Consider the following 72,089-nt stretch of genomic DNA (forward strand, 5'->3'; position numbering starts at 1 on the left):
AAGACAACAGGCCCAAAATAGAGTCGCTTATGTTAAGCCCCACATCACTAAATGAAAACTTAGCTCCAGTTTTGGCTTTCCCAAAAATGTAATCTAAAACCACTCAATCAAGGTAATCAAGATTGGTAATCTGCCTGATCTATCCCTCCATGCCTTATAAGGAAAGTAATTTTGCCGTAACCAATTCAATTTTTGCCTAGCATAACTTCCTTGTTCCTGCTTCTTCCTGCCTGTAAAGTCCCCTTGCCTTGTATAGCTCTTTGGAGCTCCTTCCTACTTGTTGAATTGGATACTACCCAATTCATGAATTACTGACAAAAGCCAATAATAACTTTAAGATGTACTCAGTTGAATTGCTGTTCTTTAATGTAATGAAAAAGTAGCTAAAGGAATTGCTCAAGATATGGGTAAAGCAAAGATTAAAATTTAGTTGTCTGAACTCTTGGGATAACACTATTTCCATCATATTGTGATTCGAGCTTTACTAAATGTCAGAAACAGAAAACACCACCACTCGTATCTTTATCATCACTATCATCACCATAATTATCACCATCATGGGCTTTATCATAACCATATAAAAATTAGTATATAAAACATTAATGGGAAGGGATATAAACACATATACTTCATGGATAAAATACCTAAATAAATAAAGGTAGTACATTATGTTAGATTGTAGAAGATGTAAAAGGTTAATGACATAAAATATAGCCATCTAAAAAAGAGGCAAGGGGCACCTGGGTGGCTGTGTCGGTTGAATGTCCTACTTGGCTCAGGTCATGATCTCATGGTTCATAAGTTTGAGCCCTGCAACGGACTCACTGCTATCAGTACAGAGCCTGCTTCGGATCCTCTGCCCCCCCTCTACCCCTCCCCTGCTCATGCTCTCTCTCTCAAAAATAAATAAACACATTAAAAAATAAAGAACGGGAGCTAATATTGTTTTATAAGTATATGTACAATTACAGCTAAAACTATTAAACATAATAATTGTCAAAGAACTACTAACAGAAGTCTCAGATACAGATGCACTCAATAATCTCTTCATGACAGTGACTGACTTGAGATCTGGGATTGGGAGACAAGCATTCGTGGTTCTATTGACAGGTGATCCCTTTCCTTGATAAAACCAGTTCAAATGTTTAAAAATTTCCAACATTTTAGAAAGGGTGGAAGGCATAAAAGAATAGGCACACTAAGGTAAATGCTACTGTAAGGACTTTGCATAAATCTGAAATAACCTGTAACACATTCCTTCACTTTCAAACTCATGGATATTTTATTTTCTTTAAAAATTTTAACGTTTATTTATTTTTGAGAGAGAGAGAGGGATAGAGAGAGAGAGAGCAGGGGAGAGGCAGAGAAAGAGGGAGACACAGAATCTGAAGCAGACTCCAGGCTCCGAGCGGCCGCACAGAGCCCGACCAGGGGCTCGAACTCATGGACTGCAAGATCATGACCTGAGCTGAAGCTGGTTGCTCAACCGAACTTATGAACTGTGAGCTCACGACCTGAGACGAAGTCGGACTCTTAACTGACTGAACCAATGGACTAAGTCACCCAGGCACCCCATAGATACTTTACTTTTAAAATATGAATTGGCATAGGAGTAGCTGTTCAGAGTTCTATTAAAGAATAAATGAAAAAATTAAAAGCAAATTACTTTGAGGCCAAAATTATTGAGTTAAACATAGAAATATGTTCAGGGGTGCCTGGGTGGCTCAGTTGGTTAAGCACCTGAATTTGGCTCAGGTCATGATCTCACGGTTCCTGGGTTCAAGCCCCGAGTTGGGCTCTGAGCTGACAGGGTGGGGCCTGGAAGCTGCTTCAGATTCTGTGTCTCCCTTTCTCTCTGCCCCTCCCCCACTTGCACTCTGTCTCTCTTAAAAAGTAAATATACATTAAGAAATATGTGCAATAACTTCTGGCTGGAAGTTACTAGGAAGAAAGTGAACTGAATGTAAGATTTTCTTTTGGTATTATGATCGGAGTGAATCCACGTTGCTGCATAGTAAGTTAAATAAATATGCTTTCAATGTTCGCTGATGCTCTGAAATCTCTTATTTGGCCAAGAATCTGAGGTATATCACAACCATATTAATTCACCTATTCACTTAGTAGATTCACTCATTCAACATTTATTGTTTACGTGCCATTTCCAGTCTCTGACTATAGAATCAAAGAAAGTTTTTCATTATTGTTGTTTAACTTTTATTATTATTTTTTTTTTTGTGAGAGAGAGAGAGAGAGAGAGGGAGAGAGAGAGAGAGAGATGGTGAGCACGCACGTGGAAGAGGGGCAGAGAAAGAGAGAAACTCTTAAGCAGGCTCTATTCTCAGCACGGAGCCAGACTCAGGACTTGAGCTCATGACCATGAGATTACAACCTGAACCAAAATCAAGAGTTGGGCACTTATAACCAACTAAGCCACCCAGGCACCTCTAGAATCAAAGAATGTTAACAAATACAAGTGTGAAGATTGAAGAAATGATTTAGGTAAATAATCTCATACACTGTTTAGCGTAATCAAGTGAAAAATCTTGAAAGATGGAGTTCTATTTTATATGAATTTCATTTATGTTCTAATTTCATATGAAATCTGTGGTGCACATTACTATTTTATTCCTGGGTTGGGATTACTCGTTAGGCTTGGAGCACTGAAGACAGATTAATTTGCCTGGTATGTGTCCAAGCACAATAAATTGTAGGCTGGGTACAACTTATTGCATCTAGAAGTCTATCATAAGCTGGAAGTGGCTATTTCCTTAAAGGGAGTGTAGAGATTTGAAATGTTTCCCTGATACCCGTGTGGCGAGCGGCTAAAACGTGGACAGCTAAACTCATCACGCCATTTTTTTAAGTAATAGTTTTCTCAGGGCTGCAGTCACATCCTTGTTCCTAAGACTGTATATCAGGGGATTAAACATTGGCGTCACTGTGGTATAGAAAAGAGAGAGCAGTCTGTCAGTTCCTGCAGAATGATTAGACTTGGGCCTTAAGTAGGTAATGGTAGCGGATCCAAAGAATAAAAACACGACCAGCAGGTGGGAAGAACAGGTGGAAAAAGCTTTGGCCCGTCCTCCGGCGGTTGGCAACTTGAGAATGGTGGAAATGATTTTGCTGTAAGAGACAAGTATCAACACAAAAGGAAGTGTGACAAACAACATAGCTACTACATAGACCGATATCTCATGTACAAAGAGGTCCCCACAGGCTAGCTGGAGGATGGGGGGTATGTCGCAGAAGAAGTGGTTGATTTGGTTAGAATTACAGAAATGCAGAGAGAAAATCTGACATGTTTGTCCTATCTGGACTGGGACTCCACCGATCCAGGAGCCAATGGCCAGTTGGATACACATCTTCTGGTTCATGACTAGAGAGTAGTGCAGAGGGTTACAAATGGCCACGTAGCGGTCATAGGCCATTACTGTCAGGAGGAAACACTCAGCGGCTCCCAACGCGAGGAAGAAGCACATCTGGGAGGCACAGCCCAGCATAGAAATGCTTCTATCCTGAGTCCAAAGGTTCACCAGAATCCTAGGGAGAGTGACGGACACGTAACAGATTTCCAGCGAGGAAAGATGCGCCAGGAAAAAATACATGGGTTTCTGTAGTGCCTTGTCAAGCCTGGTTATTGTTATTACGAGGCTATTTCCAATTAAGATAATAACGTAAATGGTGGAGAACACTCCAAATAGTAACCGCTGGAGGTTTGGAAGGTCAGAAAATCCCAAGAGAACAAATTGCTTTATGGTGGAAGTATTATCATCTGCTTTCACCTCTTCACATTTCATCTGTGGGAATGATTTAATCAGAAGTACGGGTCACTCCGATTCCCTTGGCTCTTGTTTTCTTCTGATACACAAAGAGGATGGCATGCTTCCCAAGTTTCCCAGTTACCTATTAAATCTATAACTTCCAGCGCTCTAAAAGTGTGGTGAGGTGTATTTTTCATTATTATTAAATGTATTTGTAAGAAGAAAAATGCCCCTAGTCTTTTTTTTTCTGCTATGAATTATCATATTTTTTTGTTTCTGAAGATATGTCATTGTAATTTTGCTCTCCATCTAAACATTCGAAATTGCAAAATCTGAATTTATCTTCAATCCTGACAATGATTTCATGCTTTCACTCTATTGTGTTTTCCTCTCAAATCTGTTTTCTGTGAATATCAATTTCAAAATTAATTTCACTTCACAAGTCAATATTTTGTAAGTCACCTGAATAGGTTTTATGAACGAATGTAGTTCATTTTTCAAAGTAGTGGGTTTTTGTGGGTTTAACTTTGACAATCTGCGTATTTCAGCTGTTTTACTATAAGACAAAATTGATGAGCTGACCGCTAAATATTATGGGTTTTTTTAATCTTTAAAAATGTGTGTTTCGGTGTAGGATCCACGAAATAAGCAGTCATATTTTTTTCATATTTTGCAGTGGAGAGAAAAGGAGGTCTAAAATGGTCTATGTGTTCAGAAATACTCAGAGGCATTTTTGTTCAAAAAAGCAATCCCAATTACAATGTATACCCCTCACACATTTCCCATATAAAAGAAACATTGATCAAACTCATCTCTGAGATCTCTGTAAATTACCCATATCCTCAATAATTGCAATTATTCTGCTGATTCCATTTAACCCATCCTGTCTTTTCCTTGCACACATATGTGTCTGTGTTCATGCACATGAGTGTATTGGGGTGAATTGCTCATCTTTATTATGTAATTTTGTCATTTGTATAACTAGATTATAAGCTTCTTTTGATATTCTATACATTTTTCTATGAAATGCATAGTATATTTTTTCCCAAAAATGTGATTTACTAACTTCTTGAATAAATTACAAAGGAGGCAAATTGGTTGTTTCTTTGGAATAGCCTCTCCGGTGTAAGCCTGGGTTCTTACCCAAAATGCAGACTTCCCCTGCCTCTCTTCCTCCTGGTATATATAGATTACGCATGTTTTCTGTGGTGTGTGTGTGTGTGTGTGTGTGTGTGTGTGTGTGTGAATTATACTCTTTTCATTCAGTCTTGTAGAAATAGCAAATTGTTTCCTTGTTTTCAATCTGTCCTAGATAACTTGCATATAATGAGTTAACTAATTTGAAAGCCAATAGAGACTAACTCGTTGCAAAGAAAATACATACCTATAACCATACTCTAAGGGTATTGAATATGGACAATAGTCAAAATGTCAGTACAAAAATATAGGCAGAGATGGGGCAGGAACAATAGTCCATGCAAAACCTGACAATACTGAGGATTTTCTGTGGCTGAGAAAAGGAAAATTAAATGATAATTTCTTTTACAATCTACAATATTCCAAACTACATGTTAAAGTGATAAAGGCGTGTAGACCTTGCCCTGCTACTAGACAATTCTCCCAATGTAAATTTGATTCCAAGGAATGTAAAAACGCTGTAAGTGAGTCTGTAAGATGGTCAGAAATTAGTAGCTGTTAGGTGACATACAAGATGACACAGCCAGGGTGTGTTTGTGTGTGTGTGTGTGTGTGTGTGTGTGTGTGTGTGTGTGTGTGTGTTTGTCTTCACTATGCCATCCTACACACCTTTAACCACAAATCATATTTTATTCACCTGTTCAGTCAACATAAAATCCAATCCAATATTTGAACAGTTATATAAATTGTTTGTTGAATGAATGAGCAGGGGAGGGGCAGAGAAAGAGAGAGAGGAAGACACAGAATCGGAAACAGGCTCCAGGCTCTGAGCTGTCAGCACAGAGCCTGACATGGGGCTTGAACCCACGAATCGTGAGATCATGACCTGAGCCAAGGTTGGACACTGAACCAACTGAGCCACCCAGGTGCTCCTAGCCAACTTTGTTTTTATTCAGACGTTTTCTGTTTCTGTCTCTGGTCTTCCCACTGAAATAATGACTCTTTTTTTTTTTAATAGAGAGCTCGTGATATCAATTACAACTTTCATTACAATGTATGTAATGCTTATATGCAGAACAAGTTTATAAAATCAAATGGGAGGTAAGAAATAAAAAATCAGAATTTGGTGAATGCAATTCAGAAGGCTTTTTCCTTTAGAAGTCTCTAAAGATAAAAGTGAAAACATGCCGATATCTCTGTAGCATCTTCAGATTCATTTATCATGGAACCTAACTCTTAAGCAAAGAATACCTTTGGTATTAGTAGGATGCAAACCCATTTCCATAAGGTCCATTCACTATCTCGTTTGTTAGTTATGTATAATTAAATTTTCAGGGGATATGATTTCCAGGTTTAATGCATTCAAACTACTTAAATACATGCTTAACACACAGTAGTTTTACATGTTGGCATCCAAGATGGTAACAGTGATGATTATGTTGATGATAATAGAATGTCGATAATCTCTGGTATATTTTTCCATTATGTTACAAAGCACTTTGCATTTTCTTTTATATTACAATAATGAAAGTCAGAAAAGCAAACAGACTATCTGCATCAATGTTTTGTAATTAAACCACAGTAGCAATAACAAAAACAGATTCCTTTTTAAATTTTCTTAAATCAGTGTTTGCTGATGCCCCGAAAATACAATTGTTAGTAAAACTGAACTTAGTATCAGACAAAAATTCATGCTTACCTGTTTGGATTGAGGTTAAATATAATGCTTACCTTTATTGACTGAAAAAGAGAGAGAATGAGAACGGTAGTTTTGGCAGGTAATTTACTTTTATTTGAAACCGAAGTCAACCACTTGCTAAAATATGTCTACTGTCACAACACCTAGTGCTCTTTAAGGAGGACTCATTCTTTGCCCTTGGGATCAGTTCCTTTCCCGTGTCACTTTCTAATTGAACTAAACCATTCTGCCTGCCACTCAAGGAATTTGGTACAATAACCAGAAGCATATCTGGCCACATTACTCTTTCTTTAAATTCTCTATGTCTCTTACTTTTTTTGTCATCATTAAGAAATATAAGCACTGTACAATCAGAAATTTACATAAATTATTAAATCGCTAATATTTAATAATTGTATTCAAGTATTATTTATATAAATATATAAATATTTATATTTAAACGTTTATTTATATAAATATTTACATATTTTTATTAATTTAAATATTTATTTATATGAATATAATTTTATTTAAATATGTAATATTAAATTATTAAATTATTAAATTATACTTATTAAATTACATAAAGTAAATTACATATTGCTTATAAACTAAGATGTTCTAATAAAGATGCAAGCTTAAGGGGCGCCTGGGTGGCTCACACAGTTAAGTGTCCGACTTCAGATCAGGTCAAGATCTCATGGTTTGTGAGTTCAAGCCCTTAAGCTCTCAGTGTAGAGCCTGCTTGGAATTCTCTGTCTCTCTCTGCCTCTCTCTCTCTCAAAATAAATAATAAACTTAAAAAAATAAAAATAAAAATTCAGAAGTTAGAAGTCAAGGGCTGTGGGGACCATTATGTCACCTGCAGCGTGAATCTCTCATCTCCATGTTCAAGTTAGCTAAGTAGGCCACATCGCCTCCTCCCACACTGCAGAAGGTGGGCAGGGGGCTGGAGGTAAGCACTCACTCCTTTTTAGACTTGCAAACTGAAAACTTCATGGAGAATTTCCAGGCATAATCCCTTATGTCAAATTTAGTCATAAGACACCCCTTCTCCAAACTGGAAAAGAAGCTAGAAAATATTTCTCTAGGTACTGCCATGGGACGAGCTAAGACTATCATTAACTCCCCTCCGTTGTCAAAACCTAAAATGCTGAGTTGCGGCATCCGGTTCTCAGCCAAGGATATCTTCATTGTGGCTCCTCTCAGTGCAGTAATTATAAAACAAGAGAAAAAGTTTTATAACACCCGCTACAAACAAACACATATAGACACACATTCACAAAATACATTGGAAGGAGTATTAGGTCCACCTAAAAGAAGCAGTAGATTCATATGTTTATGAATATTAATAAATAGAGGGATGGAAAACAGATTTTGGAAACATCAAGTCCTGTGCATTGAAAAGCTCTTATCTGGGGCTCCTGGATGGCTCAGTTTTTTTAAGTGTCTGACTGTGGCTCAGGTCATGATTTCATGGTTTGTGGGTTCAAGCCCTGTGCCGGGGTCTTTGCTAACAGCTCAAAATCTGGAACCTGCTTCAGATTCTGTGCCTCCCTCTCTCTCTCTGTCCCTCTCCCACTCATGTTCTCTCTCTCTCAAAAATAAAGAAACATCAAGAAAATAAAAGCTCGTATTTTCAAGGATTATATATTTATTCACCAATTTTGAGTTATATTTTTATTTCAATTCCAGCCATTAAAATATATGTGTAGCATAATCTTATTGTGGTTTTAGCTTGCATTTTAATTTTAATCTAATTTCATTTTACTTTTGAGAGAGGGAGAGAGAGAGAGGGAGAGAGAGCAGGCACCCCTAGGATGCATTTTAATAGTGGCTAAGGATGGTGAGCACCTTTTGCATGATTATTTGAGTTCTGTATATCCCTTTTAGCGAAATATATATTCAAATTTTTGCACACTTGTTAGTTAGGCTGTTTCTTGTCTTACTATTGAGTTTTGGGAGGTCTTTGTATATTCTCAATCCTTTTTTTTTTTCTTTTTGGAAGTGTGATGTGCAAGTCTTTCCATCTTTGGCTTGTGTTTTAGTTCTCTGGACATGTCACTCTCAGAGAAGTCTGATTTACAAACTTTTTTTTTAATGGGTTCTGGTTTTTTTTTTTATGACATATTTAAGATCTCTTGCTTAACCCCAGATCACAAAGATTTTATCTTATATTTTATTATAATAATTATATAGTTTAGCATTTTACATTTAAGTCTATGGTCCATTTTGAATAAATGATTGTAGAAGGTATGAGCTTGAGGTGCGAGTACTTTAGATGTTTGTTCAACTGTTCCAGTGTTGTTAGAACATTTTTTTTCCGCTGAAAATCATTTGCATTTTTATCAAAAATCAATGGCACAGATTTCCATAGAGTGACACAAATTCGCAAAAATCTAACAGATGCCCTAGTAGAGTGATTGCATAGATAACTATATAACATAGTACAAATTTATATATTTTTTTCTATCTTCCTTTTCAAATATTTTAGGGACAAATATTTAAGACAACAGGTTAAAAACAATAATTAGGGGTGCCTGAGTGGCTCAGTGGGTTAAGTAATCAACTCTTGGTTTCTGTTCAGGTTTTGTAAGATCCAGGCCCGCGTTGGGCTCCGTGCGGACAGTGTGGAGTCTGCTTGGGATTCTCCCTCTCTCTTTCTCTCTCTGTACCCCTCTCCCGCTCACACTGCTCTGTCTCTCTCCAAATAAATAAATAAACTAAAAAAAAAGTTAAAGACAATAATTAAAAACTGTATTTTTGTGCTCATGACGAATCCTAAAGAAAGGAAAATAATTACAACCGACGGTATGAACAACTTATAGCAACCAATTAGACACAGACGAAACAGAGGGAAGCCTTTCTAGAAAGAGTTAACACCCCAGGTGACACCCAAAATAAAATGTAACATTTAAACAGACCTATAATGATTAAAGTAACTGGATTAGCAGTTTGAATACCACTACACGCACAAAAAGCTAGAGACCAGATGGCTTCACTGGTGAACTCTACCAAATTAAAAAAAAAATAATAAAATAATAATAGTAGTAGTAGTAATGATAATAATAATACCAATCCCTCACAAATTCTTCTTTAAAAAAATTTTTTTTAATGTTTGTTTATTTTTGAGAGTGCAAGCAGGGGAGGGGTAGAGAGAGAGTGGGAGACACAAAATCTGAAGCAGGCTCAAGGCTCTGAGCTGTCAGCACAGAGCCCGACGCAGGGCTCGAACCCATGAACTGCGAGATCATGACCTGAGCCGAAGTCGGACGCCCAACCAACGGAGTCACCCAGGCATCCCCTCTCACAAACTCGTCTTAAAATGATATCCTCATACCATTTTATGAGGAAAGTCGTATCTACTACAAAACAAACCAACAAAAACTAAACAAGACCTTATTTTCACAGGTGTTACCTGGAGACCAAACAGGAGAAGGCAATTAATTTATCTTCAGTCTCGGCATTTGTTCTCCTGGGCTTTTCTGACCTTCCAAACTTCCAGGGACTTCCATTTGGAATTTTCTTTCTCATCTACCTATTCATCTTAACAGGAAATGGTCTTATCATAATGATTGCGAGGGTAGACTGTGTTCTTCAGATACTCATGTATTTTTTCTTGCAAATTTTTCCTCTCTGGGAATCTGTTATGTGTCTGCCTCTCTCCCCAGGATCCTGGTTAATCATTGTACTCAGGATAGAAACATCTCTTTGTTGGGTTGTGCCACTCAAATGTGCTTCTTCCTTGTTCTGGGAGGCACAGAGGCATTTCTTCTGGCAGTGATGTCTTATGACCGCTCTGTGTCCCTTTGTAACCTCTGCATTACCCTCTAGCCATGTGCCATGTGCTTCCAGCTGGCTGTTGGTGCCTGGCTCGGTGGGATTCCAGTCAAGATAGGGCAGACATGCCAGGTGTTCTCGCTGCTCCTCTTGGGCTCTAATCAAATCAACCGCTTCTTCGGTGACATCCCCACATTGAGCAAGCTGGCCTGTGGGAATACATCAAGGAATGAAATGTGTGTCTGTTTGGTGGCTCTATTATTTGCCATGATTCTTCTTCTACTGATTCTTGACTCATATGTGAAAATATGATTGTTAATACTTTTCACAGATTTTGGGGGTGGAGTGTAGAATGCCATTTTCTTTTTTTTCTTTCTTTTTTTAATGTTTATTTATTTTTGAGACAGAGACAGACAAAGCATGAATGGGGGAGGGGCAGGGAGAGAGAGGGAGACAACAGAATCTGAAGCAGGCTCCAGGCTCTGAGCTGTCAGCACAGAGCCCGACGCGGGGCTCGAACTCATGAACCGTGAGATCATGACCTGAGCCGAAGTCGGAGGCTCAACCGACTGAGCCACCCAGGTGCCCCTAGAACATCATTTTCTAGCTAAAAATAATCACGGTGCTCCAAGAACATATCTCTTAATTCCCATTCTACAAAAGTTAGATGAGTTGACATCTATTAGACATGTTAACAGGTTTACATGTTTTTCCTCTTGTTAGTTATGTCTTCTATCTCAACTTTTTTTTTCTCTATTAGGCAGGAGGGAATGAAGGGAATATTTTATAGCTGTCTCATTCCATTCTGTGTATAATAGCTTCAGGAATTATCTGATTTCTGCTTGGAAATTTTCCTGGGATTATTTTTTATTGTTGATACTGTGTTTCTATTTTTTTTTAATTTCCATTTCATTTCTATTATATTTTTATAGTTTTGATATGTTCATATGCAAGTGAGTAGAATAGACTTTTTGACTTATGGGCTAAGAAGGTGCAAGTTTCATCACATATTTTTTAATCAGAAGGAAGCATTTCTGACAGGTAATGGTTCCTTAGAGATCCGTTGCCTACATTTACAAAGGATTTATTAGATAGGCATAAATATTGAAAATCATAAAGTTATTTGTATAAGTACAAACAGAGAAACAACAGGAGCAACTGATCATAATGATTATCTTGATACACAATAAATACATATTTATGAATACATATGCAATTTTCATGATTACACAAACAACACAAACTTATTGCAATAAACTGTAACTGTCAGTAAAACGAAGGAGAAAATGATAGAATATTTTTCTCTGAGATATCCACAGTTGACACTGGTTATCATATTTTTATTGATCATTTGCAGGGTCTGTGTGTATGTGGCATACTAGTTATATGCGCAATGTCTGTGTTTTTATAGTACATATATTTTGTGAAACTTTATTTCCATTTCCCTAATTTTCCCATCACACTATCATCTCTAGAAAAGTATATTAAAAATACATTCTTATGACTTTCTCCTCTCTTTTAATTAGAAGCAAACATTTTAATAATAATATTCACTTTTGTCAAATCATAGGACTATACTATATACATATATTTAATCTGATATAAGTGTATATCATGCTTACTATTGACTGGTATTAGTGTACCAAAATCATTTATAAAACTATGTTTTCAGTGAAAGATGCTCTTTTTCCTTAAGAAATTATTTCTTGTAGAGTCGTTGCTATATATATATATATATATATATATATATATATATATATATTAATATTCATTGTCAACCTGGTTCTTAAAATGACTGTTACAATTCTATATAAATGAATGACATGGGTTCCAATAAGTGATATAACTGTGTTTATATTATAGTTAAGTCTATGATATCAATCTTTGTCAAGAGTTCTTACTAAGAGAGGAAAATAAAACACAATAAAACTATAAAATTACCAATAGAATGATTTTTTATTTGATAACACATACATATATTATGACTTGATGCATTACACATTACAAGTAATTTTTAATTTGGAAAAAAGCTACCACCGTATAGACAAATATTACTGTTTGATATAAATATCTGTTGAAATTTCAGTACCAACATATAAGAAATGAATTCCTATAAGTATAACATTTTTAATGAAGTGAATTACTTATATAGCAATCTTCTCAATGCCATGATGACATCCTTGTTCCTTAGACTGTATATCATAGGATTAAACATGGGAGTCACAATTGTGTAGAAAAGAGAAAGTACTTTGTCAATTCCTGCTGAGTGACTGTGTTTGGGTCTTAAGTAAGTGATAACGGCTGATCCAAAGAACAACGCCACGACAATAAGATGAGAAAAACAGGTGGAGAAGGCTTTGGCCCGACTTGTGGCTGATGGCAATTGAAGGACTGTGGAGATGATTTTGCTATAGGAGATAAGTATCAACAGAAAGGGAATGGTGACAATCAACACAGCAGCTATGTAGATCAACATTTCACTCACAAATGTGTCCCCACAAGCAAGCTTGAGGATTGGGGGGATGTCACAGAAGAAGTGGTCAATTAAATTGGAGCCACAAAAGGACAGAGAGAAAATCTGGAACGTTTGCCCTATCTGGACTGGAATTCCACTGATCCAGGAGCCAGCCACCAGCTGGATACAGATCTTATGATTCATGACTAGAGGGTAGTGCAGAGGGTTACAGATGGCCACATAGCGGTCATAGGCCATCACTGTCAGCAGGAAACACTCCGTGGCTCCCAACACAAGAATACAGCACATCTGTGTGGCACAGGCAACTAATGAAATTGTTCTTCTCTGGGTCCAAAGGTTCATAAGCATTCTAGGGAGAGTAACTGACACATAGCAGATTTCTAAAAAGGAAAAATTGCCAAGGAAATAGTACATAGGAGTCTGAAGTGCAGGATCCAATTTTGTTATTAGAAATATGATGCCATTACTCATCACAATAGTGATATAGATGACCGAGAACAATCCAAATAGAAGCCACCGGAGATGGGGAACATCAGCAAAGTCCAAGAGAACAAATTCTATCAGTTCAGTTAGGTTTGCTTCTGGTGGTTTTTCTTTGTGTTGCATCTGCGAAAGGGGCAAATTTAGCTTCTACTTTTAGTTTACCTTAAGAGATCAATACCTGTTTTCTAAATTGCATTAAGATATCTATATTGATTTTCTTAACCATTGTAATTGTTTCTAATTTAATAATGTTACTATTTGTGTATTTCTCACTTTCTCAGTTTAGATCCTATGGATTATCACTGTATACTCCCTTCAAATGTCCTTGAAGATTCTTCCATACACTTTCTGAATACAGCCCAGGATAAACCAAACTATGCCCTACTCAGCACAGACAGTGGAAAAATTGGCAATCACTGAAGACAGATCTCCAGCTTTGCCATTTGGTCCCACTTTTCATTTCATTCCTTGACAGTCCTATTGTTCTCTATGATTATTCTCCACCACCATTCAATAGTACTCTATCAGACTTTGTCTTCCTCGTACATTTTCAACTGCCTGCTTGAACACTGTCTTTACCCTACAATACTTGTTGATCCTGATCATACATTTTCTTATTATACAGTTCACATTATTAGGCAAATTACCCCCAAAAAGGAATATTTTATCACACATAGGGGAATGCAACAAATACCTTTTGGTAAGATACTAAGTGGGGAACATTAAGAGTGGAACAAGGTAGAGAGAGGGGGGTGGGGGGGAGCGCGGTTATTTGGGAAATGTTGCCTGGGAGTGTAGAGATTGAGAAACAGCCAAGCGGTGAACCCCGGGAAAGTAGGGATGGCGTGAAGTGTGTTCATTACCTGTGGGTATGTGAGTGGGCAGGGGGAGAAACGATTCTGTGTGCTACTTGTATTTCCACTGTCTCTATTGTTCCTCACAAAACGCTTCAAGCAACAGTTTCTAAGCTCACTTCTCTTGAAGGCAAGAACATCGCGACTTACCAGTGATTGATAATTTGATCATGTGCACATAGGTTTTGTGATTACAAGTTATTGCCTATTTTTTTTTTTACTGGGCTTACGTTTGAATCCTGACTGCATGATTTATTATCTGTGTGACATTAAGCAACTGTTCAAAATTTTTAGGGTTTGCTTCCTTATTTGTCATAATTAAATGAGATAATATTGGTAAAACTACCTAACAATTTTATTCGGTTTATTTATTAGTTACGGTTTTATAACTGTAATCATGAAAATGCTATGGATATGATATTATGTTCTTAAGTCTTTAGTCCCCAGGACTGTACCACGTTGTTTAGAGAAATGGTATGCATTAGAATTATTGAGTTACTTGTGGGTGATCGCTGCTATGTGTTCATTCTTTCCTTTCATCAGGGTCAGGACTACTAAGGTAAGGTGAGTGAGACTCCTCAGGTACAAAATTTAAGAGGCATTCACTCACTCTCAGGGGTGATTCTGTGTTGCATAATCCAGAAAGTAAATGCCTCCTTCGATATTGCACCCTTGGAACTTCTTGGCTCAAGATGGGTCCGAGCCATGCCTTTCGCCTCTCCATTCCGGTGGGTCTAGACTTTGTCCACCAAACACAGCATAATATAGTGTCATGGATAAAAAATACAGTCCTGCCAAGATGGGCCAGATTTAAATTATGGCTCCACCACCTGCGAGCCATGTGACCTCATGAGAGATGCTTAATCTCCTTGCGCTGTGGTTCAGTCAACTCCGTGATTGGCTAAATACCGCACCAACACTTAGGATTTTTATATTAATTAATTGATCTCATATCTGTCAAACAACTTGAAGTTCTGGAGCTCGTAAAAGTGTCTTTAAAGGCTGCAGTTATTATTGTTACTAAACACTGAAATTATTTCTTCTCTGGGATGCCTGGGTGGCTCAGTCAACTGACTCCGTCTTCGACTCAGGTCACAATCTCACAGTTTGTGGGTTTGAGCCCCACCATAGGGCTGACAGCTCAGGGCCGGGAGCTTGCTTCAGATTCTGTGTCTCCCTCTCTCTCCGCCCCTCTCCGACTCATGCTCTGTCTCTGTCTCTCAAACATGAATAAACGTTAAAAAAAGTTAAAAAAAAGAAAATTAAAATTTATTCTTCTAAATTGTACTCTCTGTTTTATGTGGCATGTAAAAAATTCTCTAATTTACTTTCTCTATGTATCACATGACTAATGCGGAAATGGAATGAGATCTTAAAGCAATCAACAGAATTTAATAAAAATGTCACGCACTTAAGGTGTGAATTCTCCATGAATTCTCTGCCAATATTTATGTTTACATTATTATCTATGCTCTGTGAACCTAATGCCAAGAGTGCATATCAGCATTCAACCAAAAGCATCACAATTTGGCTAAATATCTTTCGTATGCATTTTCTTTCATTAATACTCTTGACTTGAGAAGTAAGGACTGTGACTATTTTCCCAGTTAGGATCAATATAAATCTTACAAAATGCTTGTATACCTATGGTGGTGCTTAGTATTTGATTCTGAAATTAAGTAAGGCAGCAAACATGTTTCAAATAAAGTTGTTACTCTTAAAGGGGAGAAACAGATTAATATACAAAAGTCCAATCTTCATGTGTCACTTTTTACAAATGGCACATATTTAATATAAATTATTTCATGATTCTTTTTTTCCCATGATTCTTATTAGAATAAAATTACTTTCCGTGCTAAGTAAAATATACTTTCTAATTGTTCAAACCCAACATTTTGGTGATGATATCATCTATGCATAACATGAAATAGTAAGATTTGTGTATGTATTTCTCAAGAGTGGAACAAGGTAGAAAGAGCAGAGATTTGCTCTGCTGGGTGTTCTCATAAAATTATATACTTCCTTTCTTGTAAACATTTACATTATTATTGATAAAGGGAAAATACAACTTAATGTAGTTATATGGTTTTATTTAAATCCAAGCCTCTACTCTCTGAAAAACTCCAAATGATTAAGGAAATGTATAACAACATTCTAGGTCATTTAAATATTGGGAGCCAACCAAGTCTCAGCTATATTTGTGTATTTGATATAAATTAGCTACTTAAACCTTAATTTAAAAACAATATTGAATTTAAAACTCTTTTTCATTATTTTACTAATTCTTAATTTTATCATTTTTTTCTTAAAATAAATGTTCTTTGGATTCCCCAGTGGTTATAACATTGTTTCATAGATTGTTTTGCTTCACATTTCTGATCACAATATCAGGTTGAATGTGTAAATGTGACAATTATTTGTTCAATGTGTTTGCTCAAAATGAATTTTCCTATAATATTATCTATACCTAGAAAAATACTTCAATTATTACAGTTTTCAGTACGTCAAAGTGACTGAATACCATTATTTATTATCATAATTTCATTGTAAATTTTATTTAATAGAATCAGAAATATAAAATAATCACTCTAATAAAATGACATATTTGCTACTTTAATCCTAATTTTATGTTTAAAAGTAGGTTCTAAAGCCTAATATCAGTATAAATTAGTTTACATTTACCTTTCTTATTTGGGATGTTGACTTTTCTCACTGTAGAGGGTTTAATGATTCAACTCTATTGCTGTGGTTGAAAATCACTTGTTTCATCAAAGATACTCAAGCCACCTTTATAATATTCTGTGCTTTCTAAATACAAACTCTCTTTAAATAAAAGTAGTTATCTCTACCCCAGGGATCTCTTCCACCTGGAAAACTTACATTTCTAATTAGAAGCATCACTTTGGTACTCTTTGATTTGTTATATTTATTTTTTTTCCACAAAGCTCTTAGTCTACCCAGAATACCTTCTTTTCAGCAGCTCCTTGGAATAATGTGCATAGCACATCTGATTTCTTAGACATGAACAGGGTGCTGAGCATTACACCTGAGACCACCCAAAATCGACACATATCCAATTCTCACTTGATCTATTATAAATGCTCTGTATGGAGCCTCTGTTCCTGTTAGATTGATATCTTGAACTGTTTATCTTGTGTTCTTCTGTAGAATAAGTTCCTTGGTCACTACTTAGAGGCTGGCCTATTTGACCATTGTATTAAGTGTTCTGATGACAAGTGTTATAATTACATACAAAACTACTATACTATTGGCTTCTTCATGGCCACCTTTGCAACCTGAGATTTAGCAGTTGAATGCATTACACATGGTTCAAAAATTAAAATTTTAGCCCAAGGTTAATCTGAACTGGGGGAACTGTTTCTTTTGCAGCATATCCCTCACTGTCTTTTCCCAGTTTCATGTCACATTTTCAAAGTGTGAATATTTTCAAGCTTTACTTAGGATCAAATGAGAATCTGAAATAAGTTCAGCTGAGATAATGGGAAAGACTCTGAGCAAATGGTCTGTGAATTCTAAGCTTCAATTTTGGGAAAGGCATTCCCCCATCCCCAAAGGACTGTTTAAGAATCTTGGCTTGGGATGAATTTCTTATGTCAAAAAGAGGATATTGCTTCCTGTTATTTAGCAAATAGTGATTACTAGGGGTTGATGATTAGGAAGAAAAAATATTTCTGTGATAAGAATCTCCTACAGCAATGTTATAACAGGGAGTGATTAAGAAAGATAATTACAATATATCAGGAGCAGGTGCCCAAGGTCATGGAAGAGAATGTATAGGGGAGCCAGATGTGACATAGCTCAGCAAGGGAGTGAAAGGTGGTCCAGGCTGGAGTTCCTGAGGATGTGCATCCAAGAAGCATCTGCTGAGGACTTCAAAGCCTCGTCATCAGTAAGGTGGAGTACTAGGCATGGGTAGAGATCTGATGCCATTAAGTAGAATCTTGAGGAAAAAAAAATACTGAAATGCAAATGATAATTTGTCTTTCAGTAAAGATAGTCTACCAAATTGGCCAGATATGGAAATATAAATGCTCTTGGAACAGTTGGGCAGCCATAGAGGAAAAAAAAAGTTTAACTTTTGTCAAAAGCGCATTACAGCAGGAAAACTCCCAATGCTCTCCCAGGTTCAAGTACTTAAGAGAGTGAAGTGAGGTGAGCATTCTGAGAAGAAGGTCTTATGTTTTGGAGTAATGGAAAGTTCACGACTCAAACTTTAAAATGCAGGACACAAAAATAGAAAAAAATACTCTATCAAAATAAATAATTCTGCTTGATAAAAGAAACAAGAGCCCAAAGTAAAGTCAGATAGAATTTATACAATGAGAAAAATAATTACACATGATGTCTGAAATGAAGTGCTCTTGTTTTGTTCTTAAATATCAATAAAAAAGTCCAAAATATAATTAGAAAACTATACTAAACAGATGAAGTAATAAAGAAAGGAAAAAAAAACATGCCTTAAGCAAGGATATATATTCATTTATGAAAAAAATTAATTTAAATAATGATTTAGTTTAAAAAATTAGAGACATCTCCCTATGCATTGATCTATGGAGAGGAAATGGGCACCATGGACCCACAACATGACTGCGTTTCTTTTTTGTATCAATCAACAATATATGTACATACATGCAGTTACACAATAGCATGATATTGCAACAATTGTGTACTTGCAAAAGACTGTAAGCCACCTAAGTGTGAATAATTCTCTGAGTTATTATCCTCTGTTTAAGGAGACTTAATTTTGATATTTTCCTCTAGTTTTTTCTCTCACAACTCTATGATGCATCTAAAATACGAATTTTATAATGTATCCATTTTTTTTCCAGGGCTGGCAACAAGACTGGCCTGCTGTAACCCATCACATCTTAAACAGGAATGGAAATTATTTATTTGATTTCAGCGTTTGAAATTATACATGGCTTGGTTTTCTATTTATAGAAGTGTTGACTGAGGAATGAATCCCACTCAATCATGGTGAATAATTCTTTTAATATACTATTGAATTCAATTTGATATTATGTAGTTGAAAAGTTTTGCATTCCTATTCATTGGGGGTATTTGCCTGTAGTTCTCCTTTTTAGTGGGGTCTCTGGCTGGTTTGGGAATCAAGGTAATGCTGGCTTTATAGAATGAGTCCAGAAGCTTTCCTCCCATTTCTATTTTTTGGAACAGCTCGAGAAGAATAGATATTAACTCTGCTTTAAATGTCTGGTAGAATTCCCCTGGGAAGCCATCTGGCCCAGGACTCTTATTTTTGGGGGGATTTTTGATAACTGATTCGATGTACTCACTGGTTATGGCTCTCTACAAATTTTCTATTTCTACCCATTTGAGTTTTGGTAGTGTGTGGGTGTCTAGGAATTTGTCCACATTTTCCAGGTTGTCCAGTTTGTTGGCATATAATTTCTCACAGTATTCTCTGATAATTGTATTTCTGTGGTGTTGGTTGTGATCTCCCCTCTTTTATTCGAGATTTTATCTATTTGGGTTTCTCTTTTCTCTTTTTGAGAAGTCTGGCTAGGGTCTTATCAATTTTGTTATTCTTAAAAAAATAAGCTGTTTGATTCATTGACCTGTTCTACTGTTCTTTTGGATTCTATATTATTTACTTCTGCTCTAATGTTCACAGTTTTTCTCCTGCTGTTTTTGCAGTTTCTTTGCTGATCTGCTTCTAGTTCCTTTAGGTGTGGGGTTAGGTTTTGTATTTGGGATTTTTCTTGTTTCTTTAGATAGTCCTGGATTGCAACGTATTTTCCTCTTAGGACTGCCTTTTCTGCGTCACAAAGGCATTGGACTGTTGTAATTTCATTTTCATTTGCTTCTGTATATTTTAAAATTTCTTCATTAATTTCCTGGGTGACCCAATCATTCTTTAGTAGGATGTTCTTTAACCTCCATGCATTTGGAGACTTTCCAAACTTTTTTCCTTGTGGTTGTTTTCAAGGTTCATACCATTGGGATCTGAAAACATGCATGGTATGATCTCAATTCTTTTATATTTATTGAGGACTTTTTTGTGACCCGGTATGTGATCTATCTTGGAGAATGTTCCATGTGCACTAGAGAGGAATGTGTATTCTGCTGCTTTTGGATGAAAAATTGTGAATATATCTGTCAAGTCCGACTGGTCCAGTGTATCATTCAAGGCCACTGTTCCTTTATGATTTTCTGCACAGATGATCTGTTCATTGTTGTAAGTGGAGTAAGTCACTCCACTGTAAGTGGAGTAATTGTAAGTCACCTACAATTACCATGGTCATTGTATGTGTATGATATGATTACTTGATTTATATATTTGGGTGCTCCCTAAATATATAACATTTACAGTTGTTAGCTCTACTTGATGGATATATGCCTTAATTATGATATAATGTTCTTCATCTCTTGTTACAATCTTCAGTTTAAAATCTCATTTGTCTGATATAAGTATGGCTACTCTACCTTTCTTTGACTTCAAGTGGCATGATAGGTGTTCTCCACTCTCTCACTTTCAATTTGAAGGTATTCTCAGGTCTAAAATGAGCCTTTTGCAGACAGCATATACTTGGATCTTGGGTTTTTTAAATGTTTACTTATTTTTGAGACAGAGAGAGACATTGCACAAGCTGGGGGGGCAGGCAGGCAGAGAGAGAGGGAGACACAGAGTTTGAAGCAGGCTCATGGACTACAAGGTCATGACCTGAGCTGAAGTCAGATGCTCAACTGACCAAGCCACCCAGGTGCCCCGGATCTTGTTTTTTTTTTTTTTTTTTTTTTTTTTTTTTTTTTTTTTTTTTTTTTTTATCCATTCTGATACTCTATGAGTTTTTACTGGGGCACTTAGTCCTTTTACATTCAGAGTGATTCTTGAAAGATACAGACTTAATGTCATTGTGTTATCTGTAGTTATCGAGGTTGTGGTGATACCTCTAGGCTTTTCCAGTCTTTGCAGCATTCCACCCACAGAGCCACTTTAGGATCTACAGGGCTGGATGAGTGGTCATGAACTCCTTCAGTTTTTGTTTGTCTGGGAAAGCCTTTATCTCTCCTTCTATTCTGAATGACAGCCTTGCTGGATAAAGGATTCTTGGCTGCATATTTTTCCTATTCAGCACATAGACTATTTCCTGTCACTCCCTTCTGGCTTCCAAGTTTCAGTAGATAGTTCCGCTACTACCCTTATGTGTCTACCCTTGTAGTTTAAGGCCCTTGTTTCCCTAGCTGCTTTCAGAATTCTCTCTTTATCTTTGTATTTTGCCAGTTTCTCTATGAGATACTGTGGAGACCTATTCTTGTTGATTCTGAATAGAGTTCTCTGTGGCTCGGGGATTTGGATGTCTGCTTCTTCCTCAGATTAGGGAAGTTCACAGTTATAATTTGTTCAGGTAAAACTTCTGTCCTTTTCTCACTCTCTTCTATTGGAATTCCTATTATATGAATATTGTGTTTTATTGAATCACTTAGTTCTTTAATTCTTCCCTCGTGTTCTTCTAGTATTTTCTTGTCTCTCTTTTTCTTGACTTCATCATTTTCCATAATTTTATCTTCTATTTCACTTATTCTCCCCTCTGCTTCCTCCATCCTTGATGTCACTGCACCTCATTTTATTTTGCATCTCATTTACATTATTTCTTAATTACTCGTGACTATTTCTTAGTTCCTAGGCCACAGGGCTGGTTCAATATTCACAAATCAATCAATGTGATACATCACATTAATAGAAGATAGGAAAAGAACCACATGATCCTGTCAATAGATGTATATGAAGCATTTGGCCAAATACAGCCTCCTTTCTTAATAAAAACCGTCAAGACAGTCGGGATAGAAGGAACATATCTTACCATCATAAAAATCATATATGAAAGGCCCACAGCTAATATCATCCTCAATGGGGAAAGACAGAGAGCTTTCCCTGTGATCAGGAACACAACAGGGATGTCCACTCTCACCACTGTTGTTTAACTTAGTGATGGAAATCTTGGCCTCAGCAGTCAGACAACAAAATGAAATAAAAGGCATCCAAATAGGCAAAGAAGGCAAACTTTCACTTTTTGCAGAGGACATGATACTCAACATGGAAAACCCAAAAGACTCCACCAAAAATGTAAGAACTGCTACATGAAGTCAGCAAAGTCACAGGATATAAATTCAATGTACAGAAATCGGTTGCATTTCTATACACCAAGATGAAGCAACAGAAGGAGAAATCAAGAAATCGATCCCATTTACAATTGCACCAATACACGTAAAATACCAGGAAATATGCATAACAAAAGACATAAAAGATTTGTGTGCTTAAATTTATATAAAAAAGCCTTATGAAAGAAATTGAAGAAGACACAAAAAAATGGAAAAACTTTCCATGCTCATGGATTGGAAGGACAAATACTTTTAAAGCATCCATACTATTCAAAGCGATCCACACATGCAATGAAATCCCAATGAAAATTGCATCTGCATTCCTTGCAGAGCTGGAACAAACAATATTACAATTTGTATGGAACCACAAAAGACCTGGAATAGCCAAAGTAATGTTGGAAAAGAAAACCAAAGTGGGAGGCATCACAATCCCAGACTTTAGCCTCTACTACAAAGCTGTAATCATCAAGACAGTATGGTATTGGCACAAAAAGAGACACACAGACCAATGGACTAGAATGGAGAACCCAGAATTAGACCCACAAATGTTATGGCCAACTAATCTTTGACAAAGCAGAAAAGAGTCTCCAATGGAAAAAAGTCTCTTTAGCAAATGGTGCTGGGAGAACTGGGCAGCAACATGCAGAAGAATGAAACTGGACTACTTTCTTAAACCATACACAAAATAAACTCAAAATGGTTGAAAGACCTAAATGTGAGACAGGAAACCATCAAAACCCTAGAGAAGAAAACAGGAAACAATCTCTTTGACCTTAGCTGCGTCAACTTTGTACTCAACACATCTCCGAAGGCAAGGGAAACAAAAGCAAAAATGAACTATTGAGGACTCATTAAGATAGAAACCTTCTGCACAGCAAAGGAAACAATTGACAAAACTAAAAGCCAACTGACAAATGGGAAAAGATATTTGCAAATGACATATCAGATACAGGGTTAGTATACAAAATCTATAAAGAACTTACCAAACTCAATACATGAAAAACAAATAATCCAGTGAAGAAATCGGCAGAAGGCATGAATAGACACATTTCCAAAGAAGACATCCAGATGGCCAATAGACACATTAAAAGATGCTCAACATCACTCATAATCCGAGAAATACAAATCAAAACCACATTGAGATGCCACCTCACACTGGTCAGAGTGGTTAAAATTAACAACTCAGGAAACAACAGATGTTGGTGAGGATGTGGAGAAACGGGAACCCCTTGCACTGTTGGTGGCAATGCACACTGTTAGAGCCATTATGGAAAACAGTGTGGGGGTTCCTGAAAAATTAAAAATGGAACTACCCTATGACCCAGCAATAGCACTAGTAGGAATTTATCCAAATGACAGAGGAATTCTGATTCATAAAGGCAAGTGTACCCCAATGTTTACAGCAGTGCTTTCAACAATAGCCACTCATGGAGAGAGCCCAAATGTTTATCAACAGATGAATGGATAAAGATGTGACTTATATATACAATGGAATACTGCCTGGCAATGAGAAAGAAGGAAATCTTGCCATTTGCAACAATGTGGATGGAACTGGAGGGTATTATGCCATGTGAAATAAGTCAGTCAAAGAAAGACAGATATCATATGCTTTCATTCATATGTGGAACTTGAGAAACTTAACAGACAATGATGGGGGAAGGAAAGGGGAAAATTAGTTTCAAACAGAGATGGAGTCAAACCATGAGAGGCTCTTAACACAGAGAACAAACTGAGGGTTGATGGGGGGGTGTAGGAGAGGGGAAAATGGTGATGGGCCCTGAAGAGGGCACTTGTTGTCAACTGGGTATTGTATGTAAGTGATGAATCACGGGGATGTACCACCAAAACCAAGCCCACACAGTATACACTTTATGATAGCTAAATTGACAATAAATTGCATTTAAAAATAAATAAACAAATACATAAACTTAAAAAAACATTAAAAACAATGATGGGCTTCCTAAGTACTGTCTTTTAACCTTAACTAAAATGTGTAGAATATGATTACGACTGGTTTTACGCAGTATCCTTCATCAGTATTGTATATAATTGTGTTTTATTCATTTTTATCTCTTTCTAGTTTACCTCTGTGTTAAGAATCAGAATCACTTCTCAATTTAATTTGATAAGAATTTGCTACTATGAATGATGCAAAGATGGGCATCTTTTTTTTTTAAGTTTATTTATTTTTGAGAGAGAGAGAGGGTGAAAGCACACGTGGAGGAGGGGCAGAGGAAGGTGGAGACACAGACTCTGAAGCAGGCTCCAGGCTCCTTGCCAACAGCACAGACGCTGTTGCTAAAGGCACTGATGCGGGGTACAAACCCACAAACCGTGACATCATGACCTGCCCCAAAGTCAGACATTTAACCGACTGAGCCATTCAGGTGCCCGAAAGATGAGCATTCTTGGAGATGTTCCCTGGCACACATACAGTTGGAGTTTTGCTGGTACACACCTAGGGGTACAATTCTCCAAGTAGGATTCTTTAGCTGTCTGCTAAAATAGTGTACCCATTCGCATCTGAGCGTCGGGAGACAGGTCCCATGGCTCCACATATTTTACACATGGGACAGAATTAGTCTTTTTTTTTTGTCTTTTTGATGAGTGTATCATTGTGATATTATGATATGAATAAGAAATACATATTGATCTCTGCCTCTGACTACCTACACAGGTTTTGTTTTTGAAGATATCATTCAGTAATCACTGACAGGCATTTATTTTAACGTTGTTCACTTTTACAATCTTAAATTTATCCATTTTTGTGTCTATTGTTGAAGGCCTTTTTAATAAGTTTTTTTTAAGTGTATTTACTTTGAGAGAAAGAGACATCAGGGGAGGGTGAGAGAGAGAGAGAGAGAGAAACAGTCCCAAGCAGGCTCCACACTATCAGCATGGGGACCAACATGGGGCTCAAACTCAGAAACCATGAGATCCTGACCTGAGCCAAAATCTAGAATCAGAAGTAACCCAGTGAGCCACCCAGGTGCCCCAAGGCCTTTTAATTAGTTTTATAAGAAATTACTATAAATATTATACATCCCGAATCCTTCTATTTTTAATTTTTTAATTTTTATTTAATTTTGAGATAGAGACAGACCTTGAGCAAGGGGAGGGGTAGAGAACAAGACATAATCCTAAGCAGGAGCACTGAGATCATGACCTGAGCCCAAGTCAGACATTCAAACAATTGAGCCACCCAGGTACCCCTCCCAACTCCTTTTGGTTCATAAGAAAAATCTGTTCTTTCTTTCTTTTCTTTTTTGTTTCATGTTTCATTTAAATTCCAGTCCGTTAACATATAGTGTACTATTAGTTTCAGCAATAGAATTTAGTGATGCCTCACTTACATATCAAAAATAAAAGATGATTTGGCAGATATTGAAATTTCTCTGCTGGATTCTATCAGACATTCGGTAACAATAAGAAAGGGAGTAATGCAAGAATTTTTTTTGTGTGAACTTTTATGTTTTCTGCCTACAAAGTTATTATTTTTTTTGTAAGTTACATGATACATTCTCTTTGTAATAAATCCAAACTGAAAAAAAAAGTTAAAACTCAGGAATCATTTGAAATCCTAGCACTGTCAAGAAGCCAATATTTTTTCTGTTCCACAGCCTCCTGGATACTAAGTGGGCTAATGGGCATCACAATCACTACCACTGGCACATGCAAACTGTTGTATGACATTACGAAATGCTTACCTTCTCTGTTTTTCAAAAATAGTTATATTTTATACATACATTTACTTTCTCTCTCACATGTCAGGAAAGCATGGAGTTTCTTCAGTGAAGGGGCTCTAAAACATGGTCTAGAGAGGCTGTGTTGTATTGCATGGTGTTGATGCGCTCTGGTGTCTTAATATGTTCCGACTGACAGCACCTTCCCATTGCTTCCTGCTTTCTTTTGCACTGTGAAGAAACCTTTAAGAAACACGTTTGAAGAAACCTGTTTTCCCAAAATTCGTAAACAAACACAGGTATCAGATTATCAATTACAAATTAGATTATTATTATAAATGAGATTGTCGCAATTGAAATAATTTGTGCTTCGATTTGTCAGAAGCTCTCAACTTAATCGTTGGAAAGGAAGTTTCCTTGACACGATGTGAGGTTGCTATGATGATATTAATGAACATTATGGGGGGACAAAATTAGGAGACATTTTTCTCTGTTGTCTCTACATGACAAGCCTATAAGCAAGTTCTTTCTGCAGTTGCAAGTATTTGAATCATATTAAAATCTTCGTTAGTAGTTTTCTTAGTGCTACCGTGATGTCTTTGTTCCTCAGAGTATATATAATGGGATTCAAAGTTGGGATCAAAATGGTGAAGAAAAGAGAGATCAATTTCCCAACTCCTTCAGATTCATTTGATTTCAGTTGTGTATAATTGATAGTAGCCGTTCCATAGAATAAGACGACAACTATCAGGTGAGAAGAACAGGTGGAGAAGACTTTAGCCCTCCCTTTGGCTGATGACAATTTCAGAATGCTGGAGATAATTTTGCTGTAGGAGACAACAATCAACAGAAATGGAACCATGACAATTACCACTACAATTATATAGACCACAAATTCATTCACAAGTGTGTCCCCACAAGCTAGCTTGAGTACTGGGGGGATGTCACAGAAGAAATGATTAATTGTGTTAGACCCACAAAAGGGCAGAGAGAAAATCTGGCATGTTTGTCCAATTACAAATGGAAATACACTGATCCAGGAGACAGTCACCAGCTGGACACAGACCTTGTGGTTCATGATTAGAGGGTAGTACAGAGGGTTACAAATGGCCATGTAGCGGTCATAGGCCATCACTGTCAGGAGAAGACACTCTGAGCTTCCAAATGTGAGGAAAAAAAACATTTGTGCAGCACAGGCAAAGAAAGAAATATTTCCTTTCTGAGTCAATAGGTCCATGAGCATTCTGGGCATTGTGACTGTTACATAACAGATTTCTAAGAAGGAGAGATTGCCAAGAAAAAAATACATGGAGGTCTGGAGAGCAGAGTCAATTCTTGTTACCAATATTATGATGCTATTGCACATCAGGATAGTTAGGTAGATGACTAAAAATATCCCAAAAAGAGTCCAGTGGAGATTGGGAATATCAGAAAACCCCAAGAGAACAAATTCCATCAGTGTAGTAATATTTGAAATTCCTGTTTGCAATTGATTCTCCATCTGCAGACATAGTAAATGAAAGAGGGTTAGTCCATTAACATTTTCCAACCACATTCTCCTTCCTGTTAATTTCAGTAGATACATTAATGTATTTATGTAATCTCTTAAGTTATTTCTGCCATTGCTTTGCTCTGTTTCTAGGAGATGATATGGGAAATCTCAAAAATGAACATATAATCTCGTAAAATCAATTCAAGAAAGAAAATCCAAACATACATATTTTATACTTGCATGTACAAATCCTAGAGACAATGAGAAGTATGCATTGAGACTTATAGCATATTGTGCAGGAACAATATGCAGTTATTGCACCCCTCTTATGAGTGAATTATGATACAGGCTTTTTTCTATTGGTTCTGTCTGGGTTCATTTGTGTGTGTGTGTATTCCATCTTATTTCAAATCAAATCTTTTCCTTTAAGATGTTGTCTAATTCTCATTTAGATGAGTTTTAAGTCTTCCCATTTATATTTCAATGAGAATCAATTACTTAAACCAACCCTTTGTTCCTGTGGGAATAAATATATGTATTATTATTATTCGACTTTATGTACCTCTCCCATCACTCCTGCTAAATACTGAAAGCATTAATCCTATCCCATCCATAACCTTCCCTATTAACACATCTTATGCAATGCATGATAAATATCAATTAACCTTTAATTCAATCTAGAAAAATAAACCATTCATCACACTGCTTTCCATATAATCCTTTTTATCTATGTAAGATTTTATGATCCACTGTCATATATTTTAATATTGTTGTCTAACATCAGGCAGTTAACAATGTTTAACAATTCTACTATACTTTATAGATGTTTGGTCTCCAGATTTCCCCCCAAAATATTATGTTTTCCTACTTCATCAAATCTAATAATATAAATAGTTTTCAAAATGACATTAAGTGAATCATTTTATTATAAGTATCAATATTATTGTTATTTGACATATGTCTAATTTTACTTTACTTTATCATTAAGAAAGGCAAGAACTATATGGATTATGTTCAGTAGGGCAAGGGTTCAGGGCAGGCTGCCTCAAAACATGCCACAATGATAAAATGATGATTTTGTATTAAAGTTCCTAAAGAATGATTTGTATGGAACCACAAAAGACCTGGAATAGCCAAAGTAATGTTGAAAAAGGAAACCAAAGTGGGAGGCATCACAATCCCAGACTTTAGCCTCTACTACAAAGCTATAGTCATCAAGACAGTATGGTATTGGCACAGAAACAGACAAACAGACCAATGGGATAGAATAGAGAACCCAGAATTAGACCCACAAATGTATGGCCAACTAATCTTTGACAAAGCAAGAAAGAGTCTCCAATGGAAAAAAGACAGTCTCTTTAGCAAATGGGAGAACTGGATAGCAACATGCAGAAGAATGAAACTGGACTACTTTCTTAAACCATACACAAAAATAAACTCAAAATGGTTGAAAGACTTAAATGTGAGACAGAAAACCATCAAAAACCTTGAGGAGAAAACAGGTAACAACTCTTTGACCTCAGCCACAGCAACTTCTTACTCGACACTTCTCCAAAGGCAAGGGAAATAAAAGCAAAAATGAACTGTTGGGACCGCATGAAAATACAAAGCTTCTGCACTGCAAAGGAAACAATCGACAAAACTAAAGGTCAACTGATGGAATGGGAAAAGATATTTGAAAATGATATATTGGATACAGGTTAGTATCCAAAATCTATAAAGAACTTACCAAACTCAACACATGAAAAGCAAATAATCCAGTGAAGAAATGGGCAGAAGGCATGAATAGACACGTTTCCAAAGAAGACATCCAGATGGCCAACAGACACATGAAAAGATGCTCAATATCACTCATCTTAAGGAAATACAAATCAAAACCACATTGAGATGCCACCTCACACTGGTCAGAGTGGTTAAAATTAACAACTCAGGAAACAACAGATGTTGGTGAGGATGTGGAAAAACAGGAACTCTCTTGCACTATTGGTGGGAATGCAAACTGATGCAGCCACTCTGGAAAACAGTGTAGAGCTTCCTCAAAAACAAAAAATAGAACTACCTTACGACCCAGCAATAGCACTACTAGGAATTTATCCAAAGGCCACAGGAGTGTTGACACGTAGGGTCACATGTTTCCCAATGTTTACAGCAGCGCTTTCAACAATAGCCAAATTACGGAAAGAACCTAAATGTCTATCAACTGATGAATGGATAAAGATGTGGTTTATATATACAATGGAATACTAATTGGCTATGAGAAAGAATGAAATCTGGCCATTTGCAGCAACGTGCACGGAGCTGGAAGGTATTATGCTAAATGAAATAAGTCCGTCAGAGAAAGATATCATATATTTTCACTCGTATGTGCAACTTGAGAAACTTAACAGAAAGACCACGGGAAGGGAAGGGAAGGGGAAAAATAGTTACAAACAGAGAGGGAAGGAGGCAAACCATAAGAGACTATTCAGTGCAGAGAAGGAACTTAAGCTTGATGGTGGTGGGGGTGGGGCGGGGGAGACGGGAAAATGGGTGATGGGTATTGAGGAGGGCACTTGTTGGGATGAGCTTTGGGTATTGCATTTACGTGATGAATCACAGTAATCTCCCCCAAAACCAAGAGCACCCTGTGTACACTGTATGTTTGCCAACTTAACAATAAGTTATATTAAAAAAAAAAAAAAAAAAAAAAAGAACCAGCCAGTGCAAGAAGAACCCTCTGACACTTCCTCCTTTTGTCTCCAGAAACAGGAAATAAATTACCAGTGCGAAAGTGACCCTCCCTGTACCAGAAGATAGAGAGACATTCTTATCTTCAGAAATAGAGAATTCGGGGTGGAATAAACCTGTTTGAACAAACCTTGTACCTTTTGCTATTTTACTACCCCAGCTCAAATTCTATTTGGAATTCCTCTGTCCAAAATGTGTAAAAGCAGGGTGCCTGTGTTGCTCAGTTGGTTAAGCAACCAGCTCTTGGTTTCAGCTCAGGTCATGATCTCATGTTTTGTTGTGAACTTCTTTCTGTGTGGAGCCTGCTTGGGATTCTCTCTCTTTCTCTCTCTCTGTTTGGTCCCTCTGATGCTTGTGTGTGTGTGCTCCCTCTCTCTCACTCTCTCTCTTTCAAAAAATATAAAAATAAAACAATTAAAAAATATGTAAAAGCAACATGACCATGTTTTCTTTGAGTCTCAAATTTGTTTGTTTTTTTTATCAGACCTCTGTGCACATAAAATTAAACTTTATTTTCTACCCTTAGTCTGTCTCATGTTAATTTAGTGCTTAGACCAGCCAGAAGAATCTTGAAGGGTAGAGAAAAATATTTCCTCTCCAAGAGTAGTTAACGGGTTTTCAGATAAAGATCTCAGAATTCTATGCTTTTCTATTTTGTCCTTTGCATCTTGAGCCCCTAATTTATAGTATCCTTACATATAAGAGTCTAGTAGCACAATTATAGCTTACCTTTATGGATTTGCCTGAGGCTATTTATGGGACTGTAGATGTTTTGTAAATTGTAAATGTTTTAAGCTCTTCTTCTGTGCCGGTAATTGACTGTAATTCTCCAGTACTCTTGCTAGCTTCCAACATTAGCTGTTTTTAAATAGGAAGTAGTCATGCTTGTCCTGGGGGACATCTCTCATGCATCATTTTGATTTCTAAGAGACTGCTTCTGCTGTGCAGTCATTACAGTTCTTTTTTTCAAAAACTTTCTCTGTAGATAAACGTTCCCTCTCTTTAGGCCCTTCTTGGCACTTGGGGTGGGAGGGTGTCCTCTGGTGGAGAAATCACACTTAGTTGTTCCGTATTACTACCAGGAAAAAAACAGTTAAAAAAATCTTTCTATTGCATTCCCGATCCTTCATAATTAGCGTCAATTTGCTATTCTTATTTTTATTCTCATAACTCACTCAAATCTAGATCATCCACAGCCTTAGAAAAATATGCCCTATATTTTATCACATGAACATGGTATGCTTTGTTCTTAACCCATTAGGTGGTGAGATCCCTTTTCAGAAGTGGAGAGCTGGGTTCCTAGATTAAATTTTGTGGAAACTGAAGCATGTCCTGTGTGCTGACAAGTATCTAGACGGTTTTGTTCATGTTATGGTCTCCACTCAGGCATCAAGGCAAGTATCCAGCTGATTCCAAATGTAAACCACTTCAAACAATAAGCATTTGCCACAAAATTATTTAGGAAAGAAAGGAAAAGGAAGGTTTACTGTCGAAATCCTTTTCCTATTTCAACTACTGCTAGGTAGGTATGGCAATAAAATTATCAGGCATAAAGTTGCCAACACAGTATCTACTTGTACTTACAATTACATTTGCTTCTTTCTCTTTGGAGTTCTTCGACCATTTTTCAGAATAGTGCTTTTCTATTTTTCAAAATAGTATGTGTCCAAAACTGCATTTCATTTCTGTATTTTAAGGCTGCTTATCTTCACTATCGCATGCTTCTTATAAATTGGCCCTCTAATCATTATTGTAACTGATTTGGTATTGCTGAGGGACTTCCTTCATGTTTATATACAAATGGGAACTTTACTCATGATTTGCCTCAAATAAGATGTTGGTTACTTATAGGCTGGGACAAATTGAATGTCCACCCCTCGTTGGAGTAGACTCATTGAAACCCTATCCTCTCCTTAATTCAGGGAATTGAGTGCTTCTTTATTTAATTAAATATCACCATCACCAAACCAAATTTAATTAAATTTTTTTTACATTTATTTATTTTTGGAGACAGAGAGAGAGAGAGAGAGAGAGAGAGAGAGAGAGACAGAGACAGAGCACAAGTGGGGTAGGGGCAGAGAGAGACGGCTACACAGAATTCGAAGCAGGCTTCAGGCTCTGAGCTGTCAGTACAGAGCCCAACTCAGGGCTCAAACGCACAAACTGTGAGATCATGACCTGAGCTGAAGTCTGACAATTAACTGACTGAGCCACCAGGGGCCCCCTCCCCCCAACCAAATTTAATTTTAAAATGAAACAATACCCTAGATATATAAGTGGCTTAACAAAATAAAGAAGCATCTTCAACTCTTACTACACTACAATTTTGTGGTCAGGAATTAAGGAACCCTGGTTCCTCAGGGCACCTGGGTGGCTCAGTTGGTTTACCATCTAACTCTTGATTTCAGCTCAGGTCATGATCTCACGGTTCCTGAGACTGAACCCCACATTGGGCTCTGCACTGACAGCATGGAGCCTTCTTGGGATTTCTTTTCTCCCCTTCTCTCTTCCCCTCCCCTGCACATGCTCTCTCTCTCTTTCTCTGAAAATAAACTTAAAGAAAAAGAAGAAGAAACTGGTTCCTTTCATCTAAGAATTCCATTTTCCCCTAGTTTGTTCATCTTTCTAGTTCCCTATCAGACCTTCAGTATTCAGACAGCTGAGAATGAGAGATAGAAAATAAGGGCAAAAAATCAATCTTAAGAGCCTCAACACAGAATACGCACATCACTTCAATCCTTGTGCTATTGTAGAAACTAATCATATGGTTTAATGTGGATATGAGAGTGCTAGGGAATTTTGTTTACCGTATGTCTAAGAAATGGAAATATATTCAGAGAGCAACTAGCCAGACTCTGCCACAGAGCTCATTTTCAGTCACTAGAGTGTTTTATAGCATGCTATAACACGTAAATCTTTATCTTCTTTTTGATTTCAGAGGCAGAGAGAGAGAGAGAGAGAGAGAGAATCTTAAACAGGCCACATGCCCATGTGGAGCCCAACTTGGGGCTTGATCTCATGACCCTGTCATGATCTGAGTCAAAATCAAGAGCCTGACACTAAAGGACTGAACCACCCAAATGCTCTAACATGTAAACCTTTTAGACTGGAGATGTAGCATGACATTTACATAACAGTAATTTTTTGTGGTACATGTCTATATTTTAGCTTTTTAAAAAAGATACATTTATGTCTGGTGGAATGTATTATTTTATTGTTTTTTTGTTTGTTTGTTTTAAAATTTTATTTATTTATTCAGAGAGGTGGGGAGGGGCAGAGAGAGTGGGAGAGGATCTGAAGTAAACTCTGTGCTCAATATCGCAAACCCTGAGATCATGACCTGAGCTGAAATCAAGAGTTTGATGCTCAACTGACTGAGCCAGCCAGGTACTCCACTCTCTTGTTTTGAATACAGTCACTCAGGATATAATCCTGATACCAGAAAGTCCAGCATAAAATGGCAAGTTAATGAATAAGTAAAGATAATCAATTCATATTCAAGCAGGAAAGTAAACTGCAAAACAACCTCAGATTAGACAACAGCAGAATTAAGTGGAAAAAGAGATGAGTTCAAATCAGTGGCTAATGCAGTAAACTTTCAGGTAGCCAGTTTCTCAAGACCATCATGATATCCTTATTCTTCAGATTGTATATCATGGGGTTAAACATCAGAATGACACTGGTAAAGGAAGAGAAATAAATTTGTTCTGAAAAGTATGTTTGGATTTGGGTGAAAAAATATGTAATGATTTTGGATCTGCAGAATCAAGCTTCAACTATGATGTGAGATGAGCAGGTGGATACAGCTTTGGCTGGTCCTCTTGCCAATGGCAACTTCAAGATGGCGGAGACAATTTTACTGTAGGATCCAAGTATCATAACTAGAGGACAATGCAGAACATGACTAATGGCCATGTGGTGATCATAGGCCATCACTGTCAGGAGAAAATCATCTCTGTTTGCAAGCATAAAGAGAAAGAAATATTTTTGTAGCACAGGTAGAAGAATAAATGTTTCTTTTCTGAGTCCAAAAGTCTAGGAGTATGCTAGAAAGAATACAAATACATAACAGATTTTCAGGAAGGAAAAATTACTAAGGAAAAAAACACATGGGTGTCTGAAGACCCTGTTCAACTCTAGTTATGAGAGCAATGATGACATTTCCAGTAAAGACTATCACAGACAAGAGAAATATCACAAAAAAAAAACCATTCAGATATTGGAAATATGAGAAAATTCTGAAACTTTCAATTTCATCATTGAAGTGAAATTTGCTTCTGGTTGAGTACGTGTGTGTGTGTGTTCCATTGCTTTGAAATTTATTCCTGTTTAATTGATCTATCAAAATCAAAATCATTATTACCAGATCTTTCAAGATTTTTCATTTACCATAACCCACCATACAACAGATACATGATTCATGTTTTCCAAGCCATTGGTTGGTTATTTAGGATGTCTTTATGAAATAAATTGTATAGATAATATGCTCTCTGGAACTCTGTCTACCTCATATAACTCAAAGTGTCTTGCTATCTGTGATTTGTGATTTGTTGTTCTCATTTAAAAATTATTATTTTAATAATATATCTGGAATGAAACTTATGGAAATTTCATAGCCTAAATTATTGTAAAATATAACTATTAGACACTGAACCAAAATAGCAGATGGTGAGGTGTTAGCTTAAAGTTGTTAGTTCTCTGGGGTGCCTGGGTGGCTCAGCTGGTTGAGTGTCTGACTTCTGCTCAGGTCATGATCTCATGGTTCGTGAGTTCCAGCCCTGCATCAGGGTCTCTGCTGTTAGCACAGAGCACACTTGGTATCCTCTGTCCCTTTCTCTGACCTGCCCCAGTTCACACTACTCTCTCTCTCAAAAAATAAATAAATAATAAAAATTAAAAAAAAGTTTTAGTTCTCCTTTTAAGATGTAAAGAACCATCTTATGAGGAGAAAAATATTTTTTAATAACTAAATGTGGGAAGTCTCATGTTTGAAGATTATTATTTTAATTCGACCATTCTTAATGAGAAAATCAGTTCTAAGAAATTATATGCTTTAAGGAAAAATTATAAATGTAATCTCCCTTAACAGAGCATACATCTTTTTCTACAGTGAGTCATAGAAGCATATATATTAAGATAAACCAGTACTTTGCTTATTAAAAAGGGTTTATTTTCAATATACTTCAGTTATTTATGTCATGGATTATTATCATAAACATGCTGTACGTATGTAGTGTTCTGTGATCTCCAAAGTATTTTACTACCAATTTTGCTTCAATTTTCTCTATCATGATGAGAGTGACAAATACAAATTCTAGGCTTTGACAGGAGTGCAAATTTTGTGCTTAAAAAATTCTTCAGTACATGTTGACTATTGCTCAAATCTTGGTTCTCAGAATTTTACAGTGTTCTAAAATAAGTGAAGAATTTTAACACAAAATCATATTAACATAAAATAATTCATGCGTTCTCTTCTGGGTTCTGTTATAGCTGTTTTTCCTCCCTCAGTAGAACAGTGTAAGTACAAGTGCTTATGTACAATAAATATGCATATATTTCTATATACAATGATTATATAATCATACGTGCAAGAAACTTTTGTTTTAATAAGAGATTGAGGGGCTGGGTGGCTCAGTTCGATTAAACATCCGACTTCGGCTCGAGTCATGATATCATGTTCCTGGGTTCGAGCCCCGCGTTGGGCTCTGTGCTGACAGCTTAGAGCCTGTAACCTGTTTCCAATTCTGTGTCTCCCTCTCTCTCTGCCCCTCCCCCACTCATGTTCTGTCTCTGTTTCTCTCTCTGAGAATAAATAAACATTGAGAAAAGAAAATAAGTTGATATTTTTCATAATGGAAAGTCATTTATTTCAAAATATATGCTTTAAAAATAGCAAGCTCCCTTCAAATGAAAATATCCCCCTGATTCTACTGGTTTTATTTATTTTCCATGTATCACCTCAACTTTATGCTTCTGTTTGCCACTCATTCTTATGTGTTTTTCCAGACATTCTGGAGCATCTTTGAGGACAATCACCCTATGGAATTCAAGTCCCCTGGTCATCCACCTCACCCCCCGCCCACATCAGATCTGGACAGGAAGCAAGAATGCTCTTGAGAAAGCAGCAATAGTTGTCTACCAATATTACTGGAGAAAATCCAAACAGAAAATAGTGCACGTGGGACCCTTTCCTATCTCCTCTTTCCTTAAGATTTCTCTCCTATCTTCCACCTGGGACTTCGAATGTAGCAACCCTAGACTTCTATCATCATTACACGTGCAGGCTTTCTTTATTGTGATCTGCTTATTTTGCTTTTTTTTTTTTTTTAATTTTTAACACTAACACAATCCTGAAAGGAATATTAATTAATTTTTTAAATTGCCATCAGACAAAATGGGATCGATTGCAAGTAATACCTCAGATCTATGTTCAAAATAAATATTTTACAAGGAAAATATATCAGAGTGGAATTAGAAAACCCTACAGTGCCTGCTATTGTTTCCAGTCTACTTCCCTAGTCCCTGTGAAAATTGTTTGGTAGCTATAACTGAGATGTGCAAACTTACCCTTGTATCACACTCTGATTTGCAATGAAATGTTTGGTTCACTGATCCTTTTCTTTTTTTTTTTTTTTTCCCCATTGCTCACTCTCTCTCTAACTCCCCAGGCTTGCCTCAGTTTCTAAGATTTTAATATGTTTTTTTAACGTTTATTTGTTATTGAGGGACAGGGATAGAGCGTGAGCAGGGAGGGGCAGAGAGAGGGAGACACAGAATAGGAAACAAGCTCCAGGCTCTGAGCGGTCAGCACAGAGCCCGACGCGGGGCTCGAACTCACAAACCCTGAGATCATGACCTGAGCCGAAGACGGTCGCTTAACCGACTGAGCCACTCAGGCGCCCCTAGTTTCTAAGATTTGAAATGAAAGCAAGATATAGTTTCAACCGACTTTCAATATTTTTCAATAAAATCTTTTGCCTATTTCTTTGTGTTATTATTGCAAGAAACTAATCATTAAGACCCTAAAATAACTGTAAAGGCATTTTGCAGATATAATTAGGGGTTGACTATTACTTGACTTAAATTAGGGAGGTTGCTCAGCTGGGCCTGACCTAATGACATAAATCATGTACATATACATGTATGTAGAGCAGCCAGAGACAGAAAAAAATATCAGAGATTCGAGGTGAGTGAAGTGGAAGAAGGCAGAGAGTGTGGACTGCCTTTGGCTTCTGGAAACTGACAGTTGTTCCTAGCTGACACGCAGTAAGGAAAGATGGACCTGAGACTCACAATGTCCAAAAGCTGGATTTTTCCAGTAACCTAATAGAGTTTAGAATCAAATATTTTTCTCTGGAGGCTCCAGACAAGAATGTCACCCAGGTAGTACCTGAATTTCAGCCTCTGAGACTCTCAGCAGAGAAAACAAGCCACACCATGCTGGGCTTCTGACCTAGAGAAACTGGGAGATAGGGGCGCCTGGGTGGCTTAGTCGGTTAAGCTTCTGACTCTTGATTTCAGCTCAGGTCATGATCTCAGGGTTTGTGAGTTTGAGCCCCACGATGGGCTCCATGCTGACAGTGTGGAGCCCACTTGGTATTTTCTGTCTCTCCCTCTCTCTCTTCCCCTCCTCAACTCTCTCTCTCTCTGTCTCTCAAAAATAAATAAATAAACAAAAAAATAGAGACTGTGAAATAATAAACTTGTGTTAAGTTGCCTTAAATAAAATCCTTGTGGAAGCACATTCTGTGGCGTCTGATCGATTTTTCCAAAATGAAACTGGAGAAAACAATGCAAATGTGTTTATTTTCTTTTAGGGTTAATAATACCATTTTTAATAGGTAGAAAATATTTGATTAATGATTTGGCCTATTCAGACATATATATTTTCATAATTGGATCAATATGGTGAAATTTCGAATGTTAACTTATTTATTTTAGTACAGTTAACTTTGGATTTATCTTCATTTATTTCATGTAAGCCTTACTTAATGGGATTTAATTTCCAACATTTTCTGTGTTTTTAAATTTCTGTGTTTTTAAAGTATTTAAATTTTTGCTTTTTTATTCTGTTAATTTTTAATTTGTAGATTAGTATTGTCAGCAAGTAAGTAAAAGCACCTTTATACGTATTTTTTGGAATTGAAAGAGAGACATGCCCAATTTATAAATTTACCATTTACATAAATCTGATAATCATGCACATTCTTTTTTTAATTTAATTTGTAAAAATCCAAAAAAAATCCTATTCATCAATATTTGTATATTTTTTATATTCTATATTATCTTTCTGATTTGTCAAATCCTAGAATCCATTCATTAATTATACACTCATTGACATTTTTTTCTTTCCTTCCTTTTTGCTTTTGAAGATTATCATCATTCAGTAATCACTGACAGGCATTCATTTTAACTATGTCCACTTTTATAATCTTAAATTTATCCATTTTTGTGTCTATTGTTAAAGGCCTTTTAGTTATTTTTAATAAATTTTTTTAAAGTGTATTTATTTACTTTGAGAAAAAGAGACAGCAGGGGAGGGTGAGAGAGAGAGAAAGAGAGAGAGAGAGAGAGAGAGAGAGAGAGAGAGAGACACTCCCAAGCAGGCTCCACACTATCAGCATGGAGACCAACATGGGACTCAAACTCAGAAACCATGAGATCCTGACCTGAGCCAAAATCTAGAATCGGAAATAACCCAGTGATCCACCCAGGTGTCCCACGGCCTTTTAGTTAGTTTTATAAAGAAATTACTCTAAATATTATATATCCTGAATCCTTTTATTTTTATTCTTTTTAATGTTTATTTAATTTTGAGGTAGAAAGAGACAGACCATGAGCAGGGGGAGGGGTAGAGAGAGAGGGAGACACAATCCTAAGCAGGCCAAAGGCTCTGAGCTGTGAGCACAGACCCCAAACCCAGGAGCACTGAGATCATGACCTGAGCCCAAGTCAGACCTTCAAACAATTGAGCCACCCAATCGCCCCTCCCGATTCCTTTTAGTTCATAACAAAAATCTTTTCTTTCTTTCTTTCTTTCTTTCTTTCTTTCTTTCTTTCTTTCTTTCTTTCTTTTCTTTTTTGTTTCATGTTTCATTTAAATTCCAGTTAGTTAATGTACAGTGTACTATTAGTTTCAGCAATAGAATTTAGTGATGCATCACGTACATATCAAAAATAAAAGATGATTTGGCAGATATTGAAATTTCTCTGCTGGCTGATACATATTCTATTTGACATCCGGTAACAATAAGAAAGGGAGGATTCAAGAATGTTCTTTACTGGGAACATTTAGGTTTTCTGCCTAAGAAGTTATTATTTCTTGTAATTTACGTGACACATTCTTTTTGTAATAAATCCAAACTACAAAAAAATAATTAAAAATCTGAAATCATTTGAAATCCTAACACCGTCAGGAAGCCAATATTTCTTTTCTAAGCCTAGCTACATTTTATACATAGATTTACTTTCTCTCTCACATGTCTGGAAAGCTTGGAATTTCTTCAATGAAGGGGCTCTAAAACATCGTCTTGAGTGGCTGTGCTGCATTATATGGTGTTGATGTGCTCCGTTGTCTTAATATGTGCCGACTGACAGCGCCTTCCCTTTGCTTCCTGCTTTCTTTTGCACTGTGAAAAGAACACTCTTGTGCAAACATAGTTAATAAAAATTCTTAAACAAACACATGTAATAATCATTCTTGGACAAATATTTCTACGAGATGAGTTTTCATTGATACAGTTTTTAAAATAAAAGGGAAAGCGTTATGAATTTTCTATCAAAAGAAAAAAAATGCCAAATTACTGCCTGACAAGGACAATTTCTTTCAGAGGATTCAAATAGAAGCACTTCAATGAAAAGACTATTTACGTGGTGCATTATCCTCCTCGATCAGCTGTGAGAAAATAGCACAAGTTGAGTGGCTTAAAACAACAGAAACAGAATCTCTCGCAGCTCTAGAATCCAGAGTCTAAAGTCACAATGTTGTCAGCCTCTCTTCACTCTGGCCTCTGAGAATCATTCTTTGCTTCTTCCAGTGTTGAATGGCTCTTGACCTTTCTTTGTTCTTGGTTGTATCATTCCCGTCTCTGTCTCCACCTTTTTTTTTTTTTAATGTTTATTTATTTTTGAGACAGAGAGAGACAGAGCATGAATGGGAGAGGGTCAGAGAGAGAGGGAGACACAGAATCTGAAACAGGCTCCAGGCTCTGAGCTGTCAGCACAGAGCCTGATGCGGGGCTCGAACTCACAGACAGTGAGATCATGACCTGAGCCGAAGTCGGAAGCTCAACTGACTGAGCCGCCCAGGCGCCCCTCTGTCTCCACCTTTAAAAGATGTTATTTTCAGTGTCTTTATCTATTTTTTAAACGTCCTCTTAGCATTCTGTCTCATAAGGACACTGCTCAGAGGATATAGTGCCCACATTACACCAGGATGATCTCATTTCCTTAGTTTAATTACATCTACAAAGTCCTTTTTTTTTCCAAAGAAGACACATTTGCAGATTCTAAACAGCCATATGTTTTAGATGCACCCACATTCAACCTGCTACACATTAATGTTGATAGTTTACAGTGAAAATTCCAGACAAATGTAATACTGAATGGATATTAACAGAGCAAAACCTGAAGCTACCAGGGGAGGGAATGATGTCACCAGAAAACAGTGGGTACTGGGATGGTAAAGGGGAGATTCTCAGGACTTGTAGTCTTAAAGCAGCATGACCAGTGACAAATGATAGAAAGAAACAGTAATGCAAAGAAAACATGAAGATACTCCTGCTTCCTCCATCTTGCCTGCTGTTGGTGTTTGTCATTGGCTAAATTCAAACATAGGTACAAAGAAGGGCGGCAAACATATCTGGAGAAATGGGAAGGTTAAAAAACTGATCGCAACACATGGCTCTAATCCCTGTTTATAAAATACACCGAGTTAACTATCATCGTATTGCTCAGGCAATCTCTTAACTCACTAGTTCACAGTAGAGGAAAGATGGATCTTCAGATTGGATTGCTGCAGTTGGAATAATTTGTACTTTTTACAAAAGTCCTTAAGTTAATCCTATGAAACTAAGATTCCTTAACATAGTGTGAGGTGGCATTGATGTTATTAATGAACGTTATTGAGGAATAAAACTAGAAGACATGTTTCTGTTGTCTCTGCATGACAAGCATATAAGCAAGTTCTTTCCACAATTTCAAGTGTTTGAGTCATATTAAAATCTTCGTTAGTAATTTTCTCAGTGCCACCATGATGTCTTTGTTCCTCAGAGTATATATAATGGGATTCAAAGTTGGGATCAAAACGGTGTAGAAAAGAGAAATCAATTTCCCAACTCCTTCAGATTGATTTGGTTTCGGTTGTAAATACGTGATGGTAGCCGTTCCATAGAATAAGATGACAACTATCAGGTGAGAAGAACAGGTGGAGAAGACTTTAGCCCTCCCTTTGGCTGATGACAATTTCAGAATGCTGGAGATAATTTTGCCATAGGAGACAACAATCAACAGAAATGGAACCATGACAAATATCACTGCAACTACGTAGACTGCTATCTCATTCACAAATGTGTCCCCACAAGCTAGCTTGAGTACTGGGGGGAGGTCACAGAAGAAATGATTAATTGTGTTAGACCCACAAAAGGGCAGAGAGAAAATCTGGCATGTTTGCCCAATTACAACTGGGACTCCACTGATCCAGGAGACAGTCACCAGTTGGACACAGACCTTGTGGTTCATGATTAGAGGATAGTGCAGAGGGTTACAAATGGCCACGTAGCGGTCATAGGCCATCACTGTCAGGAGAAGACACTCTGAGCCTCCAAACATAAGGACAAAACACATTTGTGCAGCACAGGCAAAGAAAGAAATATTTCCTTTCTGAGTCAGTAAGTCCATGAGCATTCTGGGGATAGTGACTGTTACATAACAGATTTCTAAGAAGGAGAGATTGCCAAGAAAAAAATACATGGGGGTCTGGAGAGCAGAGTCAATTCTTGTTACCAATATTATGATGCTATTGCACATCAGGATAGTTAGGTAGATGACTAAAAATATCCCAAAAAGAGTCCAGTGGAGATTGGGAATATCAGAAAAACCCAAGAGAACAAATTCCACCAGTTTAGTAACATTTGAAATTCCTGTTTTTAATCGATTCTCCATCTGCAGACATAGTAAATGAAAGAGGGTTAGTCCATTAACATTTTCCAACCACATTTTCCTTCCTGTTAACTGCAGTAGATGCATTAATGTATTTATGTAATCTCTTAAATTATTTCTTGACTCTGTTTCCAGAAAATGAGATATGAAATCTCAAAAATGAATTGATGTGCACTTAAAATCAATTCAAGAAGGAAAATCCTAATGTATATGTTTTATACTTGCATGTAATAATAGAGATAATGAGAAATATGCATTGATTCTTTAGTATATCCTGCAGAAATAATATGTATTATTGCACCCCTATTATGAGCAGAGTTATGATACAGGTTTTTTCTATTTTTTTTTGGCTGGATTCATTTTTTTTTTCCCTGTGTTGGTTGTGTTGTACCATCTTCTTTCAATTCAAGCCTTTCCCCTTAAAAGGTTGTTTAATTCTTATTCAAAATGAGTATTAAGTCTTCCCATTTTTATTCTAATGAGAATCAATTAGTTAAACCAATCCTTTGTTCCTGTGGGAACAAATATATGTGAGGTTATTGTTCTACTTTATGTACCTTTCCCATTAAATACTGCTAAATACTGAAAGCATTAATCCCATCCCATCCATAACTTTCCCTATTAAGACATCCTATGCAATGCATGATAAGTATCACTTAACCTTTAATCCAATCAAGAAAAATAACCCCCATTCCTCACAGTATTTTCCATATATTCCTTTTTATCTAAGTAAGAGGCTATGATCCACTGTCATTAATTTCATTGCAGTCAATTGCAATTCCCTTTCTTTATATTATTTTCTTAATTTTACATATTAAAGTGCAACCTTGGTTAAACCTAATTATTTTTTATTCAGGGCATGCAAATGGCTAGAGTACAATAATGGGGCACACACACACACCACATATGCACACACAGCCTTACTTCACTTAATATGTCATCTAACATCAGGCAGTCAACATTGCTTAACAATTGTGTTACATATTATTGATATTTGTTCTCCAACTTTTGAAAACAAATATGATGTGTTTTCCTACTTCATCAAATCTACTACTCCCATCTCCATCTTATATCCTTGTCGGCTGATGTTTTGCCTTAATAGTTTGGCTGAAATCCCCTATTTTTGTCTCTAGACATCAGGAAATACATTTCTGACGTGAAAGCTACCCTCCTTGCACAAAAAGTTAGAGAGACATTCCTGTCTTCAGAAATAGGAAATTCAGGGCGCAGTGAATCTATTTGAACAAACCTTGTTACACTTGGCAATTCACTACCCCAGCCCAAATACTGTTTGGGATTCCTTTGTCTAAAATGTATAAAAATGGGGCAACTGAGTGGCTCAGTTTGTTAAGTGACTGACTCTTGATTATAGCTCCGATCATGATCTCATACTTTGTGGGATCAAGACCCATATCCAGCTCCACATTGACAGCATGGAGCCTGCTTTGGATTCTCTCTCTCCCTCTCTTTCTCTCTCTCCCTCCCCAACTTGTGTGCACTCTCTCTCTTAAAATAAATAAAAGTGAAACATTTTTAAAAATGTATAAAAGTAACGTGACTATGGTTTTTTTTTTGGGTCTTAATTTTTTTTATCGGGCCTCTGTGCATGCATAATTAAACTTCATTTTCTTCTCTCAATCTGTGTCGTGTTAATTTAATGCTTAGACCAGCCAGGAGAATCTTGAAGGGTACGGAAGATATTTCCTCTCCAAGAGCAGTTAGCTGATTTTCAGATAAAAATCTCAGAATTTTATGGTTTTCTATTTTTGTTCTTTGTATCTTGAGCCTCAACTTTAGAAGGATCCTTAATGGGGCACCTGGGTGGCTCAGTCGGTTAAGCCTCCCACTTCTGTTCAGGTCATGATCTCGTGGTTTGTGAGTTCGAGCCCCACATTGGCTCTGTGCTGACAGCTCAGAGCCTGGAGCCTGCTTCACATTCTGTGTCTTCCTCTCTCTCAGCCCCTCCCTGCTCACACTCTGTCTCTCAATAATAAATAAATGTCAAAAAAAAAAAAATAGAAGTATCCTTAAATAAAAGAGTCTAGTAGCACAATTATAGCTTACCTTTATGGATTTTCATGAGGCTATTTATGTGACTCTAGGTGTTTTGTAAACTGTAAATGTTTTCAGCTCTTCTTTTGTGCCATTAAGTGGCTGTAATTCTCCAGTACTCTTGCTACCTTCCAACATTAGGTGCTTTTAAATAGGAAGCAGTCATGCTTGTCCTGGGGGATATCTCTCGTGTATCATTTTGATTTCTAGGAGACTGCTTCTGCTTTGCGGTCATTATAGTTCTTTTTTTTTTTTTTTTTTTTTTTTAACTTTCTCTGTAGATAACCCTTTCTTCTCTTTCCTTCTCTGTAGATAACCCTTCTTGGCACAAAGCTCCCTGACTAAGCGGGGAGTCCCCTGGTGGAAAAATTCCACTTACTTGTTTAGTATTACTTTCAGGAAAAAAAAAAGTTAAAAAATCTATCTATTGCATTTCAGATCCTTCATAATTGGTGTGGATTTGCTTTTCTTACCTTTATTCCCATAACTCACTCAAATCTGGATCATCCAGAGCCTTAGAAAAATCTGTCATATATTTTATCACATGACCATGGTATGCTTGGTTCTTAAATACATTAAGTGTTGCGATCCCTTTTCAGGAGTGGAGAGCTCGGTTCCCGGATTAAGTTTTGTGGAAACTGAAGCGTGTCCTGTCTGCTGACAAAAATCTAGATGGTTCTATTCATATTATGGTGTCCACTCAGACATCAGGGAAAGTATCTAGCTACTTCCAAATGGGATCCACCTCAAAAATAATCATTTTCAACTAAATTATTTAGGAAAGAAAGAGAAAAAAAATCAAAATTTCCTGTCAAAATCGTTTTCTTATTTCACCTACTTCTAGGTAGGTATGACAATAGAATTATCATGCATAAAGTTGCAAATCCAACATCTACTTGTACTTGCAATTACGTTTGTTTCTTCCTTTTTGGAGCTTTTTGACTACGTGTCAAAATAGTGCTTTTCTATTTGTCAAAATAGTACGTTTCCAAAACTGCATTTCGTTTCTGTATTTTAAGCCTGCTTGTCTTCACTATGGCATGCTTCTTATACAGTAGCCCTCTGTACCTATTATTGTAACTGATTTGGTATAGCTGAGGGACTTCCTGTTTATATACAAATAGGACGTCTATTCATGATTTGCCTCAAATAAGATGTCAGTTACTTATAGGCTGGGACAAATTGAATCTGTGTCTCCTATTGGAGTAGACCAATTTAATCCCCATCCTGTCTTATTCTTAAGACAGAGAATTGAGGGCTTTTTTATTCAACTAAATATCATCATCACACACACCAAAAAATTTAATTTAAAACTGAAACAATGCCTTAGATATGTCAGTGGCTTAACAAAATAAAGAAGCATCTTCCACTCTTACCACAGTACAATTTTGTGGTCAGGAATTAAGGAACTCTGGTTCCTCAGGGCACCTGGGTGGCTCAGTTGGTTAATCATGTGATTCTTGATTTCAGCTCATGTCATGATCTCATGGTTCCTGAGGCTGAGCCCCACATTGGGCTCTGTAATGACAGCATGGAGTCTGCTTGAGATTTTTCTCTCTCCCTCTCTCTCTGCGCCTCCCCTGTTCATGCACTTGCTCATTCTCTCTCTCTCCCTCAAAATAAATACACTTAAAATAAAAAGAAGAAGCTGGTTCCTTTTATCTAAGAATCCCATTTTCCCCTAATTTGTTTATCTTTGGAGTTTCCTATTCTATCTTCAGTATTCACACAGCTGAGAATTAAAGATATACAGAAAATAAGGAAACAAATAAACTCTTAAGAGTCTCAACACAGAATAATCGCATCACTTCTCTCCTTGTGCTATTGTAGAAACTAATCACATGGTCTAATGTAGATATGAGAGGGCTAGGGAATACTGTTTATCATATATCAAAGAAATGGGAATATATTTGGAAAGCAATAAGCCAGGCTCTGCCACAGTGTTCACACTAACAATGTGCTGTATCATGCTATAACTTGTAAACCTTTAATCTTTTTTTTTTTATTTTAGGGAGAGAGAGAGTGCACACATGCAAGTCAGGGGGGAGAGGCAGAGGGAGAGGGACAGAAATTTAAACAGGTTCCACACAGTGTGGAGCCCAAAGTGTGGCTTGATCTCACAACCCTGAGATCATGACATGAGCTAAAAATCAAGAGTCTGATGCTTAACCAGCTGAACCACCCAGATACCTCCATATGTAAGCCTTTAGACTGAAGTTCTAGCATGACATTTACATAACAGTAATTATTGGTGGTACATATCTATATTTTACCTTTTTAAAAAGATATATTTTATGTCTAATCCAATATAATATTATTGTATTCTTTGTTTCCAACGTTTATTCATTTATTTTGATAATGAGTGAGTTAGAGAAAGAAAGTGTGGAGGAGGGTTAGAGGAAGAGGGAGGGAAAGAATCCCAAGCAGACTCAATGTTCAATCTCAGGAACCATGGGATCATGATCAGAGCCAAAATCATAAGTTGGATGCTTAATCAACTGATTTACCCTAGCACCCCAATTTCATTCTTAAATTAGCAACATTATTGGGGCATAGTTTACATAAAATAAAGTACAACTTCTAAAATAACATTCAATGAAATTTGAAATTTGATGAAATCTGATGAGCATATACTCTTGTGAAACTCTTACCACAATCAAGATACAGAACATTCACATCATATTGAAACATTCCATTGTGCAGCTTCACAATCTGTTTTCCTTTCACCTCCAACTCCAGGGAACCACTGATCAGATTTCTGTAGCTTTAGATCATTCATAATCAATTCGAATGTCCTCTGTTTTTTACTGGAGTCTGCTTAGTGTAAAACTTTAAGATTCAATTCATCTGTGTTGTATATATCACATTGATTTTCACTGCAGAATTGAATTCCCCTTGGATAAATACACTTCAGTGTGTTCATCCATTCATCTGGGGATGGGATTTTAGTTGTTTCTATCACATAGAGAGTTGTGCATATTTCTGAACAAGTTTGGAGTAGGGTGTATATTTCCATTTGGGGTAAATGGGAGTGAAATGGTTGGGTTGGGTTGTAGGTGTGATGTTGTCTTTTAAGAAACTGTAAAGATATTTTCCAAAATGGTTACAACATTTTGCACTTCCACCAGCAGTGTGGGGGAAGGACAATAGCTTGACCTTCCCCAACATTTGGCATCATTAAAGTTTTCACTTTTTGCCATACTAATGGATGGGTTGTGGTCTTTCGTTATGGTTTTGATTTGCATTTCTCTTGTGACTAAGTATGTGCCTATTTTTATGTTCTTATTGACTGTTTGTATGTTTTCTTTGATGAAGTGCTCATTCAGTCCATTTGCTCTTCTCCCCGCTCCTTGGTTGTCAGTATTATTGGATAGCAAGTATTCTTTACGTATTATGGATACAAATTCCTTGTCAAAAGTACATATGGTGAATGTTTTCACCTAATACAATGCTCAGGTTGATTCTGAAGTGAGTTAAAATAAAAGTCTCTTAAATTGATAATCCTGGTTCTTAAAAGGGAAAAAAATTAATATTCAAAAGAAAAAATCGTCTTGATGGATCACGTTTAGGAATGGTAGCATTTAAGATAGTTTCACTCAATTAAATAAAATAGTACTTGATGCTAAATAATATGTAATTGTGGGGTGTTTGGGTGGCTTAGTCAGCTAACCATCTGCCTCTTAATTTCAGCTCAGGTCATGATCTCTAGGTTCGTGGGATTGAGCCCCACTTTGGGCTCTAGTGATAGCATGAAGCCTACTTGAGAGTCTATCTCCCCCTCTCCCTCTGCCCCTCTGCCTGCTTGCTCTCTCTCTCACTCTCTCTAAGAGAGAGAGAAAAAAAGTCTTTAAATGAAATGTAATTGTATCCAGCTTTTGGTAATCAAATTATTAATGTATGACATGAAATACATAAGATTTGTGTATTTTTTTCTCCACATGAAGATGAGGTGGAAAAAGCAAACTTATCCTGAGTGCTGCCACAAAGTTTTCCATATTACTATTCTTTCTTTTGAATGTTGAAGTCCTTATTAATCTAGGAAAATAAAATTTAGTAAGCTAATATTTCTATTTTAAATTCAAGCATCAATTACTGGGAAAACTCAAATAATTAACAGAATGTGTAACAATATTCTAAATCAGTTAGATACTAGTCACTATCCACATCTGGACCTAATCTTCAGCCATGAAGATGTATACTTAATATAAATTAGCTACCGAAACCTCAGAATTTATTTCAAAACCAATATTACACTGAAAACTCACTTTCGCTATTTTACACAGCTTTAACTTCATAAAATATTTTATTTTCTTTTTATAAATGCTTCTTGGATTTCTTAAGAGTTGGTGATTTTATTAGCCGGATTGTTTTATTTTATTTTATTTTGATTAATTTATTTTTTTATTTTAGAGAGAGACAGAGAAAGATCCCAAGCAAAGGAGAGGGGCAGAGGGAGAGAGATAATCTTAAGCAGACTCCATGCTCAGTGCAGAATCCATCATGGGGCTTGAGCCCATGACCCTGGGATTATGATCTGAGTCAAAACCAAGAACCAGACCAACTGAGCCACCGAGGCACCCCTGGATTGTTTTATTTTAGGTCTCTTCTTGAAATACCATTAAGAGGAAAATGAATAAATATCATGCTTATTTGTTACAATCTTGGCTCCAAATGAAGTTTTCCTCTTTCATTATTTACTATTTGACAAAAATTCATCAAGTATTCAAGTTTTCAGTATTTCAAATATCAAGAAGTAAAAAAAAAAAACAAAACAAAACAGCAGAAAAGAAAAAATGGGCCAACTAGATGAAGAAACGTCTTCTAACCATATAAGAAGGTGGTCAAATTTGTTTATGAAAAAGGAAAAAAAAACTAAACTGTAGAGATTCAGTTTATTAAAAAATTTTTTTGACAGTTTTATGCAGTCAATTAAGACAACACATTATTTACACTGATTGTACAGATGAAATGCACAAGTCCTGTGGACAGGAACCGGCCATTGACCCCTAACTCAGTTGTGTTCATGGTGAATCAAACCAGCATGCATGTGTATGAGTTTATGCAGTTTAAAAAAATAATGTTTATTTTAGTTTTGAGAGAGAGAGACAGAGAGAGACAGAGTGCAAGAAGGGGAGGGGCACAGAGAGAGAGAGACAGAGACAGAGACAGAGACAGAGAGACAGAGAATCCCAGGCAGGCTTCCAGCTTTCTGCACAGAGTCCAATGTGGGGCTCAAACCCACCAACTCTGAGATCATAAACTGGGACAGGGCAGACACCTAACTGACTGAGCCACCCAGGTGCCCTGAGTTTAGACAGTTTTGAATTTGATAACACCATTGTACTTGCAAAAGAAAGCCAACTAAATGGGATCATGTGGGTTATCTCACTCTGACTTAATGAGCCTTCATTTTGATATTGTCATCTATTCTTTTTTCCTTCCACAGCTATCTGATGCATTCCAAAGAGGACTTTTGTAGTTTACCCAAATTTTTTTAGTGGTTTCATCAGGAAAATGGGCTTGCTGTGACCATGTACATTATCACCAGAAATGGAGATTATTTTTTATTTGTTTTAAATGTTGGAAATCATATGTGACTGTGTTTTAAGTATGTCCATTATACTTGTTTGAGTCATTTATCCAAAACAATTCAGTGGTATCTCCAGTGTTGGATCACACGATTTTTGGTCAATTATGATTTTTTGAAGCAAAGGGCGATTGATTTTACTGGCTTGTTTTCAGGTTAAAACAGAAGGATGACATTAAAAGAATAAAGAGCAGTATTTTTTTTTTTTTGCTTTCATTACCAGCAAAATGTGTTCACTAAAGAAAATTTAGACAAAAGAGGAAAAAAAACTAAAACAACAAAACTGTCTCTCATGTGTGAACATTTTGATGTATTTCTTCCATCTTTTTAAACATAGTTGTGTTTGATTTAAATCCTATGCCTGCAGAAAAATGTATAAATTATCAGCCATGTGAGTCCTTACAAAGCAAACATCCTATAACTACTGCTCAAGTCAGCTATAGAAAAATATAAAGTGCCATCACTAGTAACTTTGGGGGAGAAGTAAAGTGGTGCCTGGTGGGATTGGCTGGATGGATACTTAGCTTCTTAATTTCTTATCAGCAGGGCAACCATGTGGATACCATCCTGATATCAGAGAGTCCAGCATAAAATAAACTCAGCAATGAGTAAACATAATCAATGTATAGTAATGTAGGAAAGCAAACTGAACATTAATTTTCGATTACAATATGGCAGACTTAAATAAGAAAACAGAAAATGAGCTCAAATCGGAAGCTAATACATTAAACATTAAGGTAACAATTTTCTCAAGGCCATCATGGCATCCTTATTTCTCAGAGTGTATATCATAGGATTAAACATTGGGGTGACAATGGTATAGAAAAGAGAGAGAAACTTGTCTGCTCTGGAAGAATGTTTAGACTTGGGCCGTAAATATGTGATGATTGCAGATCCAAAGAACATCGCCACAACTGTGATATGAGACGAGCAGGTGGAGAAAGCTTTGGTTCGTCCTGTTGCTGATGGCAACCTCAGAATGGTGGAAATGATTTTGATGTAGGATTCAAGTATCAACAGAAAGGGGATCGTAACAAACAGCACAGCGACTGTAAAGACTAACATCTCATTCAGGAATGTGTCCCCACAGGCCAACTTGAGTAGTGGAGGGATGTCACAGAAGAAGTGATTGATTTGGTTAGACCCACAAAATGGCAGAGAGAAAATTTGGTATGTCTGCCCTGTCTCCACTGGAACTCCAGTGATCCAGCAGGCCACTACCATCTGGACACAGACCTTGTGGTTCATAACTAAAGGATAGTGCAGAGGGTTACAAATGGCCACGTAGCGGTCATAGGCCATCACTGTCAGAAGGAGGCACTCTATGTTTCCAAGCGTAAGAACAAAACCCATTTGTGTTGCACAGGCAAACAAAGAAATATTTCTTTTCTGAGTCCAAAGGTTTGTGAGCATTCTGGGAAGAGTGACAGATACAAAACAGATTTCCAAGAAGGAAAAATTACTAAGGAAAAAATACATGGGCGTCTGAAGAGCCTGGTCAACCCTGACTATGAGAACAATGATGCCATTTCCCATCAGAATTATCACATAGACAAAGAAAAATATTACAAAAAGAAACATTTGAAGATTGGGAATATCAGAAAATCCCAAAAGAACAAATTCCATCACTGAAGTGAGATTTACTTCTGCTGTTTTTTTCTCCATCTGTGAAAATAGTGAAATTAGTTATTTATCTTTTGGGTGCTGTTTTCTAATTTTATGGACCAAAGGAACTTAGGGGAAATTAGTACATAAAATTTCTATTGTTTACTAATTTCTAGCTTTTCATATCCTGGGCATAAAGAACACAACTAATGGAGAAATTAGAAATATATCAACATAGTTAATATGTAATACAAGGTTAGAATTTGACTGAAAATGATGTGTTGTAGAATTGTTAATTTTCAATTTTTGTATGTTTGTGTCCAGAGCAAATTAATCCATTTTATCCCTTATATGTTGATAAACAGAATCCTGAGACAAAAACCTTTACATCACTTTTTCCTTGTGGTATGTTACCACCAAATTTTGAGATATATTTTTTTGTTACTTCTCAATTCTTCCAGGAAGCCTTTTTTTTTTTTTTTTTTTAGAGAGAGAGAGAGAGAGAGAGAGAGAGAGAGAGAGAGCGCATGAGCAGGGAGGGACCAAGGGAAAAAGAAAGAGAATCTTTAGTGGGCTCCATGCCCCAACGTGGAGACCCAGGCAGGGCTCTATCTCAAGACTGTGAGATCATGACCAGAGGCAAAGTCAAGAGTAAGTCGCTTAACTAACTGAGCCACTTAGATGCCCCCATGTGGCTTTTTATAAGTACAAGCTTGCCTTCCATTCCATACCTCACAGCTGTAGCTCTTACTGTTTGTGTATGCACTTTATTTGAAACCATTCTGGTTTCATTTATTTATCAATATAAAATAAACAACATGGTCATCAGATGTTATAATGCAAGATCTTTTCTTTATCTTGTCCAAACATGTAGTAGATATTTGATAAATGCTTTCTGAACTATTCCTTATTAATAATGGCAATATTGAAGGAATTACATGGATAATATGATTTCTGAAACTCTGCTTAGCAAATTTATCCTCAAATGACTTGCTCACTGACATTGGTCACTTTCATTGAAAAATTCTCATTTTAATAACATATCGGAACTGAAAAACAAAAATCATAATAGAACACTATAGATTATTATAAAATATCATTGTGAGACAGTTTCCAGAAACATCAAAGGCAGAGAATATATATTTTAGCTAGCAAGTGAGCAAGTACATTGTGATCATGAGGAATTAATGAGACCTACAGAGACTCAATTATCTATTCATGTATTGAGATATAAGTGGACAATATAGAAATTTAAACAAAAAAAGGCAATTATATCATTACATAATGTCTGGAAAAACAAAAGACAAAAATGATTTTGACTAAGTTATCATTGTGTTGATCAAGTGCTTGCAATAAGATTTCCCATTTAGTCTAAAATAATCTTCTTGAATTGAGTGTTGATTTTTTCATTGTATATTACAGACAGAGGTACTTAGGATCAAAGATTTGCATGACTAAACTATAAAAAAAAAGTTCTATTTGGGTCCTAAGATTCATAAGCATTCGGGAAAGGTAATAGATAACACTGTATAGCAGATTTCCAAGAAGGAAAAACTGCCAAGCAAATATAATGCTACATGGGAGTTGAGATCAGGGTCCAATTCTGTCAGAATTAAGGTGACATTGCCCATCAGCATAATGATGTAGACAACCAAGTACAATCCAAATAGAAACCACTGGAGATGGGGATAGCTGCAGAATCCAAGAGAACACATTCCATTAATTTGGTTAAATTTTTTTGTCTGGGCATTTTTCCTGGTGTTTCACCTGTGGAAGGAGAAATCTATCATGTGCTTTTTACTGTACCTGCCTTGACATTGCTTGTTCTTTAGACTGACTCAAAATGTCCAGATGGGCTTTCGTGATCATTGCCATTGTTATCAATTTAAGGATGCTACCATTTATGTGTGTCCCATTCTTCCAGTTTAGATCCTGTGGCTTATCACTGTCAAACTCCCTTGAAATTTGCTTCAGGGCCATTCCATGATACTTTCTGAACACAGCCCAGGATAAAAAAATTATACCCCCTCAGCACAGGCTCTGGAACATTGACTACACTGAAGACAGACCTATTACTTTGACATTTGGTTTTCTACTTAACTGCACTTCTTCACAACCCTATTGTACATTCCACGAATTCTCCATGCAGTAGCACTTTATCTTAAAGCGTCTTTTCACATATATTTTCAGCTACCTACTTCAGGTTTTCACTCCTCTGTCCTTATTTGCTGATTTTGATCATAAATGCCCCTATTATTCAGTCCAAATCACTAAATGGTTTTTAAAGATATGTTAGAATTGTTATCATGCCCATAAGAATATCTTTTGGAAGGTTACTACGTGGAAAACGTGAGAGGATTTTATTCAGAAAAATTAACTTGAGAACATTGATTCAGATTAACAAAACAAAACAAAACAAAACTCTAAAGCAGGTTGACCCTGGGAAATTGGGACAACCAAGAGTGTGTTCGTTACCCATAGTATGCAAGGTGTGTGGGCGCAGAGAGAAAAGATGTTGGCTGTCTGTCTAGTCTTACCCTCCACTCTCTTTGTTGTTCCTCCAAAACATACTCTTCAATCACTGTTTTTAAACTCACCATTCTTTAACGATAAGGCTATCAAATCTCAGAAAAGGTAGATAGTTGACCAATTGCACAAATGTTTGTGATTGCAAGCTAGCAATTTTTTTTTATGTCTGAATGCTATTTTCATGAAACTTTTTAAAGTTTATTTATTTATTTGAGAGCAGGAGAGAGAGAGAGAGCGAGAGCGAGAGCGAGAGCGAGAGCGAGAGAGAGAGAGAGAGAGAGAGAAAATCACAAGCAGGATCCATGCTTTCAGTACAGAGCCTGACATGGTGCTTCATCTCAGGGACTGAGCTCTTGACCAGAGCACAAATCAAGAGTCAGATGCTTAACCAACTGAGCCACCCAGGTGCCCTCCATGACTTATTATCTGCGTGATATTAAACAATTATTTAAACTTTCTAATTTTTGCTGCTTCATTTTTAAAGAAATGAATGGGACAATATTGATAACGTTATTACCTATCAACTCACACTGATCACTTATTAGCTAGGATTAAATGATTACAATTATGATTATATTTTGTTCTTTGTACTCTCCAGGGTTATAGTGCATTGCCTAGCAAAATGATATGTAATAACGTTATTGTGTCCCTTTGTTGGTGGTCACTTTTGTCCATTCTTCTCTTTCATTGGAGCCAGGACTAGTGAAGAGAAGGAGGCTCTAGAGAGTGAATTTAAGAGGGGATCCATCATACTCAGGTATGACCCTGAGCTTGTATAGATATATCTCATGTAAGTGTCTCCTTGGGTATCATACCCCCGTGTCTGTTGGCTCACCACGAGTCCCACCCAGCCCGTTTTCATGTCTCCATCCTAATGGGACTGAACATTACCTACCAAATTTAGCATCAGGGCAATGATGTAGGTAAGGAGTACAGTCCTCTGCAGATGGAAGGGATTGAAGCATGGCCACACCACAGTTACTTGTATGACCTCAGGCCAGTTACTCAGTTCTCTCAGCTAAAAGTGAGGCAGTTGATGTCCCAATGCTTCAGGTTATGCGAATCAAATCATTTCATATATGTAAAAACTTTAAGCGGTTTTATACAAGTTTACACATTTATACATTTATACAAGTTTTGGGTATTTTTATAAGTTTACACAAGTGCTAGTGATGATTTTTATAATTAAAAACAAAGTTTTATTCTACTGAATTTTACTCCAAGTTCTGCACAACTTGAAGAAATACCTTGTGAATACCTTCTCTATTATCACACAATTATTATACAAACACGATGAAATTTTAAAGCAGTCATCAAATATTATAAAAATCCCAAACCATTCAACACTCAAGTTGTAAACGCTCCATGAATTCTCTGCCAATATATATTTTTTTGTACTATTATTTTTACCTACAGGACACATTGCTGTTCAAGACTTAATGTCTCTCTTATGTAATTTGCTAAATTCCTTTCGTTTTCATTCCTTCACTGACACTAAATTATGTGAGCAGTAAGTAATATGTAATTATTTTCTTACTTGGGATCCATATCGATCTAACAAAAATACAATATACCTAACATAGGGCTCATCATTTGATTCGACAATGAACTGATTCTAAATGGAACAATCAGTTTTAAAGGTGGGGGGCAGTAGGGAGAATTAGTACAAGAAAGAACAAACGAGTCTAAGGTTTATGTATCACTTTTAAGAATGACAGTATTTAGTTTAAATAATTTCACTCTAATGACTTTAATGTCACACCCTCCAGTGCTGAATAAAACATAATTTCTAGTTGAACAAACCCAACTTTTTGACAGTCATCAAGGTAAAAGATGAAACATGTAGGATTTGCTCATGTTATTCTCATAAAGGAACAAAGTAGAAAGAGCAAATTTTCACTCTGTGTGCTCTCACAAAATTATCTATATTATTCTTCTTTCTTGTAAATATTTAAGTATTTAAACAAGAAAAATAAAAATGTTCTAATACAGCTATTTTTTAAAAACTCAAGCCTCTGTTCCCTGGAAAAATCCAAATGATTGAGAGACTGGGTGATATTATTCTAAATCAGTTTGATATTGGTCATATCAACATTTTCATACCTTCTTCAGTTATGTTTGTATATTTAATATTAATTAGCAGCTTAAACCTTGTAATTAATTTTAAAAACATTTATGTTTCTTTATTTTATGGATTCCTCTAAAGTTGTAATTTTATTAACTGGATTGTTTTACTTATTTATTTATTTACATTTTTTTTAACATTTATTCATTTTTGAGAGACAGAGACAGAGCTCAAGCTTGGTGTGGCAGAGAGAGAAGGAGACACAGAATCCAAAGCAGGCTCCAGGCTCCAGGCTGTCAACACAGAGCCCAATGAGGTGCTCGAACTCACGAACCGCGAGATCATGACTTGAACCGAAGTCGGATGCTTAACCGACTGAGCCACCTGGATGCCCCAATTTATTTATTTATTTTAAATGGTTATTTTATTTTGTGGGGTTGAGAGAATGTGTGCATAAGTAGGGGAAAGGCAGAGAGAGAGAGAGAGAGAGGGAGAGAAAGAATCCCAAGCAGGCTCCATGCTGTCAGTATGGAAATTGACTTAGCTACCCAGATGCCCCTGGATTGTTTTATTTTAAGTCTTATTAAAATATTCCCAAGACCAAACTTATAGAATAAATGTGTACTCCTTACTAGCTCTTGGTTCAAAATGAAATTTTCTCTATTATTTATTTACCATACTTATATATTAGTTATTGAAGTTTTCAGTATTTCAAAGAGATTTAATATTACTATTTAATATTATTATTCAACTGTAAATTATATTCAATATCAGAACTATATAATCTATATAATAGTTGTTTTAATATGACACATTTGCTATCATATATTAAATATTAGGTTTTAAATTTGAGTATATGATGAACTAAAACTTATAAAAATATGAAATAGCACATATTTACCTTTCTCATTTAGGATGATGCTGATTTTTTTCTCACTGTAGAGGGTTTTCAATGTTTATATTACTTTAGGTGAAATCACTTATTCCATCAAAGACATTCAACTACCTTTCAATTGTTCTGTTCTTTCTGAAATAAAATGCTCCTTAAGTAAAAGTTGTGTTTACCCTGTTGGATCTCTCCAAGCAGACACTTTTAAAGTTTTAGTTTAAAAGCATCACTTTGGCATTATGTGATTTATTACATTTATTTTTTTTCCAAAAACTCTCACCCTGCCCAAAACGCTTTCTCTTCAACCTCTCTATGGAATAGACTGTGTAACACATCTTATTTCTTACTTATGAACATGGTGCTGAGCAATATCATTTGGGATCATCCAAAATTGACACACAGCCAACTCCTACTCTACTAGGAACACTCCATCCTGAGCTTCTGTTTCTATTAAACTAGCTCCCATCACTCTTTTTTTGAACCATTTTTTAAGACTCTTGGCTATAGTAGATCCTTTCATCTATATTCAGCGTTCTGCCTATGTAATAATCATAAATGTCCTGATGACAAATAATATTTTAACATATAACACTGATAATTTATTGACTTTTTTTCACGAGCACCAAGGCAGGCTGAGAGCTAGATGTTGGCTGTAGTACACCTGGTTTAAAAAATTAATTTTGGAACCAATATGAGTATTGATAGGGGGAATATCTTTTTAGTACAACATTTTGACACCTTTCTCTAATTTCTTTTCAAGTGTGAACCCACTTTTAAGTGGAAACACTACCAAACATGTTGTAGGATAATAAATTATTTAAATTTTCTAACTGAGGGGGTGGGAAAGATGCCAGGGAGAGAGTTGGTGTCTTTTAGGCTTTCATTCTGGAAAAGACAACGGTTTCCAAAACTGAGGTTGTTTAAGAATCCTGGCTTGAGGTGTGCGTGGGTGACTCAATTGGTTAAGCATCTGACTTTGGCTCTGGTTGTGGTCTCACAGTTGGTGACTTCAAGCCCCACATCAGATGAACTTGAGCCCCACTTTGGGATTTTCTTTCTCTCCCTCTCTTTCTACCACTCACTCACTCTCTCTATCTCTCAAAAAAAATCCTGGCTTGGGATCAATTTCTCATGTCAAAAATAGAATGTTGCTTCCCCTCTTTTAATTATCTTTTTTTTTCTTTTCCTTTTAAAAAATGTAGTTACATGTAAAATTCTGTTCTCTAGGTAAAAGTTTCATTGGTGAGATAAATGACATGCAAAGTGCCAGTTCTGATGAAAAATATTTTTTTAACCTCTGATTATCCAATTAAAGACCAGCCCAATATTGCAAGTACAATCTTGCACACATGATTGCATTTGATGTATTTCATGACTTTATCTTAAATATCTTAACAAATGTGTTTTTCTAATTTCAACTTTTTTTCCACAATAGAATAAAAGCTACACAAAGCTGGATTTTTGTCAAGTCATTTTATGCATTCTAGGTTAGGCTTATAACCCTCTGAATATCCCTGAGTGGCCACAGTCAATACCTCATGAGACAAAATAATCACCTAGATAGGACCTACCTGAATTCTTGACCCAATACATTTATGAGAAACCATAAAGTTATTCCAAGTTAAAAGGTCTGGAGTAATTTTTTATGTAGCACTGGAATACTGGAACAGAGGCATTTCATAATTGTTACAAAACCCACTTTCTTTTTTTTAAAGTTTATTTATTTTGAGAGAAGAGAGAGTGTACATGCATGACAGTGCATGAGCAAGAGAGGGGCAGAGAGAGAGAGAGAGAGAGAGAGAGAGAGAGAATCCCAAGTACTCCCATGCTCAGCATGGAGCCATGTGTGGGGCTCGATCTGAGGACTCTGGAATCGACCTGAGCAGAAATAAAGAGCTGGATGCCCAACCCACTTTCTTGGTAGCTTTTCTTCCATTATTTCTCTAGGTTGGCACCATGTATAGACATTTGGCAATCAGTTACTATCTTTTAACATTCTGAGCTGTTAAATTATTGTCTTCACTCATTTATGTTGTTTTTGTAAGATGGTATTTCTAGAATCATACCTATTTAGATTTTAAAAGACCCAGATGGATAAATTAAGGTGTGTCAAAAATAGTTCAAACAAGTATTATATTAAAGGAGAGACAACTTAATCCAGTACTATTGAAAATGGATCAAAATGAGTAGCTGGTATTTACTGGGAAACATTTGAAGGAATACAATCAATCAAAGAAACAAACTAAACTTGGTTTTCTTAACGGTAACGTCTTGCTATTTGCTTAGACACCATAACGATTCTCTTTTCAAGTATCATCTTTCTTAACCCAGAAGACCTGGCAAAATGAATGCAATGAAAGTTTCTAGCACATTCATTTTAATTTCTATTAATATCCTGCACCAAAAGAATTAATAGTTAAGTCAAGAAATCTTAGAGAACAGGTGATTCCATATTTGAGCAATATAACTAAATTCTCTTCATATTATTTATCTGCAAAAGCAAGGATGCACCCATATTTTTTTTTTTGCATTAGTACAGAATAAGGTATAAATCTCTGGGGATGTCACTAATATGACTCAAACCATTTCTATAAACAGAAAACAAGGCTAAAGAGAAGAAGAAACAGAAGAAAAAGATGCAAAAAAAAAAATCCTGAACTTGCTCAGGTAACTAGTCCCAATTTTTCCTAAGGGCCATCCATCTCAGCTACTTGAAAGTCTTAGGGGGTGGAAAACTTAAAAGATACATCACCACACTGAAAAACCTCTACAATAGCTTTTTGTGAAGATTCTATTGTTAATCTATTCTTAGATTAATTACAAGTTAAATTTTAAATCAAAAAGAGGTAACATCTTCCTGGGGGTATAGTTCAGGGAGACAGCATTTGACTGCAGAAAGAGGCAACATCCATTTATGGAATGGTAGAACTTGTAAAAATACAAGCTAGAATCATTCAGAGGTTACTCTCCAAAGGCGTACCATACAATGTTCTTTAATAGCTGATGTCTTTTTGAAACGAATAAAAAGTACATGATAGCTAAGTCAAGGGGGAAAGGAACATGGATATTCACAAGAATTTTTTAGGGAAATAGTATGGGGACCTTAACTATCAAACAAGAGAGACTTTATTGTTCAGTACAACAGTCCCTACTCACCAGTGAATTTGTTGGGGGAAGTAGACTAGTTCACTAAATATGAGATTTGATAAAAAATTCATTTGTTATTGGAAACAGAACCACTGTGGATATATCAGAAATTCCAGCATAAAACAAGAAACTCAGAAATGAATAAGGATAATGGATGTACACAGTTTATCCATTCACTAGCTGATGAACATTTGGATTATTTCTACTATTGGAATAGAGTGAATAAAGCTGTTATAAATATTGCAGTAAGGCTTTGTGTGTCCATATGTTTTCTTTGGTCTTGGGTGAATAACAGAGTGAGATTTCCAGGGTATATGATAAGTGTATATTTCACTTCATTGGAAATTGTAAGATTGTTTCCATTTTGTTTCTTACTAGCAATGGATGAGAGCTCCATTTTCTCTGTATCCTTGTAAGTACTTGCCTTTGTCATTTCTTTTCACACTTTAATAATTCTAATCATTCTAAAATTTAGAGTCATTTTAGTAGGTGTATGAGATGACATTGTGGTTTTAAATTATATTTCCCTAATCTCAAATGCTGTTGAACAGTTTTTCATACACTCAGTTGACATCTATATATCTTCTATGATGATGTGTTTAAGTTTATATCCTTTTTTATTGTTTATTTTTCTTTTGTTTTCAAATTATTGGCTTTTTAGGCTTCTTTACATATTCTGGATATACATCCTTTCTTGGGTAGCTGTCTAGTGAATATTTTGTACACGTCTATGGCTGGTTCATTCCCTCAACAGTGTCTTCCACTAAGCAGAAAATTTTATTTTTTTTTAATTTTTTTAACGTTTATTTATTTTTGAGACAGAGAGAGATGGAGTATGAACGGGTGAGGGGCAGAATCAGAAGCAGGCTCCAGGCTCTGAGCCATCAGCCCAGAGCCCGACGCAGGGCTCGAACTCACGGACTGTGAGATCGTGACCTGAGCTGAAGTTGGACGCTTAACCGACTGAGCCACCCAGGCGCCCCCAGAAAATTTTAATTGTAATGAACGGTTTATCATTTTTCGTTCTCACAGTTCATGAATTTCGTGTTTTATATACAGATTGGTGACTAACACAGGTCACGCAAATGTCTTATGCTCTCTCTACAAATGTTGTAGTATTAGATTTTAGATTAAGGTCTAAGATCTATTTTGAGACAAGGGTATGTCTCTCTTTTCACCAGCGCCACCGTCTATTAGTTTGGCTTCTTGATAAATCTTGATCTATCCAACACTATTGTTCTTTTTCAAAATTGTTTTGACTACCTGATTTCCTTGGCCTTTTTGTGTAAATTGTAGAATTACCCTGTAAATTTCTGCAAATTGCCTTTTTCATTTTAATTATAGTTACATTGAATGTGTGGATATTTTGGAATTGCATTTACTTAATAGATCCTTTGTTCATAACTGGGCTGGCTACAAATACCATCTTTTCCATTGGAATGCCTACAAATTCTTCCTCCTTTCTCCCTCCCCCGCCTTCCTCCCTCCCTCCCTCCCTTCTTTTCTTTCTTCTTTCTTTCTTTCTTGCTTCTTTCTTTCTTTCTTTCTTCTTTCTTTCTTTCTTTCCTTCTCTCACCCAGATTCCATGGCCAACATTCATTAACTACTAATTTAGAACCTCTGAATGTGCAGTTCAGGCATCTATATATTGTTTACAATTAGAAAATTTTAAGTAAATAACTAGGTACTAATATATAGATTAGTATATGGGATCCCCAATACAATTCAAGACCATTATATTAAACAACGCAAGAAATTTGACATGTATCTCTGTCAGATCTCTAATATTCTAATGTTATACTGTATAAAAGATGGTCTGTCTGCACACTCCACCATATGTTTTGTAATTACTTTCTATTCATGTATATCTCTTGTACCACTTAGAAGTATACCATTTAAAATTAAATAAGTATAGTAAGCTTTATTAAATGATTTCAAAGTCTCTTATAGGTTGTGCCTTCCTATCAGTTCATGGTGTACATATTACAGGATTTTGAGAGAAATAAACAGGTGTTATTCCCAGAAAAAGGAAACTGGAATTCAGAGAATGTAAGTCATCCACGCAATGGCACATAGCTATTTAGTATCAGAGCCAGGATTACATCCTGTAGTATTTGATTTCCTTTCCAGTTCTAGGTGTATTTTTTTTTTCCCACTGAGGATGATGTTTACCAGAGGCCAAAGTGCATTCATATAATCATCTTTCTCATGTAGTTAATTACTCCAAAAGTATTCACTTGTTCATTATGGAAAAAAAATTAAGTCATCTTGTTACTTTTCTGTCCCAGAAGAGAATTAGTGTGTTTTGTCCTTAGGGCATCACCGTGGACTTCAAGAAAGGCTCAAGAACCGGGTATACAAATCCAAAGGCTTAATATTTATAGTACGCCTTAACTGTGTGAGCGGCTCAGGTAAGAGGAAAAGTTTTTCGTCACTTGCAAAATAATTTAGAAGGTATGAACTCAAATCTCAAACCAGATTCTACAATTTTTAAGTTTATTTATTCACTTTGAGAGAGCAAGATTGAGGAAGAGCATGAGCAGGGGAGTGGTGGAGGGAGAGAGAGAGAGAGAATCCCAAGCAAGCTCTGTGCTGTTCGTGTAGAGCTGGACCTGAGGCTCTATCTCATGAACAGTGAGATCATGGCATGATTTTAGTTTCCCAGATTGACTTTTTTTTATTTTAATTTGGGATCAATATTTTCATCTTTTAAGCTTCTATCTCTCAAAGTGAAATCGGCTAAATGTAAAAACAATCAGTTCTTATTTCCTTAAATAATAGTTGACAGAAGGCCTGTTTGACGAAGAGCCATCTTGGATGAAATAAATGCACCTCGTATTTTTTTGCCCATCATTCTTCCAGCTCCCTACGGTGAAGTACATAATTGCTCTAATGGAGGATTATTTGGAGTAAAATATAACTTCATTCATAAACTACCTACTTGTCCTACACATGTGATCAGATATCAAGAGTTATGGAAAATTATTATGGACAAAATTAGGAGGGGGATTTATTGTCAGCATACAATTATCTTGCTGATATGCTCAAAGTCAGAATGCAGTAGCAGAGTGGCACCTGGGTGGCTCAGTTGGTTAAGTGTCTGACTTAGGCTCAGGTCATGATCTTATGCTTCATGGATTTGAGCCCCATGTGGAGCTCTGTGCTGACAGCTCCGAGTGGGGAGCCTGCTTCAGATTCTGTGTCTCCCTCTCTCTCTCTGCCCTTCCCCTGCTTGTGCTTTCTGTCTCTCAAAAATAAATAAACTTTAAAAGAAACAAACAAACAAAAACAATGTAGTGACAGAGATGCATTTTAAGATGTCTGATACCATAGAATATTGGCATTCATTGGGGTTAGACTTATGAGAATGGTATTTAATTTTTTTTTCTTAATGTTTATTTATTATTGAGAGACAGAGAGAGATAGAGCATGAGCATGGGAGGGACAGAGAGAGGAGAAGACACAGAATCTGAAGCAGGCTCCAGTCTCTAAGCTGTCAGCACAGAGCCCGACGTGGTGCTCGAACCCACGAACTGTGAGATCATGACCTGAGCCGAAGTCAGACACTCAACCGACTGAGCCACCCAGGCGCCCCTGAGAATGGTATTTTAATATGTAAGTGTCATATAACACATATATTCCTAAGAAAAGAAGAAATACTCACGATCCTTTTATTGCTCAATGCTTTGATAAAAAATGATTTTATAGGGGCACTTGGGTGGCTCAGTCGGTTGAGCGTCCAACTTCGGCTCAGGTCATGATCTCATGGTCTGTGAGTTCAAGCCCCACATCGGGCTCTATGCTGACAGCTCGGAGCCTGGAGCTTGCTTCAGATTCTGTGTCTCTACTCTCTCTCTCTCTCTCTCCCTCCCCCACTCACGCTTTGTCTCACTTTGTTTCTCAAAACTAAATAAATGTAAAAAAAATGGTTTTATAACTCTCTATTTTTCTATAGTTAAATAAAATTTAGAAGTCATATTTCATATGTATGCATCTCTCACATATAACAAACACTTGAATTTAATAAAATATATCTTAGTGCATCTTATACATAAGCACTCTGCAATCACATCATGTTCATGTAGTTGAACAAGACAGCCACAGAAATTTTGGTCAATCTTAGTTTTTCTTCAGTCAGGAGGATAAAGTTACTTGTCTAAGGTCTTACTAGGTGTTAAATCTGAGATTTTAATTCAGGGTTTTAGAGTCCAAGCAAATATAGTGTTCTCTATCTTCCATAAGTATGGTATTTCAGACACATAGGTAAAGGTTAGAATTGTAGTGAAGTTGGAATTTCCCATATGTACGTCAGGTCAACATGTATTTTTTAATAGATTCTTTTACTAGACCACCTATTCGTACATTTTTCTAAATTTCGTTGTGTATTTTAATTTCTTTTCATCATGCTTCTATCTGCTTAATTCCTACATATGTGTTTTTTCATGAGTAATATATGAGTTGTATGAATTAACACAGAAGTCAATATTTAACTTAATTACATTGTTTTGCTCTTTATTTCTCTAAGGATCAAGTACATATATATATATATATATATATACACACACACACATATATATGCATATATATACACATACATATAGACATATATATGTGTATATATATATATATATATCAAGTATATATATAAATGCACATATATGTGTATATATATGTGTGTGTATATATATTTGGTCTGGTAAACCCACATTTATTAATTTTTTTAATATTTAGTTTTGAGAGAGAGACAGAGCATGAACAGGGGAGGGGCAGAGAGAGAAGTAGACACAGAATCTGAAGCAGGCTCCAGACTCTGAGCTGTCAGCACAGAACCTGATGTGGGGCTTGAACCCATGAACCATGAGATCATGACCTGAGCCGAAGTCGGATGCTTAATCAACTGAACCACCCAGGCAGCCCTGGTAATTCCACACTTAAAAAGCTGTTCATTCTATGTACTAAGCAATTTTTTCACATGAATCTGGGAGGAATTTCTTTAGGGAAAATAAAGTAATCTAGATTTCTTTTCCTTCTGATGATACTTTTAATTTTATCATTCTCTACTTGATATAATATAGTATATTGTATATACTATACAGTATATATTCTTGATGTAATATATAATCATATATAATATAGTCTCAACATAACAAAAATATAGTGTGTTTTATGTTAGGAATATAGATCATTTGTAGGTCACTGAATTCAACCTAGTCCTTTGCACCACAAATTTTTCACTCCTTTATCAATTTTGGTCTATGACACGCTGAGGAAAAACAACAGTCACCATCCTGAAATCTTGCTCCTAAATATGGTAGATGCACTATTTCATTTTGCTTCAGTGATGGAGGTTTTCAGTCCAGATACTGATGACTCTTCAGCATTTTGTTTGTTCTACACTTTCCTTTCTTCATACTTCACTGAATGAGAAACAGTTTGATAGCATAGAAAAATAGAGCAGGAATAAAACACAAGATTTTGGCTTACATGGTGATTGTATTCTCTTAGCAATAACTTCAATAAACAATTTTATTATCTATTATCAGTTGATATTTATTTTAGAGTAAATATAGAGACTCCAGGTAAGCAACTATAACATGGTAAAGGAATGGCCATGAATTAGTTTTCATAGGAATGTGTCTCAAAACACAACTCCAGGACTTTGCAGGGATAATAACTATACATGTCGAGAAAAGTCTTGAATTAATATTAAGTTAAAATTTGAAAAACAATAACAGTAAAATAAACTATGGAAGCCAAACCTGGGCAACTTCCTGTCAGGTGTTTCAAGAAACAAAACTGTAAACAAACAAGGAAACAACAACAACAACATGACTCTGGTTTTGTTTGCAAACAAAGTGCATGTAGCTCCATTAGATCTTCCACTCTGTTCACTACTATTCTAGAAATATTAATGAAATGAGATAACAATTAGAAAACAGAACATCAAATAGTTATTTGGAAAAGGCTGCCTCATCTAACAAATTGGATAAGTCCAACTTATTCCATTTTCTGGTAATCTGGGAACATTTTGTCATTGGTTTTGTCATTCAAACCCAATCCAATCTTGTGATGTAAGTGTATTTGCTCCCATTTTACCAACTGTGCACGTTAAGGAAAGGCATTCCATGCATGTCGTAGAATATCTGGGATCAGTACTCAGAGTACTCAGCTCTGTGCTTCGTATTATAATATTTTTTGTATTCAAAATGCCTATATTTATTTACCTTTCTGAATTTTAAGATGATGTAATATGAAACTAAGGGGCATTAAATTTAGCAGAAAATAAACTAGGAATCAAAGCACAAGAAGTGCCACTATTTTTCACATGGCAAGTGTAGCCAACAATGAAATGAAATAATTTATTTAATTTGTTTGAACAGGGTGATGCATCCACTTGGACCCAACTTCTTCATTGCTGCCTATTCCTTGACTGCCAAAGGTATTAATATGTCCTTCTAAGAAATAGACATGAGGCTATGATTGAGTAGATTGCATTTTCCAAGAAAAAAAAAGACGTATTGTCTTTAAAACCTATAAATAAAATCTGAAATGTCAGCAGTGCCATCAGATTTAGATTTATACAGGATTCAGATGGAAAATGTGACTGAAGTCACGACATTTATATTGATGGGCTTCACAAATGATTTTAAGCTGCAAGTTTTCCTATTTTTCCTATTTCTAGCAATCTATCTTTTTACGATGATGGGAAACTTGGGAATGGTTTTATTGGTCATTGGGGATTCTCGGCTCCACAACCCTATGTACTATTTTCTTAGTGTCTTATCATTCCTGGATGCCTGCTACTCTTCAGCTGTCACCCCAAAAATGTTAGTCAATTTCTTGTCAGAGAATAAAGCCATTTCATTCCTTGGATGTGCAGCACAGATGTTTCTCTTTGTTACTTTCGGAACCACGGAATGTTTTATCTTAGCTGCAATGGCTTATGATCGCTATGTAGCCATCTACAACCCTCTCCTGTATTCAGTTAGAATGTCACCCAGGGTCTACGTGCCGCTCATAATTTCCTGCTATGTTGGTGGCTTTCTGCATGCTACTTTACACACCGTGGCTACCTTTCGTCTATCCTTCTGTGCATCCAATGAAATTAAACATGTCTTTTGTGACATCCCTCCTCTTCTTGCTATTTCTTGTTCTGACACTCACATAAACCAACTGCTAGTCTTCTACTTTGCGGGATCTATTGAGATATCCACTATCCTCATAGTCCTGGTCTCCTATGGTTTTATTCTGTTGGCCATTCTGAGGATGCATTCCGCTGAAGGGAGGCGGAAGGTCTTTTCCACGTGTGGCTCTCACCTAACTGGAGTATCAATTTTTCACGGTACGGTTCTCTTCATGTATGTGAGACCTAATTCCAGCTATGCTTTGGATCATGATATGATAGTGTCAGTATTTTACACGATTGTGATTCCTATGCTGAATCCCATCATCTATAGTTTGAGGAACAAAGATGTGAAAGATGCAATGAAAAGAGTGTTTGGTAAAAGCTGGTTTGCCAATAAAGTATACTTTTCACACTAAACGTTAAATTGAAAGAAGTGAAAATTAATGGAACTGTCTTCAGACAAAAAGCTATGATTCAAGTGATTTGTTTTCATTACTTAGTGTATTTCTGTTATTTTGGGACATTTTTAAATAAAGATCATAGTCAACTCACCACCAAAGCAGTTTTTACACAAGCAGAAACTGTCATCCATTTGCTTCTGTGAAATTGAATAAAGGGAAACTCATTTAAGATGGGAATCAAGGGGCCAGCAGGGAGAGCACTTGCGTCCTTCCACTTGTGGTCAACAGAAACAAAAGGAAGAGATGTATCTTGTATTCCCAAAAGGATGAATTCTAGACTTTACTACCCCAGCAAGAGGAAGAAAGGTTTCCTCCTCCCAGCCAGCCAAGGACTGTCACAACCCACGCAATGCAAAACCACTATACTTGAACTCTCAACTTACTCCTAAAGACTTTTGTTTACAAGAGCCCTTCCCAACTCTGTCTTTTATAAAAGAGTTGTCCTTCTCCTCTTTCTCTGGACTTGCCAATGTTTTTTTACCATAGCTTGCATGGCCCAAAGTACAATTCTCTGCTACATTGAATAAACCCATTTTGCAACTAAAATAATTGACTGTTTTATTTTTAAGTTTAGCACTTCTTAATAAAATTATACATATATATATATATATATATTACACTATGTTTAAATGTATATATCCACAGAAAAACACATACGTGCATGTAAACACACATATATATGCCATATTGGTTGTATTGTTTTGCTAGGGATGCCATAGCAAAGTACCACAGACAGGTTGCTTAAACAAAAAATATATATATATTATTTTCTCCCAGCTCCAGACATGAGAAGCCTAAGGTCAAGGTGATGCCAAGGTTGACTTCTCCTGAAGCCTCCCTCCTACATTTGTAGGTGGACAGTTTTCATTCATTCATTGTCTCCGTGATTTTTTTTTTCTCATGTCAGTGTCTTAATCTCTTCCTGTAAGATTAACAGTCATAGGCAATACAACGTCATTTTAAGTTAATTACCTCCTCAAAGATCCTGTCTCCACGTACAGTTACCTTCTGAAGTATTAGAGGAGATAAGATTTCAACATACAAATATTGGGTTTATTTACACACACACATACACATGCACACTCATGGAATCCCATGTATGTGTATCTTTACACTAAATTGTATAATATTATCTTCCTTCTCCCTATAATGCTAATTGGATAATCTGTCATAGTTTCAGTTATAAGCAAACATTATACTTCTGTCTGACAAGCTTGAGCAAATGCCGCCTCATTCATAGCAAAACCATGGCTCGCATAATCCCAATCTGCTTTTCAAGGATTCATTTGCATCTGAGTCCAGATCAAGCACACTGATCTAACCTTAAATCTGTCCATTGGCGGCAATCTAATCCCAGCCTATGATTCCAGGACCACAGCTAATGTGTTCAAATCCCTGGTGGCACTACCATGCTGTGTGTGAGGATGTATTTCTCCCCCTTTTAGCACATCATGCAGAGCATGGACATAAATCTACTTTTGCTTCCTTATGGAACATGGAGAGCAGACACTAGCATTAATCAAAATTATACCCAAACTCAAGAATGACAAAAGACAGGCACCATTCAGGATAAGATACAGCCAGCTGGCAGATTTGGCTGTTTATACCACTGAGCCCCAACCCATCCTAATAGGTTTCCCTAGAGGCTTGGTTCAGACTCAGCTTTGGCTCTGTTTTCCTACCACCTTGTGATGGCCTTGAAGATGCCGCCACCTCTCAGTGCCCGGGCCCAAGATCCAAGGTACAGAAGAGAGTCTCTACCATGCACCTGTTTAGCCTTGCTTTCAGCAGGCTTTATTTGCATTGCAAGGATAGATCTCCTTCAAAGTTAGTTATAGGGACACCTCAGAGACATTGTGGGTGCAGTTCCAGACCACAGTAATGAATTGAATATTGCAGTAAAGCAAAATAAACTAAATAAATATTAAAATAATAATAATAAAAATACTTTATTGCTAAAAAATGCTAACCATCATTTCAACTTTCAACAAGTCATAATCTTTTTGCTGGTGGATTCTTATCTCAGTGTTCATGGCTTCTGACTGATCAGGGTGCTGGGCTGAAGGCTGGGGTGGCTGTGGCAATTTCTTAAATTAAGACAATGACATTTGCTGCATCGATAGACTCTTTCTTTCAGTAATGATCTTCCTGTCACACGTGATGCTGTTCGCTAGCATTTACCCACAGTAGAACTTTCCAAAGTGGAATCAATCTTCACAAAACCTGCTGCAGCTTTATCACCTATGTTTATGTACTGGTCTAAATCTTTTGTTGTCAATCCAACAATCTTTAAAGCTTCACCAGGAGTAGCTTCCATTTCAAACAAAGCAAAGCAAAACACATTCTTTATTCATCCATGAAGAACATATCCCATTCGTTAGTTTGATCATGACATGGCAGCAATTTAGTCACCTGTTCAGGCCCCTCCTCTCATTCTGGCTCTCTTGCTATTCCCTCCACATCTGCAGTTACTTCCTTCATCAAAGTCTTCTTTTAAAATTTTTTTAAAGTTTATTTATTTTTGAGAGACAGAACATGAGCGGGGGAGGAGCAGAAAGAGAGGGAGACACAGGATGCGAAGTAGTCTCCAGGCTCTGAGCTGTCAGCACAGAGTCCCATACGGGGCCAGAACTCACAAACCACGAGATCATGACCTGAGCTGAAGTCAGATGCTTAACAGACTGAGCCACCCAGATGCCCCTAAATTTTTCTTTCTTTTTTTTTTAACGTTTATTTATTTTTGAGACAGAGAGAGACAGAGCATGAACGGGGGAGGGGCAGAGAGAGAGGGAGACACAGAATCGGAAATAGGCTCCAGGCTCTGAGCCATCAGCCCAGAGCCCGACGCGGGGCTCGAACTCACGGACTGCGAGATCGTGACCTGAGCTAAAGTTGGACGCTTAACCAACTGTGCCACCCAGGCGCCCCTAAATTTTTATTTTTAAAGTGTTTATTTATTTTAGAGAGAGAGAGCAAGAGAGAGAGAGAGAGAGAGAAGAAGAGAGAGCATGCAACATTTATGAATGGAGTAGGGGCAGAGAGAGAGGGGACAGAGGATCCAAAGTGGGTTCTGCACTCACAGCAGAGGGCCTGAATCAAGACTCAAACTCATGAACCATGAGATCATGACCTGAGCTGAAATTGGACGCTCAACCGACTGAGCCATCTGGGTGGGCCCCTACACTAAAGTCTTGAATCCCACTACTTCCTCCACTAAAGGCAGAATGGTGAGTCCTTTCCAGAAGGTTTTTCAGTTTACTTTTCCCAGGTCCATCAAAGAGATCCCTATCTACGGCAGCTATCACTTCACAAAATGCATTTCTTAGATAATAAAACTTGGAAGTTATAATTATTAATTGATCCATGAGCTGCTAAATTGTCTTAGCAGGCATGGAAACCACACTAATCTTGTCCATCTCCATCAAAACTCTCAGATGATCGGATGCATGGTCAATGGGCAGTAGTAGCTTGAACGAAATCTTTTTTTTTTTTTTTTTTTTTTGAGTGGTAGGTCTCAACTGTAGGCGTAAAATAGTCAGTAAACCACGTTGGAAACAGATGTGCTGTCATCCAGACTGTGTTGTCCCATTTCTAGGGCACAGGCAGAGTAGATTTAGCATAATTAGCATAATTCTTAAGGGCCTTAGGACTTTCAGAATGGTAAATGAGGACTGGTTTCAGCTTAAAGCGAGCAGCTGCACTAGCCCCAAATGAGATAGAGTCAGCCTGTCCTTTGAAGATTTGAAGTCAGGTATTGGCTTCTCCTCTCCCACTGTGAAAGTCCTAGATGGCATCTTCTTCCAGTAGAAGGCTGTTTCATCTCCGGTGAAAAATCTGTTGTTGAGTGAGGCCACCTTCATTAGTATCTTAGCTGGATCTTGTTGGTAACTTGCTGAAGCTTCTGTATCAGCTTCTGTTGCTTTACCTTGCCCTTTGATGTTATGGAGACGTTTTCTTTCCTTTAACCTCATGAACCAACCTCTGCTAGCTTCGGACTTTTTTTCTAGTTTTACCTCTCTCAGCCTTCATAGAACTGGAGAGAGTCAGAGCTTTGCTCTCGGATAAGCTTTGGGATAAGGGAATGTCATGGCTGGTTTGATCTTCTATCCAGACAGCTAAAACTTTCTCCACGTCAACAATAAGGCTGTTTCACTTTCTTATCATTTCTGGGTTCAATGGAGAAACACTTTTAATTTCCTTTAAGAACTTCTCTTTTGCATTTACAAACTTGGCTGTTTGGTACAAGAGGCCTACCT

General features: G+C 36.6%; 6 protein-coding genes and 1 pseudogene across 6 annotated transcripts; 2 read left to right on the forward strand and 5 right to left on the reverse strand.

Annotated features, from left to right (window-relative positions):
* Positions 1–2,846: 2,846 nt before the first annotated feature.
* On the reverse strand, positions 2,847–3,815 carry LOC101099077 (olfactory receptor 10AG1-like). The gene has a single exon (XM_003993324.6). It carries the CDS (start codon positions 3,795–3,797, stop codon positions 2,847–2,849), a length of 951 nt encoding a protein of 316 aa, XP_003993373.3. The 5' UTR covers positions 3,798–3,815.
* Positions 3,816–7,675: 3,860 nt separating this feature from the next.
* Positions 7,676–10,668, forward strand: LOC102901236 (annotated as a pseudogene).
* A 1,828-nt stretch (positions 10,669–12,496) lies between these two features.
* On the reverse strand, positions 12,497–13,453 carry LOC101099325 (olfactory receptor 10AG1-like). Its single transcript, XM_023239019.2, has one exon. The coding sequence runs from the start codon at positions 13,436–13,438 to the stop codon at positions 12,497–12,499; it is 942 nt and encodes a 313-aa protein (XP_023094787.1). The 5' UTR covers positions 13,439–13,453.
* A 13,091-nt stretch (positions 13,454–26,544) lies between these two features.
* On the reverse strand, positions 26,545–27,513 carry LOC101099585 (olfactory receptor 10AG1-like). Its single transcript, XM_003993326.5, has one exon. The coding sequence runs from the start codon at positions 27,493–27,495 to the stop codon at positions 26,545–26,547; it is 951 nt and encodes a 316-aa protein (XP_003993375.2). The 5' UTR covers positions 27,496–27,513.
* A 13,911-nt stretch (positions 27,514–41,424) lies between these two features.
* On the reverse strand, positions 41,425–42,393 carry LOC101099834 (olfactory receptor 10AG1-like). Its single transcript, XM_003993327.5, has one exon. The coding sequence runs from the start codon at positions 42,373–42,375 to the stop codon at positions 41,425–41,427; it is 951 nt and encodes a 316-aa protein (XP_003993376.2). The 5' UTR covers positions 42,376–42,393.
* Positions 42,394–50,743: 8,350 nt separating this feature from the next.
* LOC101100083 (olfactory receptor 10AG1-like) lies at positions 50,744–51,685 on the reverse strand. The gene has a single exon (XM_003993328.6). The coding sequence runs from the start codon at positions 51,674–51,676 to the stop codon at positions 50,744–50,746; it is 933 nt and encodes a 310-aa protein (XP_003993377.3). The 5' UTR covers positions 51,677–51,685.
* Positions 51,686–66,780: 15,095 nt separating this feature from the next.
* LOC101100332 (olfactory receptor 5T1-like) lies at positions 66,781–67,788 on the forward strand. Its single transcript, XM_003993329.3, has one exon. The coding sequence runs from the start codon at positions 66,796–66,798 to the stop codon at positions 67,786–67,788; it is 993 nt and encodes a 330-aa protein (XP_003993378.2). The 5' UTR covers positions 66,781–66,795.
* Positions 67,789–72,089: the final 4,301 nt, after the last annotated feature.

The sequence above is a fragment of the Felis catus genome, chromosome D1 (genome assembly GCF_018350175.1).
Source record: "Felis catus isolate Fca126 chromosome D1, F.catus_Fca126_mat1.0, whole genome shotgun sequence".
NCBI lineage: Eukaryota > Metazoa > Chordata > Mammalia > Carnivora > Felidae > Felis > Felis catus.

What these genes read in the sequence shown, in the direction of transcription:
- LOC101099585 (XM_003993326.5), bottom strand. Translation starts at nt 27,495, where the DNA reads ATGGAGAATCAATTGCAAACAGGAATTTCAAATATTACTACACTGATG.
- LOC101100332 (XM_003993329.3), top strand. Translation starts at nt 66,796, where the DNA reads ATGTCAGCAGTGCCATCAGATTTAGATTTATACAGGATTCAGATGGAA.
- LOC101100083 (XM_003993328.6), bottom strand. Translation starts at nt 51,676, where the DNA reads ATGGAGAAAAAAACAGCAGAAGTAAATCTCACTTCAGTGATGGAATTT.
- LOC101099325 (XM_023239019.2), bottom strand. Translation starts at nt 13,438, where the DNA reads ATGCAACACAAAGAAAAACCACCAGAAGCAAACCTAACTGAACTGATA.
- LOC101099834 (XM_003993327.5), bottom strand. Translation starts at nt 42,375, where the DNA reads ATGGAGAATCGATTAAAAACAGGAATTTCAAATGTTACTAAACTGGTG.
- LOC101099077 (XM_003993324.6), bottom strand. Translation starts at nt 3,797, where the DNA reads ATGAAATGTGAAGAGGTGAAAGCAGATGATAATACTTCCACCATAAAG.